The 58,220-nt window shown below is 41.1% G+C and overlaps 1 protein-coding gene across 1 annotated transcript; it reads left to right on the forward strand.

Annotated features, from left to right (window-relative positions):
• Positions 1-7,221: 7,221 nt before the first annotated feature.
• On the forward strand, positions 7,222-47,716 carry C6H14orf132 (chromosome 6 C14orf132 homolog). Its single transcript, XM_066321825.1, has 2 exons — positions 7,222-7,293; positions 41,373-47,716. Exons 1-2 carry the CDS (start codon positions 7,267-7,269, stop codon positions 41,595-41,597), a joined length of 252 nt encoding a protein of 83 aa, XP_066177922.1. The 5' UTR covers positions 7,222-7,266; the 3' UTR covers positions 41,598-47,716.
• The last annotated feature ends 10,504 nt before the right edge of the window (positions 47,717-58,220 follow it).

Here is a 58,220-nt window from a genome sequence, read left to right on the forward strand (position 1 = left end):
AACATGCAATCTCTAAGACACAGAATCACAGAATCATTAGGTTGGAAGAGACCTCCAAGATCATTCAGTCCAACCCAACCCTAACCTCAACTAAACCATAGCAGAAAGTGCCGCATCCAGTCTTTTCTTAAATACATCCAGAGATGGTAAATCCACCACCTCCCCAGGTAGACTATCCCAGTACTTTATTACCCTTTCTGTAAAAACCTTTCTTCCTAATATCCAACCTATATTTCCCTTGGCACAGCCTGAGGCTCTGTCCTTTCGTTCTGTCAGTTGCTGCCTGGAGAAAGAGACCAACCCCCAGCTGACCACAGCCACCCTTCAGGGAGTTGTAGAGAGTGATAAGGTCACCTCTGAGTCTTCTTTTCTCCAGGCTGAACACCCCCAGCTCCCTCAGTCGTTCCTCACAGGGTTTGTGTTCCCAGCCCCTCACCAGCCTCATTGCCTCCTCTGGACACACTCAGGTGTCTCGATGTCCATCCTAAACTGAGGGGCCAGAGCTGGACACAGCACTGGGCTCTTCAGTTCTGTGTCCAGTTCTGGGCCCCAGACAAATAGTTCTGGAGCAAAATACTTAGAAGACTGTAATTGAGAAGGAATGCTATATTTTACATCCTTTACTCTTATGAAACCACTACTGTAATGAGGGGTCAGCCCCAGGGCTGCAAGAGATATTTCAATATCTGTCTGTGATAAATGTGTATCTCCACTGAGGGGAAGTAATTCCCTACTGGTTACTTTCCCACCTCTCTGTTACCCTTCCTTTCCCAGCTTCTTTCTAGGCTGGAGTGCCCCGTGCAGGCCAAGCTGCAAACACAGGCAACAACCCCAGCCTTCCCATAGGAATAGACACCCTAAGGGTGGGCTGGGCAGACCGACCTAGTCTGAGGAGTCAGATTCTGCTTTTGCTGCCCCTTCTGTTGCATTTTGAGCTGTTGTAAATGACACAAAAAAAAGACAAATTTTTTCAAGACCTGGAGCAGCCAAGGAGCTGGCTGGGGCTCTCTGCATAGTGCTGACGCCTAACAGGGATGAGCGTCCATCCTTCCCTGGGTGGAGACTGGGGGTGAAGTATAAGGTAATGTTGTTCCCTTTATCTATGTTCAAATACTTCTGTCTTTGTCCCCTGTATCACAGCAATCTGGATTGTCTGCTTGTAAAGCTGCAGTGCCAGCAGTAGAAGGAGAAACTCCTTGAAATTCAGAAGCTTTCTTGCCTGTTAGAATTTAATCCTACATGAAGTTAAAGGCCTGAGGTTTTAGGAATTTGGGCACTATTATGGCTCACTTATGTGCTAATGATATTGCTTTTAGAAGAATTTTAACTCTGAATCTCCTTTGTGAGGAATATTTCGCACACAAGGTGATTGAGAGTAATACGTGACTACTACTATTACGTTTCTGTGAGCAGTGGAGGGGATTCAGGAGCCACACAGAAAGTTACAAATCTAATTTGTCTCTGAATTCCTTAGCATCAACAAGTTTTAAGATGTTATGGCAGAGCAAGATACTGGCCAAGAAATTACTGGGCAAGAAACCATTGGGCAATGTAATGGAATTTCTTCGGGATCGAGGACATGATTTATATTTGGAGTGAGGCTTGAGCAATTCCAGACTGAGCCCTTTGGCCTGTGAGGCCTGTGGGCCCCTCGGGCCTGTAGGCCTCTGTGGCGCAGAAGAAATTCTCAGTTGTGGAGTAGCAAGGATTTACTTTTCACATTAACGTGTCTTGGGGAATTACAGGGTTTGATATATAGAATTGTAGCCTTTTTATCTTAGCCACCTTAAGGCAAGGATTGTTTACATATTTTGTGTAATGTCAACTATGTTGCTAATGTATAAAGGCCGTTGTGGTAAACAATAAAGATGAGAACGATACGATAACTGCACCAGTTGAGACGTGTTCTTGCTCTGTCCGACCTCTCATTGTTTAGGGACCCTTTCTTCTACAGGGCAAGAAACTACTCCACAAGAAACAACTGGGCAAGGAATTGTGCCCCATGAAACAATTGTAAGTAAGCCCTTCACTATGGAAGAGTGAAAAAGAGAAAGAGAGAGCGAATGAGATAGCCTTTCACTATGTAACAGATAAAGAGAGAGCAAGCCCTTCACTATGGAACAGCAAGGGAAAGAAGCAGAGGGGCAAAGCAAGGGAGAAAGCAAGGACTCTGTCTTAAGACTGGATACCACGTGTCTCTGTGCTGATTCCTCATTGCAGCAGCAATTAGATGGTAGAAATTAGCTGAGGCACAGAGCTCTTGTTAAACACAGCATAAAAAGGGTCCTGGTTTATCTCTCTTCATGGCTTAGTGATCTTAACTCCAACTATTCACTGATTCTGGCTGCAGCAAGCTCCTACAGTCAGTTTCCCTTGCAGCCCCTGACTGCTGATTCTTTCCTGCCAAACTCTGACTGCAGGTATCAGTTTGCAGACTCTGAACACAGGCTTTTACCCAGCTAGACTGTGACTGCAGGTTCTAACAACAGGCTCTGACTGCAGATCCACACTGACATCACAGCAGTGATTCTCTTTTCCCAGGATCCTGCTTTGTGATTCCCTCCTTCGTGCTCCTCAAGATTCCTCCTCCACGATGATCCTCCCCTTACCAGCTCACCCCTTATTTAATCTCCTTCATCCTTTTTGGATATAGCTGTTACTCATCAGGGACAAGGATGTACTGGTTAATTAATACAGCTGTTACTTATCAGGGGTGAGGTCACCTGTATTCTCTTCTACAATTCTTCATTAAGGGAATCAATTTCCTTGTATGATTGCAACCTGCTACAATGAGGCAACAGTAGGTTTAAAATGGGACTCAGAGGAAATAGCATAAAAATGTATTAAAATGCAGCAAGAAACCAGTATTTCTTTCTCTCCTTAAAGTGGGAACTTAGTCTCCCTTTGCATAGACAAAAGATTTAAATGTTGTATCAGGATGCAAAACTAAAAATTGGTACCGCATTGCCTAAGGTATCTAAATACAACATATGGTAAGTGGGGCTGTACAGATACAAGCCCATTTAAAATCTTTTCTGGCAGCAAGACTCAATTGTCATGTTTTGTTAGGTCTGTTTTGTGAAGCAAAGGCAGAGCTTATGTGCACATGCAGTGCAAGAAAGGATTTCCTACTATGCCCCAGGAAAACTGACAAACCAAACTATTCTCTAATTGAGTTGTGTTCCACTGTAGTGAATAATGTGGTCTTTTTAGCAAACAGCTTTAAAGCTAATTAAAGAGCATCTTTGCTTGTTTTTAAGAATAATGTTATACAATCATGTCTGCATTTTTATCTGGGTGCTACAGTGTTTGTCCACAGAAATAGTAAATTGTGACAAAATCTTTTTAAGTGATCTAGATATTTTGATGAGAAAGCTGAACACAAAGTGGCCAGGACAGCTGGCAGATCTCATTCAAGCTCTGCATTATCATTACTGAAAGACAGAAGCATATCTAAAATATTTACTTAACAGACAAACTTACAGAGCTATTATAAAGAAATTTATATCCAAAACATATTTTGGGGGAAGATGAAGAAACAAAGCTTTGTATTTTGTAGTATCATAATTAAAAGCTTGAAGAGTGGTGGCAAATGGAGCTACATCCAGCTGATGGCTGGTCACCAGTAATGTTCCCCAGGGTTCACTGCAAGGGCCAGTCCTGTTAACCATCTTTACTGATGATTTGGATGAGGGAGTTGATATCACCCTCAGTCAGTTTGCAGATGACACCAAGTCAGGCAGGAGTATTGATCTACTAGAGGGTGGGAAAATTCTTCAGATGGATCTGGGCAGGCTGGATTGATAGACTGAGGCCAGTTGTATGAGGTTCAATAAGACCAAGTGTTGAGTCCTGGTCTTGGGTTATAAACAACCACCTGCTAGGCTACAGGCTGGGGGCAGAGTGTCTGAGAAACTGCACAGTGGAAAAGGACCTGGGGGTGCCATTTGACAGCAGCTGAACATGAGCCAGGTGTGCCCAGGTGGCCAAGAAGGCCAGTGGCATCCTGGCCTGTGTCAGCAATAGTGCAGCCAGCAGGACCAGGGCAGGGGTTGTCCCCCTGTACTCAGCACTAGTGAGGTCACACCTCAAATCCTGTATTCAGTGGAGCGAGTCTGGAGAAGGGCAACAGAGCTGGTGAAGGGTCAGGAGCTCCTTATGAGGAGCAGCTGATGGAGCTGGGCTTGTTTTTCCTGGAGAAAAGGAGGCTCAGGGGGGACTCTTCAGCTATCATACTCTACAATTACCTAAAAGGAGGTTTTGATGGACTGAGGGTCAGTCTCTTCTCCCAAGTAACAGGACAAGAGGAAACGGCCTCAGAATCCATCAGGGGAGGTTTTGATTGGATATTGGGAAAAATTTCTTCACTGAAAGAGTGGTCAGGCATTGAAACAGTCTGCCCAGATAATTAGTGAAATTACCATCCCTGGAACTGTTCAAAAGGCATTTGGTTGTGGTGCCTCGGGACATGACTTGTGGCAAACAGGGCAATCTCACATTAACAGCTGGACCTGATGATCTTAGAGATCCTTTGAATCTTAATGGTTTATGATTCTACAAGCACAAATAATTTGGTGTTTCTCAGAAATTATTTGCATCTTAAACAGTACAACCCATGCTGTTTCACAAACATGGCGGTAAACCAGAGGAAAATCAAAAGTGAATACTGAACAGTGATTTTTGTTTTGCTTTGTCAGGCTCAAGAAATATGAATTAAAAATTAATAGCTTGGAGATTGAGGACATTGCAGTGATCAATAGTAAATTTCTAGAACAAAATATAATCATGATATGGATAGCTTTTGCTAATAGAAATGCTGTTCCAGTGAACCTGAAACTCCTCCAAGCAGAGAAGAAGGTTAAAAAGTTCTACCAGGTAAAAGAGCAATTTCTCTGCAAATATTTCTACAAAGACTGAATTTGACTGGCAGTCTTCCAAGATAACTTAGCCAAATTCATAGCTGAGATAAAGAATAGGAAGCAATATTTAGTGGCATCTAAAGGAATGTATGGATGCTCATTAGTGTTAATTTCCTACACTTGTAGAACATCACAGTAAAATATTTGGAACCCTGACTGGAAAATCTTGGTACCATTAGATTAGAAATGCTCCTTGAGTGCTTTCAAGGAATGGCCAAAATACCGTAAGACTGGTAAAAAGAAAAAGACAAAGAGCGGTTCTCAGAAGGCAAGTTGTTATTACAAAGAAAATAATGTCTCCTTCACGTCCCTGTTTGACACAGCCTTAGAGAATGGCAAGTGGAATAAATCTATGCACAGCCTGAGAGGGAATGGAACATTCCTCATTAGACACTTTGATGAAAAGATTGGGTAAAGAGAAACACCCTGTTTGGAGGGTCACTGGTTGTGTTTTAAGCAGACGCATGGACTAGATAATTTCCTGAGCTCTGTTGTTCTACAATTCTCATGCTCTATGGAACTAAATGAGTGCAGAAGTCACTGTGGGTTTGAAACTTTAACAATGTTTTTATCCTCATGAACTATTTTGTTATTCTCTGTTGCTACAGATGCAGTAGACCAGGCCACACATGCTATGAAGAGATGTTTACCCAGCACACTTAAAATTTGTCGTGATGATGAAGGATTAACACTGTTTTGAAGTTAATTTATGGCTCTGACACACACATCAATGTCTTTTCAAATTTTTGGAGAGATTCTACAAAGAGACAATTCCATTATTTACACAACGGAATTAAAAAATCTCAAAATTACATTGGCTCTTTGGGATTTTACTTGTTTACTTAATAGGCCTCTTGACATAAAAGCATTTTTGGCAGACACCTTAACAGTCACTGAAGTAAAAGATTGATTTAAACCAGCTGATTTTCTTTCCATCACCTCCTGCTGCAGCAGTGCAACAGTAGGCAAAATAGCATGGAGCTGACAGCACACATGATGAAGCCTGGTCTATTTTTTCCTCCAGACTTTAAAATCCCAGTGCAAAGCTGATTTTCTATGTACTTCTAATGCTGGTGTACACTAGTATTCTCATCAGCCCTGGTTCAGACCCCAGCAATACGCTGAAGTAGTAAAAACATGATCAAAGGCTTCAGTCCAGATGAAACTAACACGTACATGTCAAAAGGGTGAAAAAACACACACAGAAAAAAAGCTTTCAGTGCAGTAGGACATACATTTTTATTACCCTACTTTTTTGTGTTGATATCAAAGGTTTTTTGGAACCAGCAGGTGAATGAATACACTGAATTTTTCACGCTAAAAGTGATAACAGTGTCCATGAGAAACAGGGAAAAGCATAAGAAAAGGGAGAAAATATGTTTATTGTGTATTGTACAGTAAATTCTGGGAACAAGGAGGAGAGAAGCTGAAAATAAAAGTTCCAACAGCTCAGCCATGAAAAGGTGTAAGATTGAACTGTTGTGAGTTCTTTTCAGCCGCGGTGAGAGAGGGAGCCGAGTGTTTTAAACCAGTCTGATGGATTAGCAAACTGGGCAGGAAATCTCGTGTGACATCAGGTGTGCATCTCCCGAGGCGCGTGTGATGCAGAGGACCTGAACACGCCGAGGGCGCCGAGCAGAGCCGCAGCTGCCCGTCGCTGCATTAATCAGTAATCAGTAATCACTAATCAGTAATCAGTAATCACTAATCACTCATCTCTTCGCTCCCTAGCACTCGGCCGCCATCGGCTCCGACCGGCGGGACCCATCCTGGGGGCTCCGCGGCGCCGCCGCCAATGCCTCCCCGCCGTGCCCTCCTCGCACCCGGGCTGGCCGCGACCCGGGATGTCGCGCTCGGGCCGCGGCTGCGGGCCCGCTCCGCGTAGGCGAACTGCCCCTGGGGACCGAGTTGCTCCGGGCCGGCCCCGCCGCGGGGACCCCGGCCCGCTGCGGCCCCCGCAGGCGCTGCCGGCCGGGAGGAGCAGCGCGGCCGGCTCGGGGCCGCCGCACAGGTGCCGCCGGGCGGGCGGAGCGGCGCCGCCCCGGGCTCCCCCCGCCGCGGGGGCGGACCGAGCCCAGCCCAGCGCGGGGGCCGGGTCGCCGCCGCCCCCGCCCCTTGCCGGAGCCGCCCGCCAGCCGCGCCGGGCCGGGCCGGGCCGTGCCGGGAGCCGCCGGAGCTGGAACTGGTACCGGTGTCGGCTCCGCTGCCGCGGCCGCGCCCGCCGCTGCTGGGGGAGGCGGTGCCCGCGCCGCGCCCCCGCGCCCCGCCCGCCCCCGGCAGCAGCAGCAGCGGCAGCGGCAGCCTCAGCACCTCCGCCAGCTCCGCCAGCAGCTCCAGCGGCAGCACCATGGACCTCTCCTTCATGGCCGCGCAGGTGGTGCGCGATGGTGGGACGGGACGGGACGGGACGGGAGCCCGGGGCGGGGGCGGCGGCGGTGGGGCGCGCATCCCCTCCTCTACTTTCTCCTCGGGTCCTTTCTACTCCAAAGTTGCGTCGGCGCGGGGGTAAACCTCAGCATCCCCGCGCCTTGGGGAAGGGGCGAGGAGGAGGAAAGAAAGGGGAAGAATGAGGCGGCTGCAGGTGGCAGCGCTGCTGAGGAGAAGTTGGCGGCGCAGCTCGGGGCTCAGCACCTGTTAGCGCCCGGCGGCGAGCCCAGCGCGGCGCCGCTCCCCGGCCTGCCTCCGGGGCGCTGCCAGCCTCCTCGAGCTTGGCAAGGCGAGGCATCATCTCTCCATCCTCCGAAACCAGCTGTAAACGAAAATCGGAGATGCGATTTTTCGGTTCTTTTCTTCCATTCCGTACTGCGATTGTATGTGCATCTGTGGTTTTGATTTTTTTCTGGGTTGTCTACGCATAGAGAATCTAGCTCGGCGTGTATAGAAATACTCCTCTCTTTGTGTGAATAAATTTTTTAAATTGCAGCTTAGTTCTGGATTCCAGCTCGAGGCATGATTGTGGGTGTCGGTGTTCAATGTACTCATGCTTAATGTACTGAGAAGTATGTACTGGCTATAAGCAACCCAAAGCCAAAAAACATCATGATGAATCCAGGTGAACTGGGTTTTTAACAGCCAGATAGTGCTGTGCTTGAGAAAAGGCCATGCTTACTGACCATCCATTACCTTTTCCAGGATATATTCTTCTATTCATATGGGTACCTAAGTTCAATTGTCTTCTTTTCAAGAATAATTTGGATCCAAGTTTGTGATTTTGCCAAAAACATCACCCACCATTTGGAGGTGGAGTAAGGGCCAGGAAAGCCTTTCTGCACTGTTGCTGCCTGAGTGCTGACTTCAGCTGGAGGTGCCTGTTGGAAATCCAGATCTAATCCTTGTGCTGTTGTTCTGTTTCATTAATGCAATGGCTGTTTTGTCTTGTTGTCCTCCTAAAGTCCGCTGAGGAAGTCTGAGGGGGTGTCAGGCTCTGCCTTTTTGAAGGTAGCAGTGTTTCTAAGAATTTTTTTTAAGGAAAAACACAATGGAGGTGAAAGCATCATTTCTATTAACATGAGATCTTCCTGATAACTGGGGTATTCGAAGGGAATTTTGAGCAGTCAGATCATTTTCCTCTGTTCCTTCTCAGCACAATCAGTGAGCTCCCTGTGCCCATCTTTTGTTCCCTAAGCACAGAGCTGAAGTGCAATGCCCCCATAGCACAGAAGCAGAGGTGCAGCACAGCAGCAGGTTTTACCCATAATCAGAGTGGAGTGTGCCAAGGCTGGGACTAGTGCTGCCCATTCTCTTCCTATACTCTCCCTTATTCTTGCTGTCCTATATTCCACATAACTTCTACGCTAATTCTGTGCGTTGGAAGAGTCACAAAGCCCTGTTCCTTTGCTTCTCTCAGAACAGTTCCCAGTGCAAATGTGTGTTACACTCACAAAGGTTATTAATGCAACAGTTTACCTTGAAACGTGCTTTTCTCCTGGATCCTTTGGGGTTAATTTGTTGTTTCCCTTTGTCACAAGGAGTAACAATTGATAGTTTTTGGTTCAGTGTGAGGTGAAGGCGAGGCAATAGACCTCAGGAAGAAAGGATGGAATGCCTTGGAGCTGTGTGCCACAAAGCCCTTTGGGTGGTGAGGAGGGTGGGGAGCAGTCAGGGCTGTCAGATCTCTCCCAGTGGGGCACAGGGCTCATTGGGTCTGTACAGCACAGAGCATGTGGGAAATCCCTCCAGGGGGTATTTGTGTAATTACCTTTTCTAAGCTGTAGGAGAGGATTTCCTGGGCTCCTTTTCTACTGAAGGAAATCAATCAATTTCTTAGGTCACTGTGTACAGCAAAGGCTGCATATTCCGTTAGTCCCTGTCACAGGCTTCTTATACCTTTCTGAACTGTCAGCCCTTTCCATTCCTGTCACCATAGTGGCATTTAATCCCCAGTGTGTCACTCCTTTAATTTAGGTATTGCTTTTCTTCAGTTTTCTATTTACTGTTATATCTTTTTGTCTTTTTTGTTTTAGTAATTCCTGTAGCATCTCTGGTGGTGTGGTCCAGTGAGGTACCTTCAATAACCAATGAGTGGGAACACAAGAGAATTACGAACTTGTGGTTTCTGCTCATAATCACTTTTAAAGATGCTCTGCTATCACTGTCATTACCATCTACCTGCAGCGGTATATCCATCATTTTACCTGATGAATACCAGACACATTAATATTTTGGAGAAAAATAGGTAATACCTAAACTGAGATGCTTAATGGCATACAAGTAATGGTTGTCTCTCAAGTTAATTTATTTTTACAGCATACTGTAGACTATTTATGTTCCTGTAAATTGCTTTAGTGTGTTAACACACTTTTCACTGCTCATTGTGGACTCAGGTTGGCTTTGCTAGATGTCTTGTGAGACAGCAGAAATGACCTGTATCTTAGAGCCCCTCTGATGGAAACACAGAAGCAGAGTGAGTGTAAGTTTGGTTGCCACTTGTAGCCTCAGTGATTCTACAGTGTGTAATGAACAGTTAAAATCTGGCCTCCTCTTAAGTGCAGCTTGAGCAACCACCTGAACACCTCAGCTGTATTGTGTTTATTAGCTATGCCATGAAGAACAGCTTTTGATGTTAACTATTAAATCTGTTGTTAAAATAAGCCTTTTTGCATCAGTGTGTTCATCTCCATTCCGTAATTGATTGAGCAGGCTTGGGTGTCTTCTGTTCTGCTGGTGCTCTAATTGGCTTTGGTTTAAGGTCCTCATGAGCAGGACTCACACCTAGTCAAAGCCTATTAGCAGCTAGTCATTTGGTTTCCATTTTAAATCCGTATTTTAATTAAAATAATGCTTTACATCTCAAGATGCTGTGCCAAAGATGTTCAGCCACTGCTAAGCTGTATGACTGGCTCATTTCTGTGTGTTGTTCAGTGATTTCAGAGTGCTCTGGTAGTCTAGGTAACCTCAGAAATAGCCACTTCTCATAGGCAGAGACTTTTGCTTCCAGTATAAAAGCCTGGTTTGGGGAGGTGCTGAGTGCTGCATCCAGGCTAAGAGCACTCGATGCTTTTATCAGGGGTTAGAGAGTTGCTGTCAGATGCCCAGGACTGAGCTACCCCCTTCCCTTCTTGTGATAGACTAAAATTAATATTGATTTAACAGCCAGCTGATGAAAAAATGTTAATGGGAGCAAGGTTGAAACATATCTTCAACCTGAAAAAAACCAGAAGCTTTTAGTAGGGGGAAAAAAAATGGGTAGACAAAGAATAAAAAGTGATGTCATTGTCTTCAGTATGATCCAAATTGATATGAGCTGGGAAGCATCTGCAGTCATATTGTTACTGATACGTTTTTCAAGATTTATGTTTGCAGTTTAATTTTCCAGAAGTGTTTCTTGTATTTTCTGTTTCATATTGAAAATGAGGACTGAATTTCCTTAATTTGCAGTTTTTTTATGGTCAGGTATGTCTCCCTACAGTAAAAATAAAGTTTTAATTGTCAGTTAAATGGTCTTTTCTTCTCTTACATTTAGAACAGGGAAAAGGTAGCAAGAGCCTTGGGAGTTTGGCTATTTCTGTGGATTTTTTTTACTAAGTCATATATAGTTGATGATTCTTCCTGTTCAAAACCTCTTGGTAAACAGTTTCTGAGGATTTGAAGTACAAGAAGTTGAATTCCTTGTGTATATTTTAATGATTAAAAGTTGTATTTTTATACTCTTTCATTTCAATTGGAGTGATGGGTATTTGTTTTAAAAATGAAAAATGATGTCATACTTCAGGAAATAGAGAAACAAATGAACAAGTTTGGTACAGAAAGCAAAACCATAATTTCATTGCTTTTGTGTTCTCTATTACTGTTCTAGGATTTCAGGCCTGGCAGTGATCATTCAAGCCACTTGAGGCCTTTCATTGCATTTGCAGTAATTCAGGTCACCTTCCCCAAAGCAGGGAGGTGGTCCTTGGTGCATCCTGAAGAAACCGTATAGTTCCCTCTTACTGTGTCAGAATAACGGTCGATGCTTCCACATGAAACATACATTATTAAGTGCTATATAACTTCTGAAAAGCCCTGGAATATGGATGAACTGAGTTGATTTAGGGTCAATGATGTCATTGCAAGTTATTTATGAGAGAATATTATAATAGCAGATTCTGCAAGCTTTGATTTTAAGTATCCTTTCATTTTGACTTATGGAATCATAACATCCTGGTCATTATGTCACTTAAAGGTTGGAAAACACTTTTAAGATCTAGTTCAGCCATTAATGTAGCACTGCCAAGTCCATCACTCAACCATGTCCTTAACTGCCACATCTACATGTTTTTTAACTACCTCCAGGGGTGGTGACTCAACCTTCCCTGGGTAGCCTGTTCCAATGCTTGGCAACACAATGCATGAAGAAGTGTTTCCTAATATCCAATCTAAAGCTTCCCTGGCCCAACCTGAGGCTGTTTCAAATTTGACTTGTTGCTTGGGAGAAGAGACCAACCTCCACTTCTCTACAGCCTTCTTCTGGGTGGATGTTAAGAGCAATGAGGTCCCCCTGAGCGTCCTTTTTCTCCAGACAAACATCCCCAGCTCCCTCAGCCAATCCTTATCAGACTTGTGCTCCAGACCCTTCACCAGCTTTATACTCACATTTTCCAGCTGACATGGACAGCCCATGTACATTCTGCAAAGCTGGTGTGTGCACAGAGGCTGTGCCTGGCGTTCTTGGACACCCAGCCACCTGAACAGAGCTGCTGCATTTCCAGAAATCCCAGACATAGGTCCAGTATCCTTTAATTCCTTTCTAATCAGATTTCTGAATGTTAGAGGATGCACAATTAAGATTTCCTGTACTCTGCTGTATCAGCACAGAGGAACCAGAGTGCAGGATAATACTGCATTTGTTTTCCCATTCTTCCTTTATCTCTCTTCCATCTCAGGGGCTGGAGAGATTCAAAACCTTTATTAGCTGTGTGCTCTTCCTTACAGCTGGGTAATCTGAAGGTATTAAAAAGAGAGTTTAGATTTGTGGTTTGGGTAGGCTATTCCCACCAGCTCAAAACAGAATCCAGGCTGCTTGCTCAACGTGAGCTGCCTGTGTCTTTGTCAATACATGTGCCACTGAGAAAACTCCAAAGAAAGACAGAGAGACCTTTCAGTCATGCTTGCACTTGGGAAGTCTCTCTTTGAATGTAATAAATGGTGGCCATTTGGAAGTTTTGCAATTACTGCTGTATGCTCAGGACTGTTTGTTTTTTCTTTAAAAAGTGGGATCATCAAAAAGCAAGCTCTTTGCCAAACCAACGGAGAGTTGGGATTAAAAGATGCATGAACAACTCCTTGTCAAAAGCTGCCCTGATTATAATCTAAGACCTAAGACAAAACCTTTTTGATCTATAACATTAAATATTAAAAATGTTAGCTAGGACTTTGTATTCATTTTTTTATATAACCAGTTCAGTGCTCACTTATCTGCATAAGAGGGCACTGACCATTACTCTACCAGCTCTGCTTTCTTCCAAAGGTTAAAGTCATTTTCTCTGGCATTCTTTGACTCCTGCAGAATGTCTTGACTTACAATAAATAGAATCAAAGCATCAGGAAGCTGAAAGATTGAGTTTAACTAAGGAGCTCTCAGATGCTTTGGTTCAGTCTTTAGTCCTGATGTCTTGCTGTGGTATAGCACAGCCAGAGGGACCAGCTGTATAATCCAGATGTTGCCAAAATCCTGTTTTGTGTGCAGAAATCAATGCCCTCATCCAGGATATTGTCAACAGTTGAGGTGAAAAACATTTTCTTTCTCCTGGCTGCTTGGAACAATTGCACTAGATTTTTATAGTGTGGGGAACAGGAGGAATACCTTCACTTTTCTTATCACTGCAGTAACACTGCAGACTACATTTTGAAGTCTTGTATAGTTGAAATTTCTGTTCCAGCAAAGCTTTTGAAAATTCATTGGAGATTTGGGCATACTGTTTTTATAAAATGTTGATACTGCACTTTGGAGGAGGCTGTTGTTCCAGGATTGTGCTTGTAATTGCTGTCAAAAGATGTTAAAAGCAGGGATTCCAATCCAGCAAAACACTTAAACATTTACTGCACTTGGAACACGTGTATATTATTCCAGTAACATCAGCAGGACTGTCCCCTTGCTTAAAACGAGGTATCTTAAATCCTGGCACAGATGGAGAGAGAATGCTTTGCAATTCATAGAAAAATATCCTAGGAGAGCAAGAGGGAAACCTACTGTTGGTCATATTATTAATTCAGGGACGCCTGAGACAAAGTGTTTTGGAGTGACTGTGCTTTCATCAATTAATTGCATTATGAATTTCTCATAGGAGCTCTTAAATGTTGGAAGAAGAGGATGTGGTAGGAGGTGGATGGTGGGGAAGGGGAAGTAGGATGTGGCTCATGTGGCCACATGTTTGTGCATCTTTGCACAACAAGGGTTAGAAGAAACTGGAAATAATTAATTTGTGTTTCATGTGCCCATTAACTGTGAGACTAATTCTGTGACATATTTAATATTTTTAAAACAATTTACAGTACTTTCAGCAGTTATGTGCTAAAAACTTCACAAGCAGAGCAGATGTCACATATTTCCATCTTTGTTGAGTGTGGAAAGGCGGTTTGTAATATAATAGCAAATAGATATTGAGATGTTTTAGAGATTGAGAGTAGCTAGAGATGGCAGGTGGGAGGAATGATCACTGAAGCAGCACTACATTCATGCCAAACATCTTGCCTGTTGAGATGTCTATTTTTCTTGAACAGTGAGAGCCCAACCCTGTCCTACAATGAGCAATAATTCTCTTAGCAGACTTGATGAGAATGGAGTTTCTGGGTAGCAGGTGATTAGGCCAGTTGAGTCCTCAGAATCCATAGGAAAATCTTAACTGGTTATAGGTTGGGGTGGTGGTGGTGTTGCCTTGGTTTTGGCTAGTTTGGGATGAATTTCTCAATTCATTGATGAGCTGCAAACATGGGGGTTGAGATCCTGGTTTAAGATTTGTTGAAAATGGAATGGATGTTGGCCATTTAGGAAGCTAGGTGCACCATCTTCCTAACCTCATTCCCATAACAGACAAAAGCAAAACACTCAAAATGATTCAAAGTGTTGTATAGGATTAAGTAAAGCAGTGTGATCCTTTGGTGACCATACACCATCAAATTTAATCACTGATCAATGATTAGACCATTCCAAATGGAATGCAGTGATGTGGAAAGCAGAAAATCAGAGCAGCAACTTAAGTAAATCCAGCAGTGACCAGCCCTGTTAATTTGCTATGTCTCTCTGCTGAACTTTAGTTTATTTGAAAATGGTTTTGGTAATGAATTGCATTTTCTACCTGAGCTAGTGAGGTCTTCTGTAGTACTCTTTATGCTGTAGTTGTTTCAGTGGACGTCTTGGTTTGATGAGCATAGTGTCCAATACAGAATTGCTACTAACCCCTTCCTCTGCTCACAGGGATGATGATTTTAAAAGGTATCTTTTGAAAAACTGATGCCTCTCTGTGACTGTTATAAACACTTTTTTTTTTTCCAGCAGATACATGCTGAAGTATGAAAGGAAGATCCTTGAAAACTAGTTGTAAACTGATGATAGTTGTATGGCTTGATCAGTGGCTTAATCTGTTTCTTGTGCTGGTTAACATGTCGGGATTGTTCCATTTCCATGGAATGGAAGCCCTTGGCAAAGAGGATCCTGACATTTCATATGCAAGTTACAAGCACTTCGGAACAAAAAAGGGTCAGAATGAAGTGTGTGAACTCCTTACCATGTTTCTTAAAGGTGCTGCATGGTCAGGGTGTGCAGTCCTGTCTGCTGTGGTGCTGCAGTGTGGAATGCCTGTCCTTACACTGGGCACTGAATATGAGCAGAGAACATGGCCAGCTGTGACACAAAGACCAGGAGCGCTGAGCACTTACTGACTGTGTGCTTTGCAGTGCTGGCAGGAGTACAGAGAGCAGAGGCAGTAAGTACAAGGTGGAAATCTCTCCCTGTGAGCAGGACCATGAGTACACTGCAGCCAGCACCGGTGCTGTGAGCGGTGCTCGCTGCCCGCCCGTTTCCCCACTGCCTCACACACCCACACAGGGCTCTGTCAGTCTGTCTCACAGCACCAGCCTTTTGAAATGACGCCTACTCTTACACTGAATCTTTAGTTTTAGTTGAATTCCACACTCCTGGTAGCTGCCAGAGCAGCAGCTAATTAGAAATCGTTACGATTATGGTCACTTCAGAAGAGCTCAGCGCCTCTAGGAAGCAGGCTGCTGGATACAGGGCCATTTCCTTTTGTTTTGCAAAGTTATTATCTCTAATGTGGAAATGTTTTTAAAAGTAAGACTATTAAAAGCTGTTTACCTCAGCTGGTTCTGTTGGTTGTAATTTTGTTTGTAAGCATTTCAAATGTTATGAAAGGGGGAGCACCCTAGGAATGAGCCTGCATAACTAAGACAAAACCAAACTTCCACTATGTTGTGGGGTTTTTTTGTGTGTTTTGTTTGGTTGGTTTTTTTTTTTCTTTTTGTTTTGTTTTGGTTTTTTGTTTTGTTTTGTTTTTTGTTTTTTCCCCTGTCAAAACAGCTGGAAGAGCATTTGCAAAATGTGGGATGGTGTGCTGGGTTCTGTGACCGATAAAAGAGACCAGTACCAGAGTTGCTGCATGGAAAGGAAAAAGACAGCTGTGTCTCTTTGACTGATGTGCAGAGGTTTTGAGGTGTATGTTCAGAGAGAAAAAGTAACAATAGAACTGATGCAGAAACAAAAATGTTAAAATTTAAAGTTTTAAAGGATTCCTGAGATGTCAGCTGAACCCAGGACTTGGAGCAGCTGATCACCTTTAAATATTTAGACCCTAACTAAGTGCATGCATCAAGTGTGTAATTCGCTGAAGTTCCCTTCTGCTTAAATGAAGTATATCATCAAATGCCTTGAAAATCTGCAATAAGTGCCAAAGCATTTTGAGGTATTATAATAGCTCTTCTTTAAAAGTGAGCTCCACTTAAAATATGTTGGGTTACTCCTTTTGTTTTTCTACCTTACCCTCCTTGATGCACGACATAAGTTTTTATGGGTCTTCCTCAGGGGTTTCCTCACAACTTTTCTCTTGTATACATATGTAAAATGTTTTCCTTCCAATTCAGGTATGCTCTCCTCTTTGGGTGAACATACTTGCATACCTCCTCTTATCTTTCTTCATTTCTCATGTCATCCATTATTTCCTTCCAATTTCCTTCTATAAATTATTTCACATGCTATAGTTGCACCAGCTCCAGTCCAAGTCCTACAGAAATTTAATTCTGGAAGATGGGGGTGAAACAGTAAACAATTCTCCTGTTCAGGGACAAGAGATGAAAATGCATCAGAGCAGCAAACTAAAATGCTGCAATCACTGAAACTGTAAGCAACATGGCAGAAACTTTCCCAGTTGACTTACTGAATGAAGACAGAAGCCTGTTAGTATGTCTTTACTGGGCTGCGGGTTAGTAAAAATTCAGTGGCACTTGATGTAGAATCTAAATCTCAGAAATAGAATTGTTACCTCCTTTGCTCTGTTCTATATTTTGGTTGTTCTTCAGCTAGAGCAGAGTGGCTTACAACCTCAATCTGAACAGTTCTGAATTCTCCTCTAGATGCTGAGCCCAGCAGTTACTTGTGAGAAAGATATTGAAAATTCATTCACACACTTCTCTCTGTCTGTGCTATGATATCTTTCCCCTCACAGACCTAGATGTCACCTTCATTAAATATGTGGTTATTAACATAAAGGCATGCCAAATGGTTATTCTGTGATAGGATCCTGGCTGTGAAATGGTTCATTCTGTGTTGGTCTCTGAGCCATGTGATTGAGCATGCAGTGAAACTGTGCAGATGAGCAAAGCAGTGAAATTTGTTGTCAGGGTGGCAGATGTTTTATTCTCCTGATACGTTCTCTGGCATTTCTCAAGGACATGAAACAGAAGCAGAAGAAATTGAATTGTGCTTGCTCTCTTCCTTGTTCTCCAAGGTAGTTTTGCAACTCATTTCTCCTGTAATCTTATCAAGTGTGAGAGGAGACATACACCTCCTGACTTCACTTGCAACTGTCCTTTATACTTTCACAGGCAACCTTCTTTACCCAGCCAGCTGCAGTTTTCAGCATGGGTGGTTTTCATGGTACATATCTTGCTTATCACTTTAGTGTACATAATACTCTTAACAGGGCTTTAGAGATGGGTATTTGGATGACTAAATAAACATTGCTGCCTCTAAAACATTTGTCTCCTGACCTCTGGTCTGCACAGTACATCTGGAGGAAGGAAGGGCATGGAGAAGGCAGAAGATGATGTGCTGATGTTAGCTGCATGGGCTGCCAAGATAACAATCCCTTGCTGTGCCTTAAATTCTTCAGGTGCCAGCATATGCTATGGCTCATGCTGACAGGTGAAGGGAAATGGGAAGAGGAAGCAAAGGTAGGTTTGGCCAAACTACTGTCTGCCTTGAGGACACAGCATGGTATGATTTGAATTGGTGTATATCTCAGCTGGTGGATGGTGTCCGCCGCTTGGGACCCAGAGAGCCACAGCCACCCCAAAGGATGTCTCGCTAGAAACAGCTCCTTGGGGGGTCAGGGCGCTCCTCAGCTGGTAGAGGGGCTTCTCAGCAGTGGGCAGAGCAGTGATTTTTCAGCTCAGTGATTTCAGCTTTCAGTGATTTCAGCTCTGTGCTCTTAGCTCATGCCCTTGTGAGTTAGCCCCTCTTTTAGCCGGCCGTGGTGAGAGAGAGAGAGGTCTCGTATGGAATTTTTGTAGGTGGTACTTTATTGGAATGGTACTAGCGAAGGGGATCCAGGGACGGGGAACCTCTGCCGACCAGAGGAAACCCAGGGGTTTTTATGGGACACTAGGGTGGGAGGAAAAGGGTACAGAACCAATCAATTGTAACAGATCTACATAAAATTCCGAGGGGGCTTGTGGGTCTCCGGACAGGTTGCAGTGGCTAGGAGGTTTGTCTTTGTCTTATGGGCTCTGGGTGAAGTTGCAAAATTCTTCCTTGACTCAGCTTGGCTCCCTCCAGGGCAGAGCAGCCGGGGGTCCGCCCATCCCCACAGGTGTAGAGAAAGCTGGCTAGCTCCCAGGAACCAGCTCATTATTTCTGTAACTGTTGGCTTTGGAAATGGAAAAGTCAACTGTTACTAAAAATCTTAAAACTCGGTTCTAGAGAACAATAAAATAGGAGAATCTCTTCTGTAATGACAGTTGGTCTTGTTTTGCCACCTAATCTTTGCTGTTAGAAAATTAATTACATAGTTTTGCACTCTAAGTTTAGGCTTGCCTAATCAAGGATATAAGTTCATTAATGCAAACAGATTCAATAATTCCTTAGTGTTAGATTTTTTAATGATTAAAAGAAAATTCAATACCTGGTGTTGCCCATAGATTATAACAGTAATTCAAATAGACTCCACCGCATCCATGATACCTTTTCTTACAGAAATATGTAAAAGGAGGTGGTGGTGCATCTCCATACTTTAGAGATCTCAGGGACATTACTATATAAGCAGCCATCAGGCATATCCTGTAAATTTGTTTCAGACATGACTGGGACCTTGCACCCCAATAGTGTGATGGTCTGTGGTGCCTCTGCTCTGTCCTGCAGGACTGTGCCATGACCAGGGAGGTGAGGGACCATAGGCTGGGCCAGCATGGGCAAGCACACATAGAGTGGCAGCCAGATACAGACAATACAGCTGTGTCTGTTGCTCATTGTATTTCAGGGTTATTGTCCAAGTGCTTCATCCAGCAGTCACCTATAACTTAATAAGTTCAACCTCTAATTTAATTTTATTCTCATAAACCTCAAAACTCATCATGAAAAGTGTAAAGTTTCACCTGAAATTAAAGGATACAGAGAAGAGGGCCAGACCACCCCATGAGGCCACAGAAGAGAATAGGGTCTTAGTGAGCACGTATTCCCTGGTGGTCTTTAGTGTGGAAGCTTAAACTGGCCATTGGTTGCAGAGGCAAAGCAGCAAATCCTTCTTACTCCACATGTGCAGTCAGGTGGCCCAGCAGGAAACGCACAGAGCATCCCTCAAGTTCTTCCAGACGTTCATGAAATTATAGCTTGAAGCTCAGAGCCCTGTCTTTTTGGTACTGAATTAATTTTAACATTCAACAGTCTAGCACTGACTTTTATGTTGTTTTGTTGTTTGGATTTTTTAAACTGCAGTGTCGTTTCCTTCAAAATTAATTTAGCAGGTGATCTTACAGAAGTTTGGAAAACTGGGACTTTCAGACTCTGGACCATTTCGGTAAAGCTTGGCCAACGAGCAGAGCAGGGTGTGCTCTTCCCCCAAAAAAGCAGTGTGTTTCTGCATGCTGATTTTGACAGAAACCCTGCCATCCGTTTTGGAGTAATAGAGCTCATGTACAGCTCTTTGCCTCAGGATCATACTATGCTCCTGTCAGTCCTAGTAGTCATCCTGTTCACTGCCTGTCTCACAGGAGCAGCAGAGTGGTGACAACAGAGGGGATGCAGCAGCTGTCACACCTATTTACAGCTTCTCAGTCACTGATGTGAAAATAAACAAACATGATATTCCTGCGGTTGCATTGTTAGCAATTTATTTTTAAAATCAGTCACTTGAAAAACATTGAGGCACAGGTAAAATAGCTCTGTCAGCACTTTCTGTGTGGTTTGCAATCTACTGCTTGACCTCAGAATTTCACTCTGTTTCTGTTAACTTAATAGAAGAGTTAAGGTCAAGCCCACATACTTACCTGGTGAAAGCACACATTTCTCTTCTGTGCAGAGTTGCATCAAGAGGAGATGTGGCTCACCAAATGCAGGAACATGCTGATTCCTGTCCTTTGCTGCCGTTTTATTCCCTGATTTTATTACCTGCTCAGCAGTGATGAGTAATTCTCACATGTAAGCAAGGGATATTTACTGTAAGAAAGGCCAAACAAATTCGTAGTTGAGCAAATATTCAAAGAAATAACAATTAGAGATTGCTTTCCTATTTTGTTTGAAAATGTGGAGGGGAAAAGAAATTGAAAATATAAACATTTTCTCTTGGATATCCAAGGAACAAATGCAGAAGCTCAACATTTTCCTTCACTGCATCCCCAGAAATGTGGGCATGCAACTTGTTGTATTTAGTCAGTAAATCTTTATTAAAGTCAAACAGTGGCTGACAATAGATATGTAAAAACCAAGTAAGTAAAGAAAGTTTATAGGATTAAAATCTTTGATCTATTTTGGGGGCTGAAGTGAGACAATCTCAGATAAACAGAAGGAGGGTGAGTCCATAACATCCCATGAAGACACAGCATTTACGGACATGGATGTCGTGCTCCGTGCTCTGTTTTTCCTTTTGTCTCTGCTTTCCTCCTGCTCAAAGCTGTGGAGGAGACCACCCAGAAAAAGCATCTCATGGCAGGAGCTGTATGTTTGGCTTGGAGTGGAGAGCCATTATCTTTTGCGTGCACCAAAGATACTCCAGCACCGTGGCGGCTACAGAGGGCCTTTGTAATCAGGCTGGCCTGCTGTCAGTGTTCCTAACTGGGACTTAGTTTTACGTCTGTTTTTGAAGTGTGTGGGAAATGGTGTGGCTGTGAGTACGTAAAAGCTCAAGGTGGATGGTGCTTTCAGGGGTGTGACTTCTGTGATGAAACATTTTACCCTTCTTTGTCGGGAGGCTTCATCTCTCTGTAGCTGCCACCTTGCTTTAAGGGGCTACTGCAGCCTTGCACCTAATTCATGATTCATAGCATTGTGTGGCAGAGTTTGAATATCTCTGCTGCCATTTGACCCTCCTTTGCCATGGTTCTGTGTGATGGTACTGTTCATTTCGTGCCTGCCCCATCAGCTAGTATCAAATAATTTGGGTGCTTATCTCTGAGAACCGCTAAGGATGTATTTATTTATTCATTCAGTAACTTACCTTCTGTGTAGGATCTCAGACCTGGGTGTGGTACTTCCTGGTGTCATTCCTGGTACTTCACTGGTTCATCATCAGGAGAGCTCTGCATTTCCCTGGAGGCACCTGATTGTAGCTTCCAAAGCATAGCAGTCAGCATATTTGACCTTTTTCTTTTCCCTCCTACTTAATTTTATTTTCTTCTGTTTTTCTAATTAATCATAAAGTAGATTTGCTTTTGTGATCCCTGGAATTACTGTAACCAGTGCTTCAACAGCACAATTCCCAGTCATCTTTCAAATGGGATACTGTTTTTCCTACAGGAGTATTTATTTCATACACAGTCTGGGCTACATTTGTTTTTGTAGGTCAAATTTAACTGTGGACTATGCTGCCCAATCCACGCACTGGATTTATGTTATCGGAACCATCAGCAAAAACCTGAATCCTCCGGAACTGGATTTTTTTTTTCTTTTTAATCTATTTCACAGAAGCCACTAGATAGCCTCCAAATCTATTTTTTTTTTTAAATTTGATACATTCTCAGAGGGATAGGTTGATGGGAACAACTGCTGTTGAAGAGCAGGAAGCAAAGCAGCAGTGAGGGCATTATGTGCATTCACATCATGTAAACCTGATGCTGACCAAAGGGAGCCAGCCCACACCTTCCTCCCTGCCCAGGAAAGCCCCACAGCGACAGGATGCCAGCTGACCTTATTGCCATGTGAGGACAGGGTGAGCCCTGGCCATGTCAGCAGTGCAGGAGCAGGCACGCTGTTGGTGAGCCTTGGGCAGAGCGGTGGTCCCTCCGTTCCGAGCAGCGCCTGGGGAAGCAGGACTGGGTGGGGGGTGGCACTGCTCTTCTGCTGCCCATCTGCCTCTGCCCACCAGCATGAACACCCCTGTCTGCTGGCACAGAAGTGCCCTTAACTGAGGAGCAGAAGGGGAATCCAGGAGAAGGGGTGTTGCTGACATGTTTGCTCCCAGGTCCGTGTCTCTGTGCGTTGAGCGCTCGATGCTGAGAGCAGCCGTAAATCGTGGGTGGGAATAAATGCAGGCTTTGCCTGCCTGATGTAGATGTGATCCAGAGAAAGCAATGCTGAAAACATTGTGTTAAAATTCCCACATGTGGGACACATATAGTAGAACTGCAAAAAAACCACACAGGAGTCACAAGCAGATGTAAATCTGCTTGCTAATATGTCTTGCAGGCAGTGTCAGGGGTGTTTTGGTGATAGCTGTGTCTGCAGCAGAGCAGGCAGCGTGAATGCAGTGTTCACAAACTGCTCAGAATCCGTAAGTAAAAGGCAAATTAGCTTTGCACAGACCTGTGGAAGGAAAAATATAAGCTGAGGAAATAACAAGCAGGTGATGTGCACTCTGCACTTTGGTGAATGCAGAGCAAACTGGAAGTGCTGTGAAGATTTGGAAACTTGAAATAGTTAACCAAAGAAACAAGCATTTGTTTTGTTAATTCATATTTGGCCTTTTCTTCATCTATCTCAAATGAGGAGCATTTGTATCATGAGTAAACACTTGTGTCACCCATCCCATCCATTCTTCTGTATTTCCCTTCCAAATCTCATCTAATTCCAGCTGCCGTGATCTCGTCCACTAATCACTTTTTATATTTCAGTGCTGCCTTTTCCCAGATATGTCCTCAACCTTGTGTTTAGTTTCACACATACAACAAAGCTGCTTTATTGGGTTTTTCCGCAATACCCGCAGAAAACCATCCTTTTCAATAGTTGGTAAAATACAGGGCCATGGCTGGACTGCTGATGTGTGTGACCTCTCAGCTGGACTTCTTGTAGTCTCATTGTCATCATTGCCCTGTTCTCATTCCTTTATTTTTGGGTTTTGATCAAGACCTTTTTCTTTATTTTCACAGGTCCTATGGGATCCTTATATTTAACTAGAGTTGTTAATACCTGGATTGAGTAAAAAAATTAAGACATACCAAATCACAGGTATTTGAATATTCAGCCCACTGAACACTGAAAATTTTGAAGAATTTTTTTCTTTTTCTCCATATCTGTGGAGAAAGCAAGCATAATTATATTCCCATACACACATCCATATATGTCTGAAGCTGTCAGACTGACAGTGATCCTCCCAAGAAACGCTCCATAATCACTGGCTGTTTATCATCCAGCTACTGTATTCCAGGTAGCAAAGCCCTTTTCTTCTAAGCAATGAACTGAGTTACAGAGGAGCCTAACAGCCTGCATATATATCATTTTGGCCTGCCTTCTTAAATGTCTTTCATACTATATTGTTAAGCCAAACAAATAAAAGAACAATCAATTAAAATTAAAATGAAAAATAATGGAGATTAATTAGTTTAGATAACAGAGATAACTAGAGAATGACTGTGAAAGCTCCTTAGAATGGTGGTAAATCCTGCTAGCCCTTCAGTTTTAATGCTCTCACCTCAGCAGCAATGCAGTGAAGCTGACAGAAAGGAATCATTGCTTTGTGAATTTCCTTATTTGTGCAAATTTCCTTTCACTGGAGTCTGAGTTCCCAAGCTTCTTCATTCACTGGTCAGGCAGTCCTCCTGAGCACCCAGGTCAGCCCTGTGAGTGGGAAAGGGCTGCTTGTTCACATCTGTTTGCAGCTGTCTGCCAGCATGCCCCTCCTCTTCCCTCACTGCAGCATTTTTAGTAATTGAGATAAAAACAGTCTTGTGCCATCACACATGCATCTGCTTTCAGATCTGGATTTCCAAAGCCTGTGTTCAGATCCAGTTTTCATGCATCACGGCATTACAAGTGACCATTTGCGTGGTCCATTTCAGGTTAATCTTTGTTTAGATTTTTCGTCCTGTCACCAAAATTATGTCTTTATATGTATGTGTCAAGGTGGACTAAAAATGTATTTTCTCCTCTCCAGGCCTTCCATGATCAAATGATAATTGGTCGTAGCTTTTCTGCACCCCCTCTCTCCATCTTTTTAACCAAGTCCTTTGAGCAACAAGTTCAAGTTACCCAGTAGGAGTTTGTAGTTGACTGTGTGAAAGATGAGGTTGTCTTGTATCTTTTCAACAAATGCCTGAGTCCTGAAGACAAGAATTTCATTCTACACTGACTCCATGTCTTTGGAGAGGGTAGAAAAAGCTCATGTGTGGGGTATGAATGAGGATGTCTAGGAAGAGGAGGCTATCACCTTGAACTGAAGTCAGCACCTCTGTGTTTTATGTCAGATATGCTTGGAGTGGTTCGGGTCCAGTTGGCAGTAGTCTGGTTTAGATTAATTTCTTTTCACTTTCAGTATCTTTATGGGAAAAAGGGCAGAATCTGCCATTCATCGTTCTGTGTCATGATATCATCATCATCTGAAATCATGATATAAAATAGCAGTTCATTTTTTATTAAAATTACATTTAGTCTCCTGGTAGCTTCCTTTCCTTCATATCTTTTTCACTTGAAAGAACAAGATGGCCAACAGATGTAAAGGCTATCACCTGGAAAAAGCTTTATTACATGTGCCTTTTACTCTTTGATTTCTGAGCTGTGAAGAATAGTGCATCAGTGTTGCTTAAATTAAGCATTTACATTTCTAGTATAATGCAAAGCAAAACCATTAAAGTCACAGACTTCCTTCTTTGACATGAGAAGTAACCTTTCCTTTTGTTATCCAGCACTTTGTGTAAAAACGTTTGATGTTTCACTGCGAGATGTTGTTCACAGCGACTGAAGCATTTATCTTAATGACATCATGTCTCTTAATCAACAAAAGATCACAGTAACCTTTTGAGAAATCAGAGTACATCAATATCCCTATAATTCACTCTGCTATTGTCAAACTTCTCATGTGCAAAATATCTTGTCTGCATTTCTGCAAAGGAAAGAAACAGGTCATCATCTAAATTGGAGGCTGAAATTAAGGCCTAAGATGAAAATAATATAGATCAGATAAATATTTTAAGGGTGTTAGCTCATATTGGTTCATCTTGTCCTGTCTGTGGATGCCCAAGTACAGTTGGTAGATGCCAATGATGCATTTTCTTGATTTTCTGCTGTCATAACAGGAGATCAGCAGGGGTCAGCTGTGCACTTTTCAGCCCCAGAATGCCAAGCAGCCTTTGAGCAAAGCCACTGTTTTCTGAAAAGAAGAATGAGCATACCCCTGTATTTTAGCCTCTTGGTGAAAAGTGTTCAGAATCAGCCTTTGGCTTTACTTTTATTCTTCCAGCAGGAGAACAGCTTGTATTTTGAGTTTGTTCAGTGTTGTGAAGCCATTGGTTCATTAGGATTAGTGAAACAAGCTGTAGATGAAAATTGTTAAAAATTAGTATCAGAATATCACTAGTCTATTAAGGATTAAGGCAGTTTTGGAATTGGAAGTGGGATGAACCCTAGTAATATTTTAAAGACTCATAAGTTGATCTTGTGGTGGACAGGTGGAAAATGTACAAAAAGCCTTGAAGAGCTTACAATCAAAGTAGACAAGATAAGGCAAGAGGGAACTTTATATATGAATAAAAGAAGAAGATTAAAGTCCATAAAGAAAATTAATTACATTTTTCCTTTGTCTTCCTCCTTCATTGTGCAAATAATCAGATTTGTAACACAGATCTTGTTGTGACACAAACCCTGACTGGCTGGTTTTGTGGATGTTTCTCTGCATGTGAACAGATTCTGGCTCAAAGCCCTTCTCGTTTGGGGCCTTCATAGGCCACAATCAATTGGCAGCCAGGGCTTGGTTCCAAGTAATAGATAAGGATTTTCTTGGCACAGTGTGAAGTGTACTTTTCACTCAAAGGTAATGGTTTGTTCTAAAGGCCAGAGTGACCCAATCATACTTCCTCAGTAATAAGTTGTGCCTTCTAATGCTTTCTAGAAATTTTATTTCTTCTTTTTCTCCATCAGATCATCAAGAATTGGAGGAATTGTCAATGTTCCTTCTTTTTTTTTCTTCTTTTCTTATGGTATAACTGCAAGAAGCTTGACATAGAAAGAATGGGTGAGATTTACAGGGAATATAAGGAGTACTTGTGGTGTTCTCAAAACCTCAGTTTTTCTACATTCCTTAAAGAGCAAGCATCTTCCCTTTGGGGAAACAGATGGTGCCTGCACCAGGATCACAGAAGAAAATGGGTTATGATGAAAGGTGAGCAGTGTAAACTTACTCTTCTGCAAAATCCAGGCTCTGCTTTCACCTTGGAGACAGTGGCACTGGTTTTGTTATCACAGTGCTGGAGTAATTTAGTGCCTTCTGGGGGAAAAAGTGCTGCTGTGAGCAGAGCTGGGATACACAGGCAGGATGTGCTCTCTACCTGAAGACACATTTGAAGAACATGTTTAAAGCCAGTGATCACCCTCACGTGTATGTAGGAATTGGTGTGTAGTCACACTAAGGCTCTGTCCACCCCCAGAACTGAAGGAGTGGGACAGAAGTGTTTGTGTCTGTTTCCCCTTACTTCTCTATTTAAGCTGCATGAAAAACAAGCTGATTTTAATAAAAATGAATGAAATGAGGTTCGTGACAGCAGTGCTGCATAACACCAGACTCAAGCTCCACACCTGAACTCCACTTTGAGGTATTCTCATCTGAGCTGGTAAGACCTAAGCTTGAGAGACGCAGCCTCAGACTGGGAATGAGTGCTGCCATTTTGATAGTGTATAGGGTTTAAATTATTTCTGCAGCCACAGAGCTGGGGAATAGAATCTCAGTTCACTGCAACCAGGATGTGGCTTTCATGCTATTGTTTTAACCAAATCAAGTATAACTTTGCCTGGGTAATCAGGGAGAGGGAGGATTAGAATGATTTGTACTTAGCCCTATGTATCTTAGAAATAAAGCTATTCTCTACTAGGTTAGGTGAAACTGTACCTGATCGTCACACGATAGATGATATAATTGTAATGATTTTTGGTAGCTGAATGTGATTATTACCTTAAACTAGAATCATGAGAATCACAAGGGAAGATATTTACCAAAATTCATACTTGGGTGTAAACAATAAAACAATGGGAGGCTTAATGATTAACATAGAGTTGTATAATGAAAGGGTATAAGACTGTACACCTTTTGAGCCCTCGATAGAGTTGGATTTGGGTCTGTACCCCGACTCCCAGAGCTCCTCAATAAAGCACCGCATATGATCATTCTGTGATTATGTGTTTCCTATGCTAACAATTTCCCATCGCATTCTTTGTATATCTTGCAACAGAAAGCTGAAGTTGACCAAGGCCCACTCTAAATCTTATGGGGGTCATATCTGAAGTAATCAGAAAACCAGATTTCTTGGGAGGGGGTTTACTTTGAGACAATGTGAAATACCCAAGGCATATATGGCTTCCTAACAGCTTGCCTTCCCTTGCACACATTTGTGATGCACCTCTTCCTCCTGACCCCCTTGCCTACCTGTGTTTGTCTTTTCATGTCACTGTTGTGTTATCCTTTGGTCAGGATGTGATGATCCAGGAGCCCAGACCAGAGGGTGAACAGGAGGAGCACACTGTGGCCTCCCAGGGGCAGTCAGCAGGGCCACTGCTCTCACCTGCAGAGATTGTAAGAGGCACCAGCAGTCTGACAATTGTTCCTGAAACCGCATGGAAACCAGAAAGTCTGGTTCCCTTACCTCTGTTGCAGTGTCTGAATATCCCTGTTGGATGAAGCAGGGTGTTGGGTTTTGTGAATATTCTTTCGCTGTGTCTCGTCGGTTTTGCCTGCAAGCGTGCAAACCCTGCAGCCCTCTGAAATCAGTGACATGATTGTCTATGACAGTCATTAGTGAGTGAAACAGAAATCTGTCTGTGAGCATCTGTTTTGAGGGAGCCAAATATAATTAAAGTTTAACCATGCTACATTTGCTCTTTTATTTACTGGGACCCACTCCTTCTTAGGGACATTTTTTGAGGTCCTTCTGAGGGGTTTGACTTGCTGCATTTTGTCATTGTGTGTGTGTTTCTTATAGGTGTGTTTTGTATTACAGGCTGGATCAAGCGAGTTTGTTCTGAGATTCACTTCAGGATAATGAAACTCTACCTTCTTGAATATATTCAGGGTTTTTTCCAAGGGGAATACTTTCTGTTTTCAGTTTTTTCTGAACCTGGACATCTTGCATTGATGCATTGCATTCTATCAGTTATATTTCCATGATGCTCTTTGAGCAACAGGATGGATTAAATGTGGTTTTATTCTGTAATTAATTCTATACACTTGACAATAAATATATAATGTCTTAACTTGGTAAGTGGTACTTGGCAGGATGTAATGCAGGGATCAATGATTTAGTCTTCCTAGTCAGGAAATGTCTCACAGCGTGTTTTCCAGTTTATTTCCAAAGGACAATTGATCAGGTATTGAATTGTGCTAGGAGGAAAACACTCAAATAAGCATCCATGGTGCAAAGATACTCAGGCCTTGGGAAAACTCTGTGTAAAAGCTTGTCTTGAGTTCAGTCCTACCAACAAATACATAGAAAACTTTGGGGGTTTTCAAAAGTTTTGAGCTTTCTAACTTGATTTATTTTTATCTTGAGTGAACATGGTCATCTGTTTATTATGGTCAGCTCTATGTTACCTGATGTGTCTTCATCCCTCTGACTATGCTTTCCAAGGGCGATCATTCATATTACACTCGTGACTTGCAGGGCACTTCTGAAATGCAGAACTGCTTTGAAGAAATTATAATTACTTTTGAAAAATCTTTTCATTTTTCTCTGCTATTCCTTTTACTAGTAGTTTATTTATTTAGTTACATTTAAAATGGGTCTGTGTAGTTAATTTTAGGTGTAGATGTGTTACATATATGTTTAGTTACCATTTTACTGCAACTCTGAAACTTTAAATGAGTAGGAAATAAGCAAGAAAATACCCTTAAATAGGAGTAGGACATAAGTTCCTATTTTGGCACCTAATGAGATTAATTTTTGAGGTTTCATACAGATTTTCAAAAAAGCACTGTGTGCACTGCATTAAGATTAGGTACTTACCTTCACACAGATTGTCACTGGAGAGCAATAGCCGTCTTCTCAAGGGAATCTCTTCATGTCCAGTTTAAATTCCTAAATTTACCTTCATTTGACTGGATGGTGAGTTTGAGAATATTTTTTAAGAGGCTGCTCTGAGGGGGCAAACCAGATGGAATTAAGCCCTCTCTGTAGGCTTTTTTGCTGATGGCTTTAATTGTTTCTTGTGGCATCCACTGTAATAATTCTTCTTTGTGAATTTTCTTCCTGAGCTCTCAGTGCCTCGTGTTATGGGTTTATTCATGCAAGACACAGAATGGTGGTGTGGGATGCACAAGTCTCTTGGAGGTATTTTTGAAATGAAGATCTTCAATCCAGCATTTCAAAATAGAAACGATTAAAGATGAGAGGAATGCTTGCATTTTTGCAAGTACTGCATATTTGCACTGTTTTACTGAATGACTCCCATGCTGCTTTTTAATATTTCTGTGCTGGATTTTTGATGAGTGATCCTCAGCTTGAAAAAGACTTGAGCTGCAATTCAGAAGATTTCCTGTGGCTGGGGAAGGTCCCTCTGTGGCAGATGGGTACCTGCCAAGCCACCGGGTGAGGGAGAGCCCTCTTTCTCCTCAGGATGCAAAAGCCTTCAGAGTGTTATAGGGCTATGTCCAATGAAATTTCCTTTGCCTGTTACCTTTCTTTAAAGAGTCTCCCTTATCAGGTGCTGCATTAAGTTCTAAGGCTGCACTGAATGGTGCAAGGATACTAAACTCTGTTAACTGAGCTGTGCCTGTCTTAGAGCCAGTAGCTCCTTGGTGAGAATCTATGTGGATGCTCCAATTTTTGTCTCCTCCATCATTTAATCTTTTTATGGTACTCATTGCTGCCTTGATAAAATGAGATGGTGATATTTTATTTAAGTTGGGTTCAGAGGCATCATAAATAAAACCTCAGCATGGGTAAGAGTATTATAATCTAGATCAGGGAGTTCATTATCTGAATAAAAAGCTTGGACTGAAGAACCCAGCCAAGGGTTGGGAACTGCACTGCCATGCATGTGCACATCTCCTGGGGCTGAGTGTTGTACTTCTGCCAGGTTTTGTTTTTTGGTTTGTTTTTATTTTTTTCTCTTCCCAACTGTTTTAGTAGGTCTTGTACAAAGGGTTTAAAAAAGCAAGAGTTTTGGATTTTGGTGCAGTTCATTTGCTTGATACTTCACCTTACTTTTTGTGTTCTGGAAGCTGATAATTATTCTGAATCTTAGACTGCTTTTGGTCAGATGGGCTATTTTAAAATTGAATCTGTAGGTGCAAGATACCATGACAAAATTGCATGTATAAATGTCTAAAGTTATGTGGGTGTATGTGTCTTGCTTCAACATGAATCTGTCTCTTAAAGCACCAAGGTATCCTGTAGCTGTTTTGTTGTTTTGCTGCTTTGACCATCTGAAGCTCAGAAGGCTCTGAACTTCAGCTTGCAGAGGAGTTTGTGCATTTACTCTGGCTCTCAGGCTGTGGAGGAAGCCTGCCTGACCTTGGAGCCAGCCCATTTTCTGATTACTTTTCACCACCTTTTACCTGGAAGATTTTCAACTGGTGCACTTTTCTGGTGGGAGCATTTCTTCAGTACCTAAACTGCAGCATACTCAGGGACAGCTGTCAAGTTCAGGGACAATAACATTTCTCTCCTGTTTATGTACTTTCAAAACATTTCTCCAAACATCCTGAGATCCTAAGATGCCAGGGGAGTGTGAGCCTGCATCTTCCATCAGGCATGGGAATACCAAATCACTTCTCTCTCAACTGTTCCAGTTCTCCAGGCCAGCAGTGATTCCATAATTCATATTCCACTGAGTGAAATGAGGGGAAAATACAAATACAATACATTTTGACTTTATTTTCTTTGTTCCCTGCTCAGCCTGCCATAACACAAGAATAACTGAACAAGCTTTGAACTGAACAGGAATCACTTTTGAGTAGGAAAATATTACTTCCCAAGGAAAACTGTTACATATCTATGATTTTAATTTTCCTGAGCAGCCCCAAGAGCTCAAAGCACAAGTATTGAATTACAAATAGAAGTATAATAAATTAAACATGGATTTGTACCCATCCTATGTATGTCAGGCACTAAGAAGTGTTATTTTGCCTATACCTATATAGACAGGCTTATCGAGAGAGAATCAATGAATAATTTATTATATTTTTCTGTAGTGTGCTCTGAACTGTTTGAACAATCTTAAACATAAGCACACAAACACAGATGGCTTGGCTGTTCTGTGTTTGTTTGGCGTGATAAAGCTGTCATCAGCTGCTGTCTAGTTCAGCCACACTTAATCATCCCTTGATGGTCCTAGTACATGAGCAAAACCTGGGTTGTGAGTATCTGGGTTTGTGAGAACATATGGAAAATTTGGCTCTGATGCTGGCTGTTCTCACACTTTGATGAAGGTTTCTGCCCCCCCAAAGAGACAGGGAAATGTCCCGTATGGATGCTTCTCTTTTGCTTCAAAGCAAAGTGAGCCAGGCTTATTTTAAGCCACTGTGAATTCATGTCATGCTTGCTGACCTTGCACCAAACAGGAAGAGAAGCACGTTACTTCTCCTCCTTGGGCTCTGCTGTGGGAACAGTAAATCCTAGAAGATGGTTGAAATACTTGCTTGGAGGCACTGAGTTCTTAAGCACTCAAGATTGACATGTGATTGAGCTTTTATTTCTTCATGACATTCAACAAATAGTTAATGTTGGATGGAATTTTTTTCTAGCCCTGTGAATACTACTTTTCAAATACAAGAAATTAGGAAATCATCAACATTATTTCACCTTCCAGTTTTTATTCTCTTATGTAATGTGTGATTGGCTCACTCATAAGATAAAAATGCAAGGGAATAGGATTAATCTCTAAGCAAATTGTGCCTCTTTAGTTATAAACTGCTACTCACAGAATGAGTTGAGAGGGATGTGTAGTCTGTAGGTTGTTCAAGCCATATGTTGAGGCTGATATGCCTGATGGGATCACGATGGATGCCAGCTTGATGCATATTGGTATTCCATCAAATGAAGTGTATGCTGTAGGGAATTTGACAGTCCTTCCTTCCTGGAAGCAGCTCTCTGTTTTGTTTGATCTGTATGCTGGCTGCTACCCTTAACATCTCCAGACATGAGGAGGACTAGCATTGTGTCAGATTCTTCTCCATTTTTTGTCCATCTCAACTGCAATACCTTGTTTTTGTTGCCTCTCAGGCTTGTTGTGTGTCCTGAACTAAGTGCCAAGTGTGCAAGCAAAAATGCTTGCAAAAACAGCCTTATAATAAGGCGTAAGAGATATACCTCAAATACTCTCTCAGCATACCTCAGCCCTCCCCATTCTTTTGTTTGTGAGGAAGATGTAATGCAACATGAGAATGAAAGGGGAAGGGAAAAAAATGGAAAAAAAAAAAAAAAAGTTGGATAAAAATGCTGCTGCATAGCCAAAATTACGTTGCACACATCATTACCAGTTTTATCTCTCTGCTGGTTTTTTTGAGACTCTGATAGAATATATAAGCTTAAAGAAAAATACTCTTTATGGAATAAGTTGAATCTATTAACTTGTTTTGATTTCCATTCGGAGGCTTTTTATTGGATGCCTGCAAGTATTTTCCATGAGAGAATTAATCTCTGGAAGACATAATAGAATAATTTTCTTCTCACGGTGTTTGCATTATTACAGTGACCTGACATACTTAAAGATAGGTTCAAGATGGCTTTGTCAAAGGTGATATAAATGAGGCATTTATATCACATCATTAGGTACAGCAGAGCTGCAGTGGTAGTAATTACTTCTCTCAACAGATAAATATGTCCCAACTTGTCTTTGCAGTACAGCCATCACTGTGTAACGTAAGATACATGAGATGTATAGTTTGGAAGCTTTTGTGTCTGCATGGAATAGTAAGTAATTTCTCTGATAAAATAGAGCTAAGCCTCTTAGTATGGCTCAGTTAAATCTCAGCCAATTAATTTTTCATGGGCTGTGTACCAAGGGTTGGAGGAACATGCAAGGTCTTTTTTATTGCTCTTGTGTTTTGGTTTGAACAGTGGTCAGCATATGCAACATAGAGGAATTTCTGTGCGGTTATTTTTGCCTCTAGAGGAATAAGATGATGTCCAAAATGTTGCATCCTCATAGTTCCAGCTCCTAACACCTGCCCCTTAAAATTATTTTAGTATTTGTGAAAAGCATCTTGATTATGAAATACTGAAGGATACAGCTATTTACAAAATTGTTATTTTTGCCCATGCGTGAGGTCTAATGATTTAAACAATTTTTCATCTCGAAAAAGTCTACTTTTGAAATTGTGTCATTTTTTGCCTTGTGAATGGCTGCCAATTCCCATCTCTCCCCACACCCCCCTGGAGGACAGCCTAAGCATCTTGTTAGGCTAAGGAAGAGTGAGCAGAAGGAAAATCAAAAGAATATGAAGGTCAGTCTCTTTCTACCCAGAATCTTGGCCACATCACCAAATTGAGAATGAGGCATCACCATTTTCTCAGAGATGCACAGGGCTGCGAAGATTATGGTGGAGGAAGGATCTGAGCAGCCCTTTTTCACTTTGAGACATGGGAATTTATTTAGTTGTTTTCCAATACATTTGTTTTTGAGTTTTGCTCTTTGGCTTTTCACTTGCAACCAATAATGTGACTTTTCTCTTTATGGTGGGAATGCCTTTTCCTCAGCAGATACAAACTGCAGTTACAATCACCTTGTGTTACTCTTACTTTCCTCTTCACTCTCTGGCACATGGAAAACCACTTACTCTCTGCACGAGGACTGAAACTGCTACTGGTACTGTGCAAGCTATGTGCTTGCTTCCTGTCAGTGATACAGCCTCCTGTCCTTAGAGAAAAGCTGTCCCTCGGGACATCAAAACATTATGCCAAGGTAGTGTTCCTTTTTTCTCCCCAAGATTATTTGTTGGTTGGTTGGTTGCTTGCTTGCTTGCTTAATTCAGGGTGGGGTTTTTTTGTAATAGAGGAACTTGACACCAGAAAGAAATTGCCAGTCTGGATTAAAACAGGAGACAAATCTAGTTAAATCCAGTAGTTTGGCTTTGGAGTCACCAATGGCAAAAATTTTGGAAGCAGTAAGTGGGATAATCAGTACCTCTTTCTTTTCACATATTAGTAAAGAGTAAAACTCAGATGCTTGTTGTTTGAAGCTCTTCCAGAATCACGTTCTGTATTAAACTGTTCCAGCTCTGCAGATTGCTGTTATCTCTAAAGGAATTCCTGTTCTCCCTGAGTTTCCCAGTATGACTACACATGGTGTGAAGTGTCCTCTGTTTTTCCATTTGGGGAAATTGTAAACAGATTTTAATAGCTCTTACTGATGATAAGTTTGATGGTTAGTTTTATAGCCTCCCACTGAGATTTTCCATTTTGATAAAAGCTTGCCTTTCTGGGTCCCTCTGTTTATATTTTTCTTTTATGTTCATATTCTCCTGGAAGCATGGAAGTTGTAACTGTACATGGGGAACAGACATCTTTTCCCCCACCGTCCACAATGTTGCAGGATGGGAGGATGTTGACATCAGTTGGATTAGATGTAGAAGCTAGTGTTTCTTTAATAGTTGTTCCATAGACATTCAGATAGTTTAAAGCACAGTCTGCTTGACTGCCCTGTGTGCTTTGTTATATTCACCATTCCCTCCAATTTAAGGTATACAGATTCACAATATAAATTATGTGTGACCTAGAGCTGTGGCTTCTTCACAGAAATTTGGATTTCTGTTCAATTCTGACAGAACTTGCTCTTTTCCTGGATGCATCATTGCTGGCATTGGCTGGAAAGAGAGGAGGAATTTTTGGGACCAGGGGTGGAATGAGAAACTTCTCTGTATCCTTTTGAGACTTGTCAGCTACTGTCAGGTTTTGTATTAGAAAGGCTTTTGTTTGTTCTCAGTCTTATGCACTTGGAAGATGAAATCCAGCAGTAGTTGGTCGAGACTAATAGTTTAAAAGCAGTGGGGTTCTTTGAAATAAAAAAAAAAAAAAAAAAAAGGCTATTTCAACAGGCTACTAGGCAGATGTAAATTGCAGGAGTGGAATCACAGCATGTTTATCATTAGGGTATCTTGGATGCTACTTGTGCAAAATTTCGCTTATCTTCATGCCAGTTATCTACACTGCTTTTGCAGCTGATTCAGCTGGAGAACTTTCCACAGAGAGGTGCTCCAGTCTGCACAGGACCTGTGTTCATAAAAGCAGTAGCTTAGGGCCAGCTAATCTAGCTGAGCTCAGTTCCTTGTGGAAATACCTTCGTTAAGGGAAACTAGATTCTACAGCCAAGAGCAAACTCAGAGTTGAAGTGTCTGCACTTCAACTGCAGCATCTTGGAACACCTTGGGTTGTTCCTTCGTAAATATCTAGACATCTATTGATCAAGGCAGCTTGTAGTGTGTGTGGTTTTAACAGCAGACCTCTAGCATCTGAGAAACTGCTGATATGGAACAACTTGGAATACTGCTATCATCTAAAAGGACAAATATATCTAGTATATTTTGTATATATATAGTATATATTATATATATTGTATATCTAGTCTAGCATGGATCAGAAAGCAGTGGAGCAAGTAATGCACAGGTCCTAGGACTATAATGGATTGGAAGAGAAGCAGAGATCGATAAAATGGGAAGTTTTTAGCAAGATTAAAATAACAGGTGAAATCCGGATGCCTCCATGTTGGAGTGAAAACTTTCCATTTCCACTGGTAGGGTGAACATTTTGACAACTATATTTTGAAAGTAAGCAGCTGTTTTTTCTAAGCTTGTCAACGTAAGACTGTGATTTCAGGGTGAAGCAGGAATCTGGATCAATTAAAATGAGAATTTGAAGCAAACTGCATAAAACATTTTTATGGATCTTCCTCTTCAGAATTAGACGTATTTAATAAAATTAAAGAGGATTGCCTTCCTTAGGTGGTGGCTAATTTTGTGTGGTGTTCAAACTAATCCACTTGCAATAAACATAGAACAAGTCCTGGTTGTCATTGTGCACCCAGTCTGCATTGTAAGCAGTAGGGTGATATTTTGGCAAACAGAGAACAGAAGAGCTTGGTTCTCCAGATATTACCTGCAAATCAATAACAGCCAATAGGACATCTTCATTTACAGTGCATGTTTTAGATAAGGAGAATATATATATATGGGTCTTCTTGTGAGACACAAGAGAACTACTGTGGGGAGAATACTAATCATGGGGAGTATCTCTAGTAAAAAAAAAACATTTATTTAAAAAGAGTTTAAGAATTAAGATGTTATGATGAATTTGTGAACCCATATATTGCTGCTGCCTTTGGCAACTGTGTTAGATTAATTTATGACTGCAGGTAGAATGTTTTCAGATGCAAATATGCACTGCAGTGATCACATGCTACCAGGGCAGAAGGAAATAATAACTTCACTTTATGTATTCAAATCATACCATCTTGTAAAAATATGATATCTAAAATTTAACAAAAATGAAACACTGAAAAGTTACATGTTCTGAAGTAGCAACATGGATTTTACAAAACAACACCTGAACTGTGGTGACATTTCACCTCTTAGTATCCCATTCCTGGAGTTATGCTTGATGAGACCAGAGCAAAGATATAGCAGAGATGTTAAAGCTTCTACTGAGGTTTCTTTGTTTCTCACTAGAAGATTCAGCTATGATTTCAAATATCTGTGCCAAACCTGGGTTCCCAACGAAGTAATAGTAGCTAAGTGTTACAATTCTCTTGCTGACTGTGAAAAAATATCAGACCCCCGATTCTCAAAGAAATGGAGCATTGTTATTGCTAAGGGATGGATTTTATATGATGCTGCTTAAGAATGTTATCATACTTAAAGTATCAGTGACTGGTACCTGACATGCTGCTTTTCATTCCTATGAATCACTTTGGTTATAAAATGGGATTTTTCTGCTAACTAGAAAGCGTATCTCAGAACTGTTGAAGAGCCTGCTCTCCTGGTGACCCCAAAGCATGCCAGTGGGAGGTATTCGGCCCAGTGGGTGTTCTCATTACCACTTGACGTTTTGCTGTTTGGTTTTCTGCCTGTTGCTATTTAATGATTCCAATTCTTTCTTTGCCAGTCCCAGAAGCCATTTAGCAAGCGACATACTATTAGTGCTACTTAACAATGTCGACACAGTCACTAGGAAAGGAGTTTCATTTCCAAACAGTGTGTGTGCTCCAGCATTGCCCCTCACCATCTGCTCCTGTCATGTCTCTCACTGTCATGTTTCCCAGTTAACCCTTTGCCCTGGCCTCCTTGTCCAGTGTGCTTGGGGAGGGTGGCAGCCTTGCCTGAGCTATAGATATTACCCTCTGAGGCTAAAACAGACTGCGGGTCACTGTCATGGCAGTGACATGGCTGAAGGTTTTGGATGATGTAAATTGGCATATATTTGCTTTGCAGAGGCACAGGCAGAAAAATAGAGCAGTCACAGAGAGCATTGCAGGTTCCTGTCTCAGCCTACTGTTAATTACAAGCACTTCACAACTCCCATTAGTGTCAGACCTGGAGGCCTCACAGCCTTTAATGTAAAATCTCAAATAAGACTGCAGAGGGAAGATACTGTACCTTATGGGAGAATGAAGACATCAAGACTGAGGGTGAGATTCATTTCACTGAATTTAATCTACCAAAAAGATAGATTGCCATTGATACTAATCATCCCTCTCTCCCGTGGAGCAATGGCATATCTCCCAGGGATGATTTACATGACTAATCACTGGACAACCCTGACTGTTAAGTGGCACCAAGAGGCCAGATTGAGAAGGATGCTCAGCTTCAGATGAGCTCAGATAGAGTCTGAACAAGTTATGATAGCAAAATTCTTTGCAAGTTATTAAATCCATAGCAATAGTGTCTGGCTTATGAACTTCCTAAGCTGCAAGGAGTCAGAGGCTGTAGTTGTTAAGAGGTAGTATCAGACACGTTTCTCCTGTTGTGCTGTTACTCTTCTAAGCATCTATTTATGGCCACTGTTGGAGCTGACACAAGGGAGATGGACTTTCTGTTGGGCACCATATGGCCATTCCTTGTGCTCTTATGTGAGGCTGCTGCAGCAGTGCGAAGGGGGGATGCACATTTAGCAAGAGATGATTTTTGCAAATGGGAAATTGGCAGGAAGGTTTATTTCCAGATCTGTGGTGAAGTGCTACTGACCTACAAACAGAAAAACTGGAAGTCAGTCTTACAGAAAGAGCCTGTGCCAGGTGCTGAATGTCAATGGTTTACACCAGGTCACCTCAAGCCTTTCAGAGATTCAGATGAGCTGTTTCACCATGTGCTCCCCTCAGATGGTGCAGACAGCTTGTTTGAGCCTTAGACAGTACAAGGAGGTTCAGACTTGACATCATTTGCAGCACGCTGTGTAGCTGTGCTGCTACATGGATGCTCCCTGCCTTTGTGACAGCACCAGGGGAGTAACAGGGTGGAAGCTTGTCATTTCAAATAACTCAAGAGCACAGAATGTGGGGCCCAAAACTGAGGTATCAATTACCAGAACAATGCTTATGAGTCCCCACTGCATTGGGCACATGCACCTGTGTGTGTACCTCTATACTTGGGATGATTGTTCATCCCAAGTGTAGGTAGGGTGTTTCTTAAGGACAGTATTCCCAGACCTTTTTTCAGCTTTACCTGAAGCCCTGTTCAGTTGAAGATTTTGCAGAATTGACTACCCTACATGCTGATAGCCTTAAAATTATTTACTGAAGAGGCAAGCACCTGTGGTTCAGGATTTTGCTGCTGGTATGGTAAATGTATTCCTGTCATTTGCTGTAGAGATCTTTAATTAGAGTCTCTGTAGCTGTTACATGGCATCATCACTACATAAATATACTTCTGTTTGAAGTCAGAACTGCCTTTTATGGCAATCTCTACAAAAAAAAATTGTGATTAAACTGAGAAATGCTTTTCTTATCAAACCCCAAGCCATAAAAAAAGGCCAGTGGAATTGGATTCAAAACATCAAGCTGGGCTTTTGAAATGGAAGCTTTTGCTCTCTTTTAAACCACACTGTGTTGAAGCTGCCAGCAAAAATCTTTGATGCAGAGAGAAGATATCAAACTTTACTTTCACAATTTCCTGCTTGGTTTCTTGTAAACTGCTTTTGTCTAATCATATTTGATATCAAAGATAATTTCATTTAATGTGGATTAGGTAGCATGACATATCCACTGTGGTCTTTCATCATTCTCTGTTTAATTTTGAATGTGACACGATATTTTCTAGTACAGATGAAATTTGTTCAGCAGTCAGCTTTGAAAAAAGAGCCTGTCTTTTATATCTCTGTAAAACGTTACGCATGGCAAGCAAAAATAATGACTTCATTCTCAGACTTCTCAAAGTCTTTGGTGTAGTCTGTAGATTACAGGCAGTGTAGAGAGGAGAGGTGGTTTATCCTCACATGCTGTCTGTTTCAGCAGCCTCCACAGCACAGCTGCACACAGCCAGAAAAGGGTGTGGTTTGGTTCCAAAGGGAGTTTGGTTACTGAGAGAATCAAAATGCAATGCAGCAGATACAGGACAGGGTGCTAAAAGAGGTGATTTTTCAGCCTAGTGAGTATTTGACAGGGCAGTTTAAGGCTGAAGGTATAGCAGCCTTCTGTAGGAAGACAAGGCTTGTTCCTCTGTTATTCATAGGCAGTGGTGCCTTTGGCAGTAGTGTTGATGTTAGAGTAGAAGAGGGCCCTAATGAGAAAGGTAAAAAACAATACCAAAACCTCAAAGGCACTTACTAATAGGGTATAAAACAGGAGACTGTGTCTAAAGTTTGGAGGATGACAGCAGCAGTGTGGAAACCACTGTGAGGAAGGAAAGGTTGGCTGGTGTTGCAATGAGGATGTTTCTTAAGGACAATATTCCCAGACTTTTTTCCATCTTTCCCTAAAGCCCTGGACTCCTACCAGATCTGAAAGGGGAATGTGGGTAGGGTGCACTGATACCTAGGTTTTGCTCATGGCTCAAGATCAAACCAATCATCAACGCCATGATGGAATTTTGTCAGAGAGATTTAGATGTATGACTCTGGATTTTTTTTTTTAATCCAATAAATGAGTTTGGTGAGTTTGGTGAGTTTGGTCTACCTACCTACTTCAATCCACACAGAGTTTGGTTACAGAGTATTGGAGAGACTTGGGACTTTACCATACCCACACTGCTCGTGTTTTTTACAGGATATTCAGAAACGTGTGTCCTGAGCATTTGTAGGTATGTGAAGTAGATGTTCTTTTACATCTACACAGTAGATGCAGCTTTTTCTGAAACAATGTTTTATACTTACATGAGACTAGGAGCCTGCACTCAATGAGTCAGGGAAGAACCCTACAGCTTTGCATTCCCAAACATACAAGGGACAAGGATGGAAGCAAAAAGCTTTTGTGTGAACCCTTTTTAGTAGTAAATGGTCTTTGTACTGCAGTAGGTATCCTTCTCTTGCCTGAATGAAGAAATTCATTTATTTGCAGAAGGATGTAATTTTATACTACTGTGTAGAGGTAAAATAGTTATTGAACCCTGAAGAATATATGTTGTAATCTAGAATGAAGTTGGGAAGACAATTGGAGCACATAAAAGCACAAGCTTTAACAGTTTCCTCTTCCTTTATCTTTTGCATATGCATCGAGTAACTGGTATATTACCCAGAACATTTTCTGGTACTGCTGAGAAATCCACTAAGAGCATTTGTCCTTCCCAGTTGGAGAAGTCTGGTGTGGGAAAACATTTAGAAATCTGCCATTTACTGCATTTTGATGGAGCCATTCAAAATCCAATTTGAAGTTTCCCGTTGTATCGATGTCTAGTACTGAGACAATACCTTTTCTGGTAGTCACAAAACAATCCTGTTGCTACCAACTCATGTTCTGGTATGTGAGTGCTTTGTGTATGTAATCATAAATGCATATGATTACTTAGGCTGACTTGAAGTCTGCATGCTCTTCTGTATATTGTGTGTATTACATGTAGCCTTTCTTCAATAATGTTGATTCCAACAGAAACGGGAAAAATATTATTGTCTGTGATATTCCTGACAGGTTAGCACCACGTGCATGAAATCTCAGTACTTTTGCACGTTAGCTAATGGTTAGTCTTTAATTATGACTTTGAGACAATGCAAAAGCAGATATTAGCTTTCAGTCTGATTGTGCCATGTTTTTCTTCACAGCTTCCTGTTATGGGAGGAGCCTTTATGGACTCACCCAACGAGGACTTTAGTACAGAGTACTCCCTGTTTAACTCATCAGCCAACGTCCATGCAGCTTCTTCCATGCAGAATCCACCAGAAGAGACATCCCGTTCTTCAAATGATGCCATATTGTTATGGATTGCAATAATAGCAACAATTGGAAATATTGTTGTTGTGGGAGTGGTGTATGCCTTCACCTTCTAGGATGACTGTCACTACAAACACTGGAAGAAAGGAAATCTTCAACAGTATTTGTCATGTGTATGTATGTATGTGTGTATATATACATGTATATCTATATAAATACATATAAGTAGAGACTTTGTTGATTAAGTGCTGCCACAATCATGGAAATGAAATGCAAGTTAATCATCTTAAGTCTTGATGGCAGAAAGTTTGGACACAAATTGTGTGGAGGTGAAAGCTTTATTTGAGAACAGGGCCAATACCAGTTTTGTATAGAAACGTAATAAAAGAGAGATCAACTTGGGTATAGTAAATACAGAGAGATATTTATATAGAAAGTGCTTATTTTCTACTGTAGATTTTTCTAGCAGCTCTTCTGCAGTTGTTTTTGTTGGGGTTTTTGTGCATTTTTTACTGTAGAATAATGTTATATGGAATTGTTCCAGGGCATGTTTTCTGGACATCTTAATTTCCTAGATGGACCAAGTGGTTGGCATTGGCTCGGTTCTGATGAAGTCCAAGTTCATCATGTGTGAGTCTCCAGCATGGCTGTAGACTCCTGGGGCTGTATTTAAAATCATGAGTCTCACAGCCATGACAGGCAGATGCAGGCTGTCTATTACTTGCCTTCCAGTATCAGTAACTGGAGCTGGTAATCAATAAAGTGATGCTGAACCTGCCTACTGTTCTGGAGGAGGCACAGCTATTGCTTCTCTGCAGACCCTCCAGATTTCAGAGGAGAAAATGATAAACACAGTAGCAGCACAAGTTCCCATTTCTTCCTAGAGGCACAGGATTGCAGTGTATATGCATCGCTTCCAGGAAACAGAAGCCTAATGCCACATTTTCATCTCATTGGACTGCAATCCATATTTCTCACAGCAGCTGTGTACTTTCATAAGGTTATTAGGGTACTGAAAGGATGATGGGGAAATTACAAAGCTTAGTTAATGGTAAATATGTCTATGAGAAAGATAAAATTAAAAGAAAGGTTGGGCACTTCTGTGCTTTAGTGGGGGTGAATTCAAGAGTCAAGTATGTCCTGGGGTAGAAACAACACGAGAAAAGTAGTAAGTGTCAGATGGGCAACTGCCTATATCTCAGTATTAATGTATCTCTTGGTTCTGGTAAGGGTCTTGGAAGTGATTTTTTTATAGCTAGCTTTAGGTAACGACTGTGATTATCCTTTGGATTTGTTCCACTGAGAGGCAACATTTTTACTACATTTTTCCCATGAGCAGTTTATTTTCAAGAGCTGTGTCTTTTCAAGACAAGTTGTAGCCTTCCTTACTTGAGAGATTGTGAAATCTTGAGAAAAGAAAAAAAAAAATCACCACTGTTGGAAATCTTCCTTCACCCCTGAAAAAATTAAGCAACAATACATAAAATGTGTACACTTTGAGAGCAGCAGACAAATGCTTCTTCTGTGTCTGTATGTACTGTCTAGGTTTTCTGTCTCATACAGCTACTACCCTAATTCCAGAAAGCCTTGTCTACAGGCACAGAGACTATTTTTGACACTTGCCTGCCACTGAGCTTGAGGCTGGGCTAAGAGCTGCTGAATGTATAGAGATGTTTGGATTTTTGTCTTTTCTCTTTAAACCCATTTTCCTGCGGGGCTGGTGGACAGTTACTTGAATTAAAGCAGCATGCCCCAAATCGGTATTTATAACTACTCAGCAGTCACTGTGTATATTTTTCCCTCTCTATGAATTGTCCTTTAAAGCTAGGAAAGATGCAAACAGAGCTAGTAGTGGGAAGAAAATAAATTGTGCTATTTTAAGGCTGAGAAAAACAATTATGAGCTTCTGTGTGTGTTGTAATTTCCCTGTTTTGAGGCAGGATTTTGTGAAGATGGTTGAGGACAGACAAGACCTATACTGGGAAAAAGTTTGAGAAGCCCAATTCTGGAGGATCAGAGAGAAAGCAAATTTTGTCCAATTAGATAACTGTAGTCTTAAGAATGATTATGAGTATAAAATTTATGTTTTTCATTTCCTAAAATAGCTGTTAATTCCTTAATAGCCACAGGACAATGAAAAGTGGGGGAGCTGCGTAAGTGGTGTACTCTGTTTTTGCACCCCTCCTTATTCTTACTGCGCAGAAAGGAGGCTGCTGGAAAGCTGAAAGCTGCACAGAAGTTTCCAATGAAGAACTGGGCAGGAGAAGGTCTGGTGTGTAAACATGTAAGATCTGTGAAAACTATGCTTAATGTAATGTACTGTCCCCAGCCATTTTCTGATATTCTGTTGCCTTTGTAATTGTATCAGTTACTCGCGGACTTTTCTTCAGTGTTCCTGCAGGCTGTCTAGTTAGGTCAGATCCTGCAAACATTTTTGCATAAAGAGCAAAACATTTCCACCATGACTAAAACCAGTTTGATACAATGGTACGTGCCCAGTGGGATTATTCTGCGGCCTAATGAATTTGCCAGTGGAGTGCTTTGCTTAAATTTCCTAGAATATTAATCTTCGTGCAATTAGCAATGTCTGCATCTCTCTCCCAGAGCACTGGACTAAACTCTTCAACCATGAAGAAAAGCATTAGAGTGGGAACAGTAAAGGACCCCTATTCTGCTAATGAAACCAAGTGACACTTTTGTGATGCCTTTCCCAAAGAAAATGCCCTACTTCCATGTGAAACTGATAGTAATAGCAGGAGCAATGGAAAACAGTTCCACCTCCTGCATCCAGATCATCATCATGCATATTTTCATCGTTAGAGGCTTTGTTGTCAAGAAGGGCCAGACAAAACTTTAATTTAAGTAATTGGCTTGACAGGGTGACATGGCAAGCCGGGTGTAAGCAGCAAGTGCAGAGATTTCCTGCCTCATAGTTAAACTGCACACTAACTGCACAGCTTCTCTGTCGGGAGAAAATGTTAGGTTTAGGATGCAGGTGCACGAATACTGCATGTGAGGGTCTGTGTGGGATATCATCAGGTGTATTGAAGGTCCCTGAATTGCAGTGGCCAGAGCTGGTTGAAGCTCTGTCACTATCATATTTGATAGTGACAATATGCACACTATATTTCTGGATGTTGTGTTCTGGCTTTGTCCACTACAAGCACTCCTCTCTTCTGATACTTAGCAAAGGTTTAAATTAAACCATTGAAAAAGGGGACTAATTCATCATTAAGTTCAGAGAAGCTACAGAGGGGAATGGACTGGTGGCTGGATGGTGGATATTTCATAGGTGTGGTCCTGTGAAATATGTTGACTCTTGAACTGTCAACATAGCTTGACTTGGAGCACTGCAGCTTCTCCTTTCCTTGGAGCCAGGCAGCTGGATAATTGATGCAACTCACTGAGGAATGATGAGGAAGCCCAAATAAGTTCCCCAGAGCTGTTTTCTGAAACCTTTATTTAAAAGAAGCGGGTTCTGTGCTGTGCTGATCACACAGTGTATCAGCCTGAGAAGAGGACTCCACTTGATCAGTGCTTCAATTAAAAATGCCTAGCACAGAGAGCAGTTAGAAAATCCTGGCTGCAGTTCATTCTGTGGTAGATGAAGCAAACCACTTTCTATAAGTTCTGCCTCTAGAGGTGTTTTACCTCCAGCTCTGTTGTGCAACCTCATTGTACAAACACAAGAAGCAACTTCACCCTGCAAAATTATCAGTGAGACAAGGAAGACAAACTGGGGTGCCCTGATGATTCTCCTTTAGCCATGGCCTCTAGGGATCTATGGCAACATACCAAATAATCAAGCTCCCTCTGAAGATTTTTTTTTTCTCATCCAGCAGCTCGACACAGCAGCTGTGCAGCCGCCACATCAAAGAGACTAAAGGCTGAACAGTTATTCAGGTGGGTGCAATGGCACATTAGAAAAGAGAACTGAATGGGCAATCCCACACAGCTATTCCTGTTATATTTTTATCTGCAAGTAGGAGTCTGTGCTTGCCCACAGCATTAACACCCTGTATTTTTGTGTCAACAGACTTGCAAAACTGAAAAACTGATTTTGAAATTGATGTAATAATAGTAGCAGGGAGACTCATCTGCTACAAATAATGTATTTAGCCTTTTCAGTGGGCAGATGAGGTCATAGATATCTAGAAGTAATGAGATCCTTGCTCAAAAATCCTCATTTGCAATAGGACTTGAGGGCAGTCAGCATCCCACCCAATTTCTGAGCAGACTAATAATAGGCCCCAAATCAACAGTGAATAGAAGCATACAGGCATTATTGTCTTACCCTGTACACCCATTTGAAGATAAAAGAAAAAATACACCTTTTGTCTGGGACCAAATGAAAATAGGATCCTCTAGTCTATGGGTTGTTATGTATTTTTTCTATTATTAAAAGCTTTCATTTTGCTATTCTCAAGCAATTTCAGTTGTTAATATCCTCTTCACATTTCTCTGCAGGCTGCTGAGAGTTATTAATTTCATGTAGCATTATCCATTTATCCAGGGTAATTTGATTGAGTTACCTGTGGCTAATCACAGAGTAGAATCTGAAAAATTGCTCTTTTTAAGGGTGATCTCCATTTGAGGTAAATAGACTAAAGATCAAAATCCCAGATCAAACTGTGCTTTTGGAACATTCAGAGCTCCAGAGAATTGGATTTCCTGTGGTTAATGCATGGAAAGGAAAGGGTAGTGAGGTCCCTGGTGATAATGTCAACTGTGAGGGTTCTGACAGGCAGAGCTGAGTGGTTCATTAGCTGCTGTTCTGTCCTTCTGAGCCCTGCTGCTTTCCTGTACACACAGCCAGAGCTGAGTGTGAGCTAAACCACCAGGTACAGCACGTCCCTCCTCACCTCACAGCCTGCTAATCCTCAGGGAAACAAGCACATTTGTTCCATTCACAGAAAAAGAGCCAGAGGTCGATATTCTGTTAGCTATATTGTCACTGGTACACTGTTCAGTCACCATAAGGTCAAAATAGGGGTAGTTTAACATCCATTTAGCCCTTTAACCCTTGTCTGGGAATGCCCTAAGGCAGTCAAGGCATCCTGAGGGTTAAAGTCTCCTACTGCCCTTAATCCAACACTAACATTTTGTGTTTCTTCATGCAACCCATCTTTGCCTTTTACCTCTCTTTTCAGCTCAAATTAGGGAAAATGAAGTCACCACTATGCTCTTTTCTGGACCTGTAGGGAACTCCTAACAGCTATGGACCAGCCATGTCCCATTTTTGTTTGTGGTCCTTCAGGCACAAAGAAGGAAGAAAGTGTTCAATTACCTACATAAGCAGTTCCAGGCAAATAATTTTCTTTTGCAGAACAAAAATGCATGATAATTTTGTCTCATTCTGGCCTCTCCCAGAGCATTTACACTGAAAGAACATGGCCAGATCTACTTTTGCTGGTTTGGAAATTACAGCAACACAGCCAGGAACTGGAAAAGAAAACCCTGATAACACATGTGACAATCAAGGACATGTCTCTGAAGGCAGTTTTTGAGTGACATAGACAGACTTGAGCTGTTGGTAGCAAGGCAAGTGCCCTTTTGTGTGAGCACAGTCTCCTTCTCTTTGGAGATTTTTGGGAGCATTGTGCCACCCATTCTGTCTTTCCTAGGCTATTATTTTCAGTTGTAGAAAATACTCTCAAAGGTTCCTGTGTTGGTAGAATACATATAAGATTTACCTCCCAAAGCTCTGCTTAGTCTTCATGCAAAAGCAAAAACCATGCTATTTTCTTAAGCATGGAATATTAATGAGTCAAATATCATCTGTACTGTAGTATTGTCTCATTTTAATCTTCAGTTTTTGCCAGTAGGTCTCAAAGGAGATCTTACTATTATCCAGACTTTAAAGATGCTGCGAACAGAAACAGTGAAAGAATCACAGAATGTCTCCAAAACCTACAGAATCCTTTAGGCTGTATCATTCCTCCCCATATTACCCTGATATGACCTCACATCCATCTCTTTAAACTCATTGTCACCATCACATTGTCTCTATGCCTTCATTTTATTTCTCCCCTTGTCTTTGCTGTATGCTTCCCATTCCTTGGTGTCAGAGCATGTGAGCATTTGGAAGCCAGCAGTGTTCTTCAGCCATTTGTAGCCAGCTCCTTGACTGACCTCTGAGAGTAAGGTTAGTGATCTGTAGGGACATTCCACAGAGAGGGCAGAGAACAGTGACACAAGACCTCTTCTTGGGAGAAAATCTTTATCATTCCACAGAGAGGGCAAAGAACAGTGACACAAGGCCTCTTCTTGAGAGAAAATCTTTATCATTATCTGCCTTAGCAAACCACACAGTGTTTTCCCTAAGCAGAAGAGCAAGATGTGGCCATGAAGCTTGGTAACTGTTGTCAGTATCCATACAATGCAAAGTTACCTTTCAAAAATTCAGGCTTTATAAATACACAGCATTACTCTGCAGCCAGCATTTACTGAGCTTTTTCCAACCCAAAGTCTTTGTTTTTTAGCAGATCAGAATCAGTGGTAATGCTCTTGGGGTAAGGTGAGGGCAGTGGGAGTGGGTCCTAAGGACAATAGAAAAGCTCCGTGTGATTTACTGTGGGGTCAGGGCCAGCAAAGAGCAGCCTATTCAGTAAAGAAAAACAGCCACAATGTGCTAAGCCATTTCAAATCTAGTCACACCTGCAGTCCTCAGATGCACAGCTGAGCTGCTATAGCCAGACTGAACATTTAGAAATCTCATTGTACCCAAAATAAAGTGCATTCTTTTGCCAGAACTGAGGGAGCTATGCAGCCTAGTGTTCTGGGAGCTTCCTGAGCTGCAGCCATTACAGTGATAGTGCATTTCCTGAGGCGTTCACTCCCACTAATGAACAAATAAGGTTGAACTGTTTCAGGTCTAAAACCCATCTCAGTTGCTGCCTGCATAAGGATGATTGAAGTTCCTGAGCCTGCACGCTGCTCTATCGAGAGGGACCTTTGCCTCCACCTGGAGTCAACTGCATTAATAACACTTCTGTACTTCTGACGTCTGCATCACTGGAACAGTTTGCAGGACTAGCTGTGGGTTGCTGGGGTTTTATTTTAAATGTAAAGATGTCTGTAATTTCCTAATCAAAAGCAAGAAAGAAAGCAGAATGCTGTATTTTTTTAAATGAGAAGGTAATAAAACTGAGTCTGAAGATTTTGATAGATGTACTGGAAGGGTATATAATGTAGCAAACAGTTGCACTATTTTTTCCTATTATGAGTACCTAACCTGAGAAATATTTGTTCTTTCTCTAACTAAGTCCTCTTCCAGTTTGGAAGTTTAGAAGGAGTGGAGTACAAAGTCTCAGTGAAATGTGAAGCTTATGTAAATAAATCTGGTAGTTAGCTTTGTGAGGTAGCCTATTACGTTTGTTTTTCAGTTATCTCAAATACTGCCTAAATATTTGGGGCCTTTTTCCCCCCAAAAAAAGCTAAATAGTGACACTTCTGAAAGCGTCTGTTCTTCACACAAACAGTCTTATGGAAATTATATTCCTCAGTTCATGTAAAGCAGCTTTACAGGAGCCCTTTAGTATGCATTGTTACCTTTTCTTAATAATTCTGGACAATTTAATTCTCTTGTGCTTTCTCTCTGCTACCCTGTTTTGTACACTATCAGGTTTGCAGGGATTCTCTGTATTGTTTTTGTAATACATGGGTCGGTTTCTAGAAAAAACTTCACTGTTGTAATTATTGTTCTTGGATTGTGGAACTCTATCTGTAAAGACATAAACAACTTTAAAAATGCCCTCTGCTTTCTCCAAGTTTACTGTAATTAGCAAGTTTAGTTAAGAGAAATGTATTCTTTTAAGCTCCTGTTATGTTCTGTTCCAGTTATTGACTGCTTTCACTATGTGTGTACTTAGTACTGGTTCATTCCTTTACTATGGTGAAAATGACAAGTTTTGTTAATATCAGATGGAAATTGTGGTTTTGGATAAAGTTCTTCAAATTGATAATGGTGTGCGATTTTTCATTTTGTTCTCAGTTTACTTGAGAGTAGTTGGAGGTCTGGAATTGCAGTTATTTATTTATTACCTCCAGTGTTACTCTGACACTAGAGGTAATTTCTTGCAATTTACAAATCTGCAAGATTTGGTAGCCTTGGCAAACCATCTCGAGTATATGGCATGGAAAGAACGCTGTGGCTGTTTCTACAGAAATGCATTTACCAGCTCTGAGTCCAAGAATTACCTCAACACGTGTAGGAGCCTAGAAAACAGTCTTGTTTTCTTCAGACATTGGCTCAGAAGCCCTCACACCACGAGCCCTGGTGTGCTGCTCTCTGCCAGTTCTCTCCTCAGCTGAGCTTGGCCATCCTGACTCACGGAGCTGTGCCTTTGTGTCTGTGACGCGACCAGAAGCTAAACCCTGACCAGAAGCTTCTGGGGATTTAAAGGGGGCATCAGACCTCGCTGCAGGATGTCCATCAAGTTTCTCCAAGGCAGATAGTGGCAGCAGGAAGAAAGGAAAACATTCAGCTTTGCTAATGGAATACAGTATATAGATTATTATGGGCCTTTCCTTACAATTCTCCTAAAGGGATTCAATGAGACAAGTTTAGATCTGCTGAAAGAATGACAAAAGGACATGCTAAGGGACCTCTTAAAGCACAATTTGAAATTAAAAATATTACTTACTTTTAAATGTAGTAGCAAACTTGGAACATCATGAAGATGCATGAACCAATCCTGATGGCAAGTCTGGGAAAAAAAAAAAAAGGCATGTTTTATCTAGTCCCAGTCTTTCAGTCTTTATCAATCTAGAAACATTACATATTCCAGAATTTACCCATCAGAATGTAAGGCAGTGCAATTGATGCACTACAGCAATATCTAATTATAATTCACTTTTCCATTGCAACTATGGAATCATAGAGATAACATTTCTTTTCCTTTCTAAATTCTGCACAATATTAAGAAATGAGTATACCCTAGAAACGGAAGAGAATGTTCTGTTCAACAGTGATTTAAAAATTTAGCTATGCATGTTCAGACTAATAAAGTCAGTTGAAATTGTCAGCACTTTTTTTTTGCACAGCATTATCAACATAAACAAGCTCTCTGCTAATGTAAATTGCTCTGTAGTGGGACTAACAAAGAACATCAGCCTTTTATCCCAAGAGAGCCTGTCCACTATAGCATTTCAACTGACAGATTTTGTTGTGTCTAATGCAACCTTACAATTTCCTTTAGGATGAAAATAATTTAAATATGACCAAACTACTTCACTGCTTTAACTGCAGCAGGCATGTATCTTACATGGGTGTAGGTGAGGTTCTTCCATAAACAGTTCCTCCTGTCTGAACAGAAACATTGGACTCAAACAGGAGCTTGCCTTTTGCTATTGCTTGCAAAGGTATTATTAGGAGCTAAGCAAAGCACCCACAAAATTCTATTACATTTCATAAAGACAGACCTTATCATCCTGAATACATGAGATCAACTAACTCCCAGATTTCCTTTACATAGTCAGACATTTTTTTTCCATTAGAGGCCAGAAAGACACTCCTTTTATGAAGATTTTTTTGTCATTTCTGTTTTGAATTACCAAGATTTTATGCTTCCAGATGTTAGCTGGGTATAGAAAAAAAGGTTTACTGTTCTCTGCATTTCCCTAGTGACTCCTTCAAAGATATGTAAAATGATTTATGATTCCCAGGACCTTCAGTGTAGCAAACAATTTTAAACAGAGAGTTTTATTTTCTTAGCAGCTCAGGTCTTCTTCCAAGCACCTTCTTCTACTCTTAAATTTCTTGTACTAATACCCAAACTCTTGATCTTTATCAATATTTATTACTTGAAAATAATTTGAGCAAATATACCTCAAAGTCCTCTGCAACAGCAGCTGATAGAAACAAAATACTTAAGAAGTATTTATTTCTTTCGCCTTCTGGTAAAACTAAACACTCATTAATTCCTTTGAAAGTCTCATGCTTCTGTGGTTTTTAAAATAATTTTTGTGACCACACCAGCTGCTCTTAGCCAAATGTATTTCTATCCTCTGTGAAACCTTCCCTAATAATTTATGTTTGCTATTTACTGACTTGATTTTGTTTCAGATAGTTCCTGTCTTTTGAATAGATCTTGACTGGACTTCCATAAAATCAGACTCAAACTTTGACCTTGTAAGAATTTTCCTTACCTTCCTGTTTCTTTTGTAGTTCAAGGATATGTTGGACTTAATTCTTAAATTAAGAATTTAATTTAAGTCCCAGTTGCCTTGCTTCTGACTGTAGGATACTCTAAATGAAACCTTGATTTTTCCATCTTCCAGTCACAATCTAGAATTTCTGTTCTTCAGTCAGTTTTGGGAAAAAGTATTCTAAATGTGAAAAAACAAGATAAACAAACATAGAACTAAAGAATATTTTGTCATATTTCAGGATAGTTTTGTTTAGCTTTGCTTTTATCTATAAGATATCGAGATCTCTGATATGACAAGAATCAGAGCATTTTTACTGCAGTATAGTGGGACAGCATAGCTGCAAAGAACTTTGGACATTCACATGCAAAAATTTTCAATATAATCTTGCCACTGAAGCAATTATTAAATTTATCAGTATGTGAATAGCATGCTATGTCAAATTATGCTATATTTTTTCTATAATCTATTACCTGTTCTGTAATAAAATCAGCTCACAGGATGTGTTTTGATGTGTGTTCAAGTGCCCATTTAAGGATGTTTTCTGCAGTGAGGCTGATTTAAGTTAGATGAGAACCATCCATACTTTATACCTCGACAGTCCTCTGCTTCGTTCAGTCCTTCTGTGCTTCCTGTGCATTAATTCTTGCAAAGTGGGGAAGAGATGCCTCAGAAACCTGATGCACCATGAACAACTTAGCGAGCTAAAAATTTCTGCTTCTGAACTGACTGTCACCAGTACTCACAAAAACCCCAGCAGGGCTGCTCTGACGAGGAGCTACTGTGCTTCCCATGGCTTTGTGTGCAGCGTGAGGCTGGGAATGAGGGCTCTGTGCCACCTCCTGTCTGGGGCTGTGCAATGGCTCACTGTGCAAGGGCTGTCTTGTGCCAGGGCAGGCACCGGGCAGCCTCACACAGCTGACCTGGGAAGTTGGTTGTAGGTTACCCCATCTTCCCTGGTCAGATAAACCCTATGTGACACTGCAGGAAAATAGGAAGTGCCTCCTTCAAACCTGCACAGTAAGAGATTTCCATTGTAACACATCCATTTTAACAGGAAAGGACCACGGGAAAAGAATATCTGTTAAATCAAGTGGTGAAGCAATGTTTTATATTAAAATAAAGCAGCACCAAGAAACCCCATCAAAACAAACAAAAAAAAAACCCAGCAAATTTGGCATAGAAATGAGGATAATGTCTCTCAAATCACTTGACTATTTCCTCTATGCTATAATACAAGCCACAGAAAATGCTATCACATCAGATAATCAGAACTAGAATGCAGGGCCATTCCACAACTGGAAATTAAAAATCTAACCATCAGGAGTTTTTTTTCCTGGACTGCAGGTGTCAATTGCCTATTCCTTGCACATCCCAGACACAAAATAATAGCACAATAGCAAGATTTAATAAGGAAACAAACAAACCAACTCAAAACACAAAACAAAAGAATACAAACAGGGAAAAAAAAAAAACCTAAACACAAAACCACCATTAAACCCCAGACAATTTCTGAGCACAGAAAGGCAAATTTTGTGGAGGCTTTATTCTGACTATCCCCTTGAAGGAGAGATTGTATTTTTTGTAGCCTTCTGGGAGGGCAACTCTGACAAGTCCAGGAGCAATCCTGTGATTGACACTTCAATGGCAAGAGTGACTTAGGCATGACTTTGACTTATCCTCTGGACACCATCAATGGACTTCACCTTCCAAGGGGCTTCACTTCCCATTCCTCATGCATCTCCCACTTAATGTAGCAAGTTCTTCACCACAACAAAGATTGTAAAATAAGATTATGTTTTCATAATCAGTTAAGTATCATGTCATTGCACACATTTCTCTCACTTTATTTAGGACACCTACAACCATGTTAGTTTATGCTGACATGTTTGGCTCACATCAGTGTTAAGATTTCACTGAAAAACTGCCAGAATTGGTATCTCAAGTCTCCACTGTGAAAAGTGATGCCACCTAAAGACTGATTATTACTTGTTCACCTTGAAGATTTGCAGCTGAAAGTTCTGTTAGCATAGATCCCAAGGTTCAACTGATGATGGGATCCATATGGTTAACTGCTCAGGTTAAATGAGAAATGTAATAATTTCTGAAGCAGATCTTGAAACTTGAGGCCAAGTCAGCTGGAGAGTTCTACATACCTTAGCTGGTCTTACTGGTAATTACAGTGTCATTGTGAGATTTCTCCTCTCCTGACCAACTTGAAAAGTGTAATTACTTGGCTGGGGATATATGAAGGCAGTAATATTTTCATGCAAAACTGCTTCTGATTTCAGTCCTCACTTCATCTCAGGGAAGGTATTTAAAAGCTAGCATCCATTTTACTTATCAATATAAAAAAACTGGCTAGGAGAAGATATGAAATCTTTTAAATAACTTCAGATGTCTATTATCTGGAAATCTGCACAGCATTTTCTAGGAAATTTGAAATGATCACAGTAGCTGCATTAATAAACTATGTCTGCAAAACTGCGTATTGGTGTTTTTTCTCTTATCCCTCCTAAAATATGCAGCTGGAGAAATAGTTTAATACTTGTCTGCTCCCAGCTGAATTTCCTAACTGCTAAAACACTTGTATTTGCTCTCTTGTCCAATTAATCTCTATTTAGTGCCTAAGCACTAAAAAGGGAGTATGGCAAATAGTATTCTATAACTCAGTGAGTGCAGGCTTTACCTCAGAAACACGAGTTTGCTTTCCCCATGTGAAGAAGGGGAATCTGAGCTGTTCTCCACGTTCAAGTACATGCTCTGAACAATGAATGCTGGACATTGCTGGTTGGATGAGAAGGAAGGAGAAAGAATATAATATCTTAGTCTTTCATAGTTAATTAGTTCTAGTGGTGCACTGAATCTTGCAGATGAAGTTTGTGGTTCATGGAACACAAGCTGCCCACTTGGGATCATCAGAAGAGCTTTCCCTTGGGTGGCTGGTGTCCCAAAGCAAACTTTAAGAACCCACAGATCCTTGGAGAGTTCCCATGTTAGACAGCTTCCAAGAGAGATTTGAAAGTTTTGGGCGATTTGGAGCTTTAGGGCTCTTTTTGGTCAGTTGGTAGTGATTTTTTTTAAGATGGAAACAGTGATGACAGAATTCAGAAACTTAGCTTTATCATGGAACTTTTTTTAAGCCACTTGGAAACATAGATAAGCCTGCTCATCTATTGATAGATTTATAGTTGAAATTCATTAAAATCAGTACAACTTCACAACTGGTTTGATTTCTATCAGTTAGGATATTCAGCCGTATGGTTTTTTCCAGTAAACTAAATTATTTATAACTATGTTACCTCTTCAGGGTGGAAGCCTTTCTAATAATAAGATTCAAGACAATAAGGTTTAGAGTAACAGATTTTAGTGTCTGTTCCATAAGGTTTGTTTCATTTAATTGGCTTAGTGCAATCTGTGAGGCTGTCAGGGGATGGCATCATGGTTTCTGTAAGTGGAATTTAAAGAAATTGAAGGAGATTTCTGGAAGGAAACTGTTAAAAAAATCTTGTTCTAATTAGAACTGAAATAATTCTTCTGATTGTTGGACTTTAATTTGCAAAATACCATTCCATGTACACCTTGTCTGTTTCACCAGTTCCTTAGTCTTAGAAACAAGTTAGCTTGGCTATGAGGTGCTGATCTAAGTTATGAATGGGTCTTCTTCTTTGATATGATATTAGAGGGAAAATCCTTATCTGCTTCCAAGAAAGAGAAGCCTCTAAGCCTCTATTGCTCAATTTTCCAGATGTGAGGCTATCCATATTCCTTTTTTCTCTTGACTTACAAAATTACCTCAATATGTTACAATTTCTAAGAATTATTTTTATTCTATAATGATATTTACTTACCTTTTTTTTTCTCTCCTGTCTTCTTTAAGTTATGTTTCTGCACACACTACAAATGCCTTCCATTCTTCAAAGATGATTTAACCCTGGAAAAGTACGTGGATTTCCCTGGACAGCTGCAAAACTGAGACATGGGATTGAAGTATTATTCCTAATGAAAACCATCTAAGACTGCACAATCTAAATTCGAAGTGGTATTTTTCCTATCTTGTTTGAGAGACCAGTAGCTTTGGGATAATCATAACCAAAGTATTTCCCTTCTGTTGCATCTGTGACGAATAGTGTGTAATGTAATATTTCAGCCTTGAGACAGCATTAGAACTCTCTCCTGGAGCGGTACATTATCTACTATGAACTAATCCTTATATCACATCACAGTTGCAGTGACTTTTTCTTTATAGGCTCTGACAACAACATGATTTATATCCCATCTGTTCACCACTACATGAGGAATTCACAGAAGGTACTTGCCACCCCCCCTTACTGCTCGCTTTATCCTAAGTCGCATACGATACAGTCTCGTTAGTTATGTAGAGATGAATCACAAACTTGAAATAGATATTGTAACAAAAATACATTCATTTCTTCTCCTAGATTCATTTTTCAACAAAGTGTTGCTTTGAAAAACTATTCTTTCTCAACAAATGTCACTCACTTACGGAAAAGTTTCAGCACTGTTTGGAAATTCGCGGTCTATTTATATAGAAGATCAAGTAAAATATTCAAAGGGTCCTCTGGCTTTGGAATCCTTTTAAGGATTCCTCTGATATATTGTTGAATGTCTCTAACACAGCCTTGAAGCTTTCCTCTATTGTGCAGTTTAGAAACACAGAAAAGTTATTTTCAGTGGCTTCTTACGTATTTTGCTGAGAATCATTGAAAGCAAGGACATGAGAATTTGGTTTTCATTATTCCAAAGAGCATCATAATTTAGTTATTGGGGCAAATTGAGCAATATTTTCAGCAGATGCCTGAAAGATAATCTTACTCATCTTCTCCACACACATTTCAAATTATTGTACCCAGTTCAATGCTGGCTTCAACAGGCTCCTTGATTAGGGCCATCAACAATAAGTTCAAATTCAGACCCTTTATTTCCCATACCACCCAGGAAATTTCTAAATGTATGACTGTGAGGAAAAGAAGTCCCCCAAGTTAACATTCTTGAGCAAGTTCAAAAGCCCAGGGGAATTTAAAAATTCTCCTTTTTTAGTTTGCCATGATACCTCTTAATGTTTCTATCTGCAGAATAGTGACTCAGCTTTCTCCTTTTGAATCAACATATTAAAAGAGTGAATCTGTTTCTCACATCCTGCTAGTACTTTTCCTCCTTTGGTATGGAAACCTGCATCCCTGAAGGCAATGAGAGGAAAATTCTCTTCATAAGAATATAAGAGCTGCTGGTTGGCTCACAAATAGACACCTATTGTCTCTCAGTTGTCTTGAAAATAACCCACGCAGAGACGAGTGGGCCTTAAAAGAAATTTGCTGATGTTATGTTTCCTGTCGCCACTATTTGACACTGCTTTCCCACTTTTCCATGAGTGATATCCTGTCTCACTGGAGCAAGAAATAACAATGAAGGGTTTCCTCTTTCTGGTGTTTCACATCAAAAGAAAGGGCATCTTAGTGGACACTGTATCTCTGATCAAACTTTCTTCTTGCTTTTTCAATTTTCTTTTAAAAACATATGCATTGCATCTTCTGTGTTGACACTACACTTGCTTTGCTTTATTTTGGGGTTTTTTTGGAAGGCACTCGCCACCCCCCTTATTGCTTGCTTTTTCCTAAGTCACATAGGATACAGTCATGCTGTTTACGAGGGGGGTTTTGTCACCTTCTTACATAATGCTTGCTTTTAATGTTGATCCCTTTCTATCCGTGAGGTTTTATTGTACAGTTTGATTGTCACCATTCAGGAAACCTCAGAATCTTAATGAGTTGGAGCTCCGATGGTGATCATTGTAGATGTTGGAGGCATTTGGAGGTTTTTTTTAAATTTGCTTTTCCTTTAATCTACAGCATCCACAACAAACCTTTATGTTTCAGGTGCCTTCCCACTGAGAAACTCTATTCTAATATTTTGAAAAGAGTAAGAAGACAATATGCTTTGGGATCTTTTGTTTATTGGTTCAGGGTTGTTACTTTTTTAAATCTTCATTCTTTTAATTTCCATCCCCTTTCCTATGAAGACAGATTGAGAGAGTTTAGGTTGTTCAGCCTGGAGAAGGCTCCAGAGAGATTTTACAGCACCTTCCACTCCCTAAAGAGCACCTACAAGTAAGCAGGAAAGGGTTTTTTTACAAGGACAGATAGGGGGTGAGATGTAATGGCTCTAAACTGAAAGTCTGTAGGTTTAGATTAGATGTTGGGAAAAAAATCTTTCCTGTGAGGATGGTGAGGCACTGGCACAGGTTGCTCAAAAAAGTTTGGATGCCAAGTTTGTGGAAGTTCAGGGCCAAGCTGGATGGAGATATGTGCGATCTAGCGGAAGGTGCCCCTGCTTATGGAAGGAAGGGTGGGAATAAATGTTCTTTAAGGTCCCTTTCAAACCCAAAATGTGGGTTAAATGTGATTAAATGTGTAAGCATAAAAAAAAAAAAAAAAAAAAAAAAAAAAAAAAAAAAAAAAACGAAATAACAATTATAATTTCAGGTTCAGCAAGACTGCAATTTCCACCCTCAAGGAGAAATCTGAAATGTTTTGCTTATTCCCAGGTGTAACAGAAGTGAAATGGGAGAC

This window comes from Sylvia atricapilla, chromosome 6 (assembly GCF_009819655.1).
Source record: "Sylvia atricapilla isolate bSylAtr1 chromosome 6, bSylAtr1.pri, whole genome shotgun sequence".
Lineage (NCBI taxonomy): Eukaryota > Metazoa > Chordata > Aves > Passeriformes > Sylviidae > Sylvia > Sylvia atricapilla.

Excerpts from the sequence above, each read along its gene's own strand:
- C6H14orf132 (XM_066321825.1), top strand. The coding sequence starts at position 7,267 with ATGGACCTCTCCTTCATGGCCGCGCAG. Across the intron at positions 7,294-41,372 it reads TCTCCTTCATGGCCGCGCAG|CTTCCTGTTATGGGAGGAGC; the intron begins GTGGTGCGCGAT and ends TTTTCTTCACAG.